We start from the raw sequence: 60,948 nt of genomic DNA on the forward strand, positions 1-60,948 counted from the left end.
AAGAGTACATTTGAAAAAGACTTAAAGAGCATACATTTAAAACACACTTCACATTAGGAAAAATACAACTGTATTTATAAAAAATTCAAAAACAAAGAGCTTCACACCAAACCATGTTGATCAGACTTCTTTTGGAGCATCTTTCACTTAATACACACATGGATAAATTAGAAAATTTATACAAAGATAATCACACTCCTTGCATGCCTTAAGACTGTAAGCATTCAAGTGAAGAGAGGAGCAATGCTTGTAAATGAGAATTTACATGAAACGTTCACATAAACCAGTCAAGCTCATTTGTGTTATTATAAGCCAGAAGACTCCTACCCTCAGAGTGCAGGTGAATACAGCCTGAAAGCCATCACAATGTGTTATAAGTCGATATACTGTGAAATAGTTATTTAGAACATACTGAGGAAATATATGTTCAAGTAAAGAGACCACAAAACACCATATTAGACATGAGTGTTCCAGAAGATAAGGTTGCAGAGTATAAAACTAGGCAATAAGGGCCAGATGGAGAAGGATTCGAAATGGCCTAGACTTATTTTCCTTCATCCTTTAAATACAAGTTCACTTCCCCAACCATTCTGTCTTCTTCACCTTGTTGGTAGCAATCAATTGTTTTCTGAGGTTATTAAGATCCGTGAACTTATTATAAATATTTTGTTTCAATAATCTTAAATAAATATTCAAGAATATTCTGATAATATCTTCTCTTTTGAAAACTTGACAAAATTTTGTTCCCTACATTTTACTTGGTGTTTATAACTTGGGGGAATAGTAAATGTCTTCATGACAAAAGAAAAAGAGAGGGATTATTACTATCTCTAAAAATGTGACTGAATAACAAAAAAATGAACATTTCATAGTATTCTTTTCCAAGGTCAAGTTATAATTAATGGGTATAATGAATAGAGGACTATTTTAAATAAATCATTCATTTTTAGGTACTCTTCTACATCCAACACTATGGAGAAATAGACTCATCATCAATGTTCTTATTCCTTGGAACTGGGCGATGAATCTAGGCAAATTACACACTCACAATGGAAGTATATAAAAAACTGAAACTCTCTGAAGTCGGGGGTTAGAAATTAAAATGGAAGAGCATGAAAAATGGCTCAGTGGTTAAGAGCACTTGCTGCTCTTGCAGAGGACCCAGATTTGGTTGTCAGCTCCCACATGTTGGCTTACAACTGCCTATAACTCCAGTTCCAGGGGATCTGATGCCCTTTGAGGGCATGTACACAATGCATATACATACAAACAGACAAAACACTCATACACATAAAAACACATAAATATTTTTAAAAAGAGACCTAAATAGAATACTTAGTTCTAATTAAGAAGTTGCTTCACCTCTTTTCCTCAAAAGAACATTGTATTGGCATATATGCTGACATAAAAAAATGATTCCAACTCAGTGTATCACCTCCTTGACATAAACACTGGTGTCCCAAGATCTAACACTACCTTGCCTTTATGTCCTCTCTATCTCCAGGATAAATACATGTAATATGCACACATGTAATATGCACATAATTCTCCATGTCATACCTCTTTTCCTCTAATGTTTGTTAACTACCTCATGCCTTATTTAAACTAATGTTGCCACAATTACTTTAATATTTATTAGTCTTAATTTTTTGTTTGTTTGTTTGTTTGTTTGTTTGTTTTTGTTTTTCGAGACAGGGTTTCTCTGTGTATCTTTGCGCCTTTCCTGGAACTCACTTGGTAGCCCAGGCTGGACTCGAACTCACAGAGATCCGCCTGCCTCTGCCTCCCGAGTGCTGGGATTAAAGGCGTGTGCCACCACCGCCTGGCTTATTAGTCTTAATTTTTGAATGCTGAAGCAAGAGATTAGTAATGAGATCACTTATGTTATATAGTAAAAAAAAAAAAAAAAAAAAAAAAACACTCATAATTTAGGAAAAAACTAACAAACTGCAAAAAGAAGAAAAACAAAACACAAAATTTTTATTACACAGGGACAAACAATGATTTCATTCTATCGCATGTAACTTAATAATCTCTGACCACTGTGGCCTTATCATATGTAATTTTTATTTTATTATATGTATGTAAATTTTATTATACATTTTATTACTTAATATCATTGCTAGAGTTCCAAGATTTGGATATGCAGGCAGCTATTTGTTACACTAAAAGTTTTCTCATCTAAAAATGGAAATAACTATGGTAATTTGCACCCAGAATTGCAACATTTGAGTTGAATAATTAATATGAAGAAAGGTCTAAACTCTAAGCATAAAGTATTTTTCATCCTTCTGTAATTATATGTAAGAATAGGAAACATCTGCTGTTTATAAAATATAAAGCATAATAATGTGTATAACTGTCATTATTTAATTCATATAGTTTCTTATTGTCTATAATTCAATTGGGTTATTTAGTATATTTGAACCAAATACATCAAAAAATATATTTATCAAATATAAATAGTAATGAGATAAGCATTTTTGTAGTTTGACTTTTTTATTAATATAAGATAATATTCCATATAGAATTAATGGACCAAAATATACTAAAAATCATATTTTAATTATTTTTCTCATGCATACACTTACTATAAGCCATGCACTCTACTTATTAGTATTTCCCAGGACAAACATGCATGATTTTTTGGTTGATAAAGTAGTTAATTTCATGAAGCAGACATAATCAATTGAATGCATATTCCCTTAATATGAAAGCCTCAATATATGAAGGAAAAGAGATAAATGAAATTAAAAAATGGGCAAATTCTTCAATATAGTGGAATGATAACTTAAGTCATTTTAAAAAAAAAATCAGTAAGCAGAAAGAAAAACAGCAAGCTTATAAAAAGTCTTGAGCAAGAAAACATAAACTTGCCCAAATAGCATTAAGAGAAGACACCAGGAGCTGGAAAGATGGCTCAGCTGTTAAAGGTGCCTGCTGCTCTTGCAGAGGACCAGAAGTCAGCCCCCAACACTGCAGGAAAGTGCTCACAACTTTTCAGAACTCCGGCAACAGGCCCTGACCGGTACCCTCTTCTCACATCCACAGTCACCTGAACCCATGTGCAGCCAAAACTAAGACACTCCTGGCTTTTAAAAAATATTTCTAAGAAACTGAACAATATTTACTTGTTACTATAAAGATAAAACAAAAATTGATCACCTTTAACCTTACAGGGATCTCCAAATCTGTTAAAGCACTTGAAATTTATGCAGTCAGATTGCTCTAACCTTCATAAATAATAAAGAAAATTGTTAAGACAGTTATTATGAAAGTGGTATTTTAGACGAATCTTGAGCCATGGCTGACTCTCTGGCATTTAAATGAATGGCACCACACCTTTCAAATCAGAAGTTGTGTGGAGTATGGTGATGGATATCAGTAATTTAAGCAGTCTTAAAGAGAAGGGGGAAAGATCAGAAGTCCAGGATACTCCTCAGCTAAATACCAAATTCAAGCATGGCCTGGACTACATAAAACCCCATCTCTAAAACAACTAAAATCAAAAGTTTCTTAAATTGCCAAGATGGGGAAGGAGTAATTGCCAAACACATAAAAACAAAGGAATATTTTACAGGCCTTTGTGTGATAGTGTTTAAGCTAAATCCTGTAACTGAGTTAAGAAATAGGGATATATCACTCCACTGAACAAAACCACAAAAGTAGCAGGTAAAGAAGAACTTACACTGTGGAAATGCAAGAGAAACTGTATTTGAAATTTTTTTTAATATTTTTATTTTATAATTAATTTAATTTTACATATCAGCCAAAGATTCCCCTCCTCCCTCCCTCCACTCCCAAGGAAGTAGGAAGTAGCTTTCCCCCACCAATCTACACCCCCATTCCCACCTCCTCCAAGGTAAGGTCTCCCCTGGGGAGTCAGCCCAGCCTGGTAGATTCAGTTGAGGCAGGTCCAGTACCCTCCTCCCTGCACCAAGGCTGAGCAAAGTGCCTCAGCATAGGCCCTAGGTTCCAAAAAGCCAGCTCATGCACCAAGGACAGACAGGTCCTGGTCCCACTGCCTGTGGGCCTCCTAAACAGTTCAAGCTAATCAACTGTCTCACTTATCCAGAGGGCCTGGTCCAGTTCCATGGGGGCTCCTCAGCTATTGGTTCACAGTTCATGTGTTTCCGTTAGTTTAGCTATTTGTCCCTGTGCTTTTTCCAATCATGGTCTCGATATCTTTTGCTCATATAATCCCTGAAAGTTTTATGTGTTGTTTTCCCTGCATGTATGTCTGTGTATCACATGCATGCAGTACCTGTGGCATCCAGAGGAGGGCATCAGATCCCTAGGACTGGAGTTACAGATGCTTGTGAGCCACCTTGTGGGTCCTAGGCAAGAGCAACCAGTGCTCTTAACCACTGAACCATCTCTTCAGTCCCCAAATCCTATTTTTGATGAAGTTTTGTGCATTGGAGCAGATGTTTTTTAAAAAAAGGAAGAAAAACAAACAAACCAAAAAAAAAAAAAAAAAAAAACAGTTGGTACATAGCCAGAGATCAGCACAAACAGTAAACTGAATTGATCATGTTAATTATTTTAAAGTTTAACCTGTACACATTAAGTAAACTTTGAAACATTTGACCAAGACAGTGACCTAGCTAATAATGGTAGCTGGATAGCACATATTGAAAATAAGAAGAGCAGAAATGGGGAGACTGACGTAATAGTGGCGTCATTTACAATAGTGGCACTAGAAATCAGTTCAGCTTCTACATATGTCTTTATATGAAATTCACAAAGTTAGGTGAGCTAGATTATGACAACTGAGGGAGAAGGGAGCAGAGACTCCACCCACCATTGTCATAAGCAGCCAATGGCATGGTTGCCCCTTTTATCAAGACAGAAAAGGAGGGAAGAAGAATCCATTTGTTGAGAAAGGATAAGACATGCAGAGAGAAAGAAATCAGAGAATTTGGTTTCCTAATTACAATAGTTCAGCTTTGTGGATGTGCAAGCCCAGTATGATGCCTAATTTAACAAAATAGATACAGAGGCAAGGCTAGAACAGAAGAACAGATGGGAAACATGACTTCACAGTCCAATTGCCTTAAATATTAACATTTTCACCACTGCAAAACTTTCTGAGTTGTCCTATGCTCGCTCCCATTCTTCCTCCACGGGTTATGACACTTTAATGTAATATATAAATGTGTGTGTGTGTGTGTGTGTGTGTGTGTGTGTGTGTGTGTGTGTGTATCAATAACTGACCTAAATGCTCAGATTCAGGAAGTATAGTAAGTCACAAACCAGCTAATAAAAAGAAATCTACCACTATATGTATCAGGCCAGAACTATTGAACACCAAAAAGAAAAGAAAATGTTAAGCAACAGTCAGAAAGGACACACACTATCCGTACTTACAGATAAGGTAGAAAAGCTAACAGTGTGTTTCTTAGCAAATACAGATGAAAGCTAGGAGATAATGGAATAGATTAGAGATGTAAACACACACACTTTAAAAACTCCATGTACATTGTTTGATGAGAAATTTATTGTTCTGATAAAGAAAACGTGAAATCTGTATGTACTGGTTACAATTATGATTTAAAAATTCTCTGTATTGACCTATAACTTCAATCTGCTGTGATTCCAATTACAATAAATCAAAATGAAAAAAATCATTTTTGCTATCAGCACATATTATAAAAAAATAATGGGTCTCATGACCAATTTCCCTACATGTATGCAACATACTTTTATCATATACACCCCATTATTTTCTCAGGCCCTCCACTTACCCTCCCTTTTCCTTTCCACCCCTAATATTCCCCTTCCCACTTTCCTTTCACTAGATGGCATATGAGTGCTGTTGGTATTTTTCTTTCTGGATTTGGTTCATTTTACTCCATTTTCCTGCAAACAGCAGGATTCCATTCCTCTCTGGGTAAATAATATTCTGTTCTTCACAGACACCACACTCTCTGTTTGTCCACTCACAGACACTTAAACTGAACATTGATTTGTTTATTTATGAATAGTGTGTCATCATAATTTTGATTCATCATTACCAGCAGTTGTTGCTGTTCTTTTAATTTCTTATTCTAAAAGATTGTTGATTAATGTTTTACTTTATTCATAATTTAGTAAATTTTTGCCTTGAGTAATAATTGTCAGGTCGTCCCACACATCTTTATTACACAAACTTGACAGCGACCTTGAAAAGGCTTAAATGTCTTGGCCTCAAGGATATAAACTGAAGCTGTAGTGCCATCTTGTGGCTGAGAAGTTTATTGCGGTTTTTTGTTTGTTTTGGTTTCGGTTTTTGATTTGTTTGTTTTGTTTCGGTTCGGTTCGGTTTTGCCCATCTTTTAGTTAGCATACAAAGTAACGGGCTTCATAATCTCATTTTCACGGACATTAACACGGCCTCTGGATGTAGCATGAGTCACATACATCAACATAGTCTCCTGTGACAGCCCTGATCAACGCGGGGTCCAGCAGCTGCACAGGCCACTCATACTAACATGGCCCTCCGAGGGATACCGTGTTGATGTCCATGATCCATATTGGGGTTATGGGGGTTGTTCCTGATCTGTACAGCCACAGAAAACTATGTGGGAGTCTATGATACATACTGCCGTGGGCTGATACACGGGCAAGGAAGCGTCTGGCACAGTGTTATCGATGACTCTGTGCTTATGAGAGGCATCGAAGGTTTCTGCAAAAACTGCTCTCCCTAAAAGAAAAAATAAATAGTCTACACAGGAAGCCATTGAGGAGAGTCCTTTAAAATTGTGATGTAGATGCTGAAGGGCAGTTCTTCACAGTTGACAGCCTCTGGTAGGGGAATGCGGAAGGACTCAGTTATCTGTAGGGGCTGGCCGCTGGGAGTTTGTCCACGCTGCAATAAGTATATGGGCAACACAAACTGTACTTCGTGGTTTTTGTTTTTTTTTTTATTGCAGGGGTTGGGGCACAAGGGTGGGAGGTTGGACCTGGGAGGAATGGGAAGTGAGTGTGATCGGGATGTATTGTATGAAATTCTCAAATAATTAATAGAAATGTTATGTTGGGAAAACAAACAGATCTCATTTCCATATACGGCTTTGTTTCTGTTAAACTGTCAGGAGCAAGAGGGCCTCTCTCTGCAGGTTTGATTTGCATTTCCTTAATGGCGAGTAAACACTTTTCATGTCTTCTGCCTTCATATCCTCCTTTTGTGAACTCTGTTCGTCATTTGCCCACTTATTGAATGAATGACTGGCCCTTTAGCTGTCAACATTTCTGGTTCTTTATTTACTCTGGATATTAACCCTATCCCAGAAAACAGCTGCCAAAGATTGCCCCCCCCCCATCTTCTGGACTCTGTCCAGCTGTTTCCTTTGCCCTTCAGAAGCTTAGGACTTCGTGTACTACTACTGGCCACTTCTTGCTGTTACTTCCTAAGCTGTGCCAGGATTTCGAACTGTTCCCTCCAATTTACCTCTAGTTCTTTCAGATTTTCCATTAAGAATGTGGACTTTTATAGGATGAGAGAGAAATCTAGTTCAATTTTTCTACATGAGGATAAGACGATGTCTTCTCTCCAACATAGCTTTTTCTAAACCCTTTACACCTTTATTGAAAATCAGATACCTTTGGTTATTGTTTATTTCTGGGTCCTCTAATCTACTTGTGTATTTGTCTGTTCTTATGCCAAAACCATGCTGGTTTTCTTACTATGACTTTGCAATGTATTTTGAAATCAAATCTTTTGCTCTATCTGACACTGTTGTTGTTGCTGCTCAGGACTGCTTAAGCTATTTCGGGTCTTTTGGAAGTGGGTTCTGTATGGATTGTTTTCTCTATTTCTTCAAAGAATGTCATTGGTAGTCTGATGGGGACTTCATTGAATTTGTAATTTGGTTTTAGTAACATAGCCATTATAACTATAGTAATTATGCCAATCTATGTATGAGAAGTCTTTTCTTATAGACAATATAAAGACTAGTGGAAGGTTGAATTTAGCTTATGAGCTATAGTTTTCAAATACCCTAAGAACATGAATCCAGAAACTAAAATGCCTAGGCTTTGATACTGATATTGTGTCGCTTATCAGCTCCATAATGCTGGGCAGTTTGCTTAGCATCTCTCTTGCTTTGGTCCCTTTTTCCATAAAGAATGACAGTCATATCCCTACTTAACAGCTGGATTGGGAGAATTATTTACCCAATGTGTGTAAATAAATAAAGAATGATTCTAGGCACACTGTGATTTCAATAGAAATGTAAGTTGTTATGGTGACAGGATGACATGGTGTTCAAATTAGTAGAATAGTAAAAATAATAGCAATTAAAGAGACAACTTGATGATGAAGATGTAGAGGTAGCAAGAAAACAGACATTGAAAGGGAGTATATGCTAACTTGTTTCAAGACAATTTTGTGAACTATAATAAATCAATTTTAGGGTATTAGGACAAAGAAATAGTTAGATCTGTATATTTTGAAATATCACCTTGGCAGTCACAAAATTCATAGATAACAAGGGTAAATGGCCTGTAAGACAGATCAATCAAAAGACTTTTGTAATGGAGCAGAAATAACTGGAGAGTCACTTCTTAATCTTAGAAGTTGAAGTCTCCCATCAATACAAGTCATGAGAGTTGGTACAAAACAAAGTTGAACACCCAAAGGAAATCCACTGCAGCTTTGGATAGCAGCCATTCCATAAACCTGCAGATATCAGGGACTTGTGATTTGGATGTGGCCTCTTGCCAAGCTAAGCTCATGAGGAGGTATGGTTCTGCTGTCTATACCATTACCCTCTCCAGATATGATCCTGTCTATACACCTAAGGGTCCCCCCAGGCCCCACTGTAGGCCACTGGGGGCCTCTGTCATCTGCACTCCCTGTGCAGCAGAGTAGCTCATTAACAACTTTTTAATGAGGTCACAGAGAGTGGCTGCTCATTAATAAATTGATTAGTCTGCAGCCCCAGAGACCAAGGAAACTGAGAACAGAAGTCAGTGACAACAGCGTTCAGCCAAAGAGTAGCTGCATCAGAGAGAAAAGAAAGAACTTCTCTTGGCAGACTCCCAGACTTTTACTGTTGGACCTCTAGGGTCCTTGCAGGTCACAGAGACTGTAATTCTGAAAATACAGACCTGGAGGGACCAGCACTTTGGTGAGATGAGGGGAAAACAGAGTCCAGGCTTGCAGCAGCTCTTGGTCTAGAGAGACACTTGAGGAAGTCAGGTGCTCTTCAGGCTTCCTGGGATGCTGTGGAAATAAGATGTTGCTCTTGGAACTGTTTAATTTCTTGTCTTCCCTATCTATAGATGCTCTTGTTGTTTCCCCTTCATATTTCAGTACACATTCTGTTTCCCAAGTCCTTTTAGACTGTATTCTAGGGGTCTACTAGTCTTCTTTCCTCCCTTGTGTGCATTCCTCAGATACCCCATCCATTCTCAGGTTGAAATGAATCATTCCTCTAGAGATAAGTCTCAGGAATTGGCTTGTACTTCCTACAAGGATCAGTGGTGGAACCTACGAGTTGGCCTGGCTGCCTACAGTAATGCTGCAGGTTTATACATCCTTTAATGCACTCTCTTTAGCTTCTCTGAATGCTTTCTAAATTTGCATGTATCAGTCATTATCATGCACAAACCCATTATCATGCTCTTCAACTTCAAAATTAAACTAATGTGCTTAGTCTGTCATAAAAACTTACAGTTCCATTTTGGCTTCTTTCCAATTACATTTCTAATTACATCCAGCCATTAGTTGAATAAGCAGTCAATTAGTATAATGCCACAATTGCAGCATAGGTGATTTATCAAATCTCTTCTTTTTTCTAAGGGAGTAGTATTGATTAAAGGCACTAACTTGCAATTGATGCTAAATATGGGCTACATCTGTGTGATGCCCCTCACAGGGATGGACAGAAAGTACAGAAGAGGACAAAGTAATAAATGCCAAAGCCTAGATTGAAATCCATGAATATCTACCCCAAATACTGTGTTCTTTTCAATATAGCTTATTCTAATCTAATAAACAAAGACTAACAGGGAGGAGGAAAGGAATAATAGTACTTGACATAAGATATGAAAAGTCTTCAGGTGTATCAGAAGGAGAAAATGTACCAAAGCCATTAAACATGAAGAGATGAACTATTAACATACACAAAGAACTATTTCTCTGAGGTCATGGAACCTAAAAAATTACATTTATTTTATAAATAACACTACTTGGAACAGAGTGGTTCTCTAACAGAAATTATATTTTATTATCACATTTTTGTGTCTTTTCTCAGCTTTCCTGTCTACAGACTCTTCCTTTTTTCCTATCTACCCTATCCCAAGATAACTCTAGCATCTTTAAGACTCAGCTCTAAGTTTTCCTTTCTATGACTGCAATTGAACTGGGCAAATCTAATCCTCCTTTATGTACATCCTTCTTCAAATAACTTGTATAAATGGATAGTAAGAATTAATTACATTGTGCTGTATTTCATAGATACAGAGGATACAGTGAGGGCAACTTATCACGATGTCTTTATTTTTAACATTAAGTCTAGTGTAATTCTAACACCAGAGGATCTGACAGCTGCTATGAATACTACACCCACACATACACATAAACACATATTTAAAAATAAAAATCTTTGTTTAAAGTAGATTTCTTTATCACCATTTTGTGCTCCTCTTCCAAAGACAACTACTATTAACTTCTTATAGATTCTGTCTGAGTTTTCCAAATAATAAGTTTTGTTTCTGTATCTATCTATATCTATGATTTTCCTTTTATAAAATATATGCAGGTATACCGTAGCTATGTCTATATTGCTCTTTTCCTTTGCCCTTTACATTTTTAATTATTGCTGTTGTTCTGGGAGTGTGGTGTGGGTTAGGAGCACAGGAATGCCATGACAAAAGGCAAAGGGTAGTTTTATGGAGGTGAATCTCTCCATCCATCCACTTTTACACAGTTTCTAGAGATTGAGCTTTGGTCATAAGGCTTCCCCCAAAAAGTGCTTTTGCCCCCTGAACCAAATCACTAGCCCATTTTCTTGACTTTTTAAAAATGAAGGTATAAAAGAAATTATGTTTTAAACTTCCAAAAAAAAGTGCAGTGGCACAACAAATTGTGTTGACACAGATGCCACTGCTGTTCACACCTACGTTAACTAAAGTCACTGATTTAGTCCCACATCCTTAGCTTTCACGTCATTTTTTCCTATTCCAGGCTCCTATCTAGGATGCTCCTTCACATGAAGCCACTATGTCTCTACTACGACTCTACTACTTCTGGCTGTGCCAGTTTCTCAGACTTCTCTTGAGGAATTCTAGGCAGGTCCTTTGGAAAATGCCCATGTTCAGGATTTGTTTTGCATTCTTTTGTACAAGACTGGGTTTATGACATTGGAAAGAAGATTTACAAAATTAAAGTGTCGTCATCACGTCCAACAAGAACACCTTATCCACATTTTAGGGCTTCAGGTCACCCAGTGCAAGCAGTGTTTATCAGGTGTTTGTTATAAAGTCTCTCTCTCTCTCTCTCTCTCTCTCTCTCTCTCTCTCTCTCTCTCTCTCTCTCTCTGTCTCTCTCTCTGTCTCTCTGTCTCTCTGTCTCTCTCTCTCTCTCTCTCTCTCTCTCACACACACACACACACACACACACACACACACACACACTTCCATACTGTACTGTTTATGGGGAAAGTCTCTGTTATGAGCCTCCAGTCGAAAGGCTGAAAAGGTGGCTGGGGTAAACCTCTTGCCACACAAGCTTGAAGACTTCAGCTCCAATATCCAGAACCCATGTAAGTGGGTACAGTGGGACTTCTATAATCTCCTCCTGTGAAATGTGAGGAGAATCCTAGAGGAGCGAACAAAAGGAGACCTTTCCTCAAACAATGTGAAAAGCAAATTCCAACACCTGAGTTTGTCCTCTGATCTCCTCACATGCATCATTGCACCATACATCTGCACACACTACACACATGCATGAAACACACTCAAAAAATAAACTTAAAATGTGAAGCATTATATTCTAACACTTGTGTCAATATAAATTCTTTGGAATTTTTCTGCAGAAGAAATGTGTTGGTTCTCTTCTCTCTTCATTTTATTTCCTTACCCATTCATATATTTACATTGATAAATACTCATGCATTTTTAATTTTTATTACTTTCTATTACTACTTTGATTAGTCCCCAAATTAATACAGCTTTGGCTATTGAAAGCTCTTTGGGGGTGGAGAGGTGGCTCAGTGGTTAAGAGCATTTGCTACTCCTCTAGGGGACCCAAGTTCATTTCCTAGCACCCACATTGAACATCTCACAACTGTTCCAGGGTATCTAATTCCTTTGGCCTCCATCAGAATCTGCACTCATGTACTCATACATACACACACATGAACATACACACTTACAAATAATAAAGATAAATCTTTTAAAATGCTATTTTTAAAGCTCTTGGACATCTGGCATCTGTGCCTCTTTGACATGACCCAATAGTGACCTTTCTTTTCTTTCCTTTTTATTTCTAATATTTATAAAATTATTAGTTCCTTGACAATCCTATGCATGTATATATTTTATCATATTCAGTAATTCTTTATCTCCCCCACTTAGCTTCTGATATGAAATATTTGTTTAACTATGCAAAGATATGTTGCATTTTTTATGCTGCAAAATATTTAACTAGGTAAAGATGTGTGCAGTTGTTTAATTATGTAAAGATGTGCTGCTGCTTTACCTTGCCTGCCTAAGGCACCTGATTAGTCTAATAAAAAGTGAAATGGCCAATAGTGAGGGAGGAGGTATAGACAGGACACAGACAGGGAGAGTAAGTAGGAGAAGGAATTTAGACTCGAGAAAAGAAGTAAAAGAGATACCAGGGAGAAGCCAGGGGCCAGCCAACCAGATATGGAGGAAACAGGAAAGTATGACATACAGAATGAAGGAAAGGAAGAAACCCTGAGGCAAAACATAGATGAATAGAAACAGGTTAAATTAAGTTAAAAGAGCTAGTGGGACAAGCCTAAGCTAAGGCTGAGCATTCATAACTAATAAGTCTCAGTGTCTTTGTTTGAGAGCTGTTGGTGGCCCAAAGAAAATTCCAAATACAGGCTTCCTCTCACTCCTTCTAGATGCCTTCTTCTTCCCAATAAGTCTCTTTCTACTTTTTTTCTTTCTACTTTTTTAATGACCCACTTACTTTAACTAGAGTGGCTTGTACAAACATAAGTACAAGGTTACTTACAGTGCTGAAAAATTCATTCCTTCTTTCTCCAGCAGCCATTAACATCCAATAGCTCCTAAGCTTGAGTATGGCCTGATAAGCCCCCTACCACCTATTCTGGAATGTTGAGAGGCTCAATCATGTGCAAATATTATACAGACAACATCTCATTCTAAGTTCATAAATGCTGTGACCATCTTACAATGAAAAGACAGCATTTCACAGCATTCCTCCACATCCTCTAGCCCTTATATTCTTTCTACTTCAGTTTCCACAATGTTCTCTAAGCCTTAATGGGAGGGAGTCGCATTTAGGGGTGAGAACGAAACAGTCACTTATTCTTTGTACTTCAACCAGGTATGGATCTCTGCACTAATTTCAATCTGCTGAAAAAAAAAAAAAAGAAACTTATCTGGCCACACCAATCTATTGGTATAAATATAGGCATAAGAACTAAAGAGATGTTTTAGCAGTTAAAAGCATATATTGCTCTTGCAGGAGACCCAGGTTCTGTTCCCAGAACCCACACAGTAGGTCACACCTGTCTGTAACTCTAGCTCCAGGGTATCTGATGCCTGCCAGAGTCCAGCTCCAAATGAGGGCAGGGTCTGAAGATGGGTGGATGGAAAAGCAGCAAGGGAGGAATCAGACACCGTATACTCCTTAGTTTTTATTTTATTTTAATTTATTTTACAATACAATTCAGTTCTGCATATCAGCCACGGATTCCCTTGTTCTCCCCCCTCCTGCCCCCCTCCCCTTCCCCCCAGCCAATGCCCCATTCTCACCTCCTCCAGGGCAAAGCCTCCCCCAGGACTGAGATCAACCTGGTAGACTCAGTCCAGGCAGGTCCAGTCCCCTCCTCCCAGGCTGAGCCAAGCAACCCTGCATAAGCCCCAGGTTTCAAACAGCCAACTCATGCAATGAGCCCAGGACCTGGTTCCACTGCCTGGATGCCTCCCAAACAGATCAAGCCAATCAACTGTCTCACCCATTCAGAGGGCCTGATCCAGTTGGGGGCCCCTCAGCCAATGGTTCATAGTTCATGTGTTTTCATTTGTTTGGCTATTTGTCCCTGTGCTTTTTCCAACCTTGGTTTCAACAATTCTCACTCATATAAACCCTCCTCTTTCTCACTAATTAGACTCCCAGAGCTCCCCACAGGGCCTAGCCATGGATCTCTGCATCCAGATCCCTCAGTCATTGGATGGGGTTTCTAACACGACAATTAGGGTGTTTGGCCATCCCATCACCAGAGTAGGTCAGTTCGGGCTGTCTCTCGACCATTGCCAGCAGTCTATTGTGGGGGTATCTTGGTGGATTTCTGTGGGCCTCTCTAGCACTTTGCTTCTTCCTATTCTCATGTGGTTTTCATTTACCATGGTCTCCTATTCCTTGTTCTCCCTCTCTGTTCTTGATCCAGCTGGGATCTCCTGCTCCCCCAAGCTCTCTTTCCCTCGACCTTCGCCCTTCATTACTCCCACTCATGTCCAGGCTGTTCATGTAGATCTCAGCCATTTCCCTGTCATTGGATGATCCCCGTGTCTTTCTTGGGGTCCTGTTTTCCAGGTAGCCTCACTGGTGATGTGAGTAGCAGTCCAGTCATCCTGTTCCACATCTAGTATCCTCCTATGAGTGAGTACATACCATGTTTTACTTTCTGAGTCTGGGTTACCTCACTCAGGATGATTTTTTTCTAGATCCTTCCATTTGCCTACAAACCTCATGATGTCATTGTTTTTCTCTGCTAAGTAGTATTCCATTGTGTATATGTACCACATTTTATTTATCCATTCTTCAGTTGAAGGGCATCTAGGTTGTTTCCAGGTATTGGCTATTACAAACAATGCTGATATGAACATAACTGAGCAAGTGCTCTTGTGTTATGATTGAGCATTCCTTGGGTATATGCCCAAGAGATGGACAGAAAGAAAGCATATGGGAGTCATCCCCAGTGGTCAACAGGTCCCAGCAGGGGATGTAAGGAGTGAGGGGGCATAATGAGCCAGGCCGTGGTAGTCGGGAGAGTCTTTCAGCCTTACTGGCTAGCAGCCAGAGTGCTTCTTTATTTATACAGATTTTAGTAAGCATGGATACATTCATGATGTTCCAAAACATAGATCATATCATTTTTGGCTTTGGACATGTGTTTCACTTCCTTTTGCTCATCTTTTAGTTATAATTAATAAACTATGACAGAACAGAGTTATCATTTCCAATCACTTTCCCCTCAAGTTTTGTTATCATTAATAAACAGAATTATCATTCTTACTCATTAACCCCATAACCCAATTTTAAGAATCTAGAGGCATATGACAGCCTGTAAACAGGTAGCTTTGGTTGATTCAAAGACACTAGACTAAAACAAAATCTTTAAGCCACCCTCCGCATTTTGCCATGTACCAAGCAGTGTATTATTAAATCTTAGTGATCAGAGTGCCCAGGAAAAATCCTCAGGCCAAAGCTGCCGCAGTTATTATTCAGATTCTGGCATAGCATAATGTATCTTTATAGAATTTGTCTATATGTCTAATCCTGGCATTCTGTTGTTCTTTGGTCATACATCACCATGATGGCTCTGTGTAACCTAACTTTTCTAAGAGAGGGAGGTCCTGACACCTCATACTTTTATCTTCTTTCCACTCCATACTTTGCTCATCAATATGTCTCTATGTAAGGCAGGGGTTGTATGTCACATTATTGAGTGTACAGTGGCAAGAGGCTTGTAATCTGAGCTATGGCCAACTCCTCCAGCCCACCAACTCTTGTTGACCTTAAAAAATTTACTTTGTTTTGAATATCTTATTCCTGTGTAAGTACAGAGACAGATGCTTCAAGAATGTTTCATAGCCCCATGAAGAGACCTCTGGCTTCTTCATGTGTTACAACCTCCAAGGCGTAAGGAAGACCTTCAAGTAGATGTAAGGATGTCCCCCTAAAAGCTGGGGGAATAGTATGTTCAGGACTATTCTGGGGAAGCTTAGAAGCAGCATTCCTGGGAGAAGGCATAAATGATTCATAGAACTTTTCCATAAATCCAATATCCCCAAATTGTACAAATATGAAAAGTGTCCCAAATATACAACAGGTGGAGATGAAAACCAAAGTGGCATGACAGCCACCACGGGGCTCAGCTTTGCTGGATCTTTGTCAAGCAGCTGTGCTGGATTTATGACTTCTGCCACTCCATTCAGATATGGCTGTGCCAGATGCCCCCATGTCCTCCAAAGAAGACAGACATGCACATAATACCTATCTACTTGCAGGCAAAACACTCATACACCTAAAAATATTAAGATAAAATAAACATTTAGAAAGCAGTTTTACTTGCCCACTTAACAAAACAGCACTAGTTTGTGTCCCCATTAATCCTAGAGGTATTTCCCCAGCCATGATTTTTTAAACCAGGTTTACAGTACCATGCATAAATTCCCACCTGTAAATTAGGGCTCAAATCCAAGCAGATTATGGTCGGTTACTCCCATAACTATTGTACCACTATTTCATCAGTAGGCATGTCTTACGTGGAAGGTCAGTATTGTAGCCTGAATTTCCTCTTCCAGTAGCCTGCACAGCACTTTACAGCACTGTGAACACATGTTAGCTAGGTAAGTTCCAATTTGATTTCTCTATGTTCTGTAATCAAAGTGTGGGGTGTCTTCAGCAATAAGATGTTACTGTCTCTGGTGGTTTGAAAGAAAATGGGCCCCAAAGGGAGTGGCACTATTAGGAGGTGTGGCCTTGGAAAGTAGGTGTGGTCTTGTTGGAGGAAGTGTGTCACTGTGGGGGCAGGCTTTAGGGTCTCTTTTGCTCAGGTTTCACTCAGTGTGACACTGAGACCACTTACAGTTGCCATCTGATCAAGATGTAGCCAACACCATGTCTGCCGGTATGCCACCATGTCCTGCCATGATGATAATAGACTGAACCTCTGAAACTATAAGCAAGTCACCTCAACTAAATGTTTTCCTTATAAGAGTTGCCATGGTCATGATGTCTCTTCACAGCAACAGAAACTCTAACTAAATACTGTCTAAATATGGTGGGCAACCAAGAACATTATCAATAGTCCATATTGCTTGGAGTTCCTCTAGGGCCTCCCTCACCAACAATTCATAGGAAGATATCCCACTCCTGGCCCAGTATTTCTGTTTAATATCCCATGGCTTCTGGGAGCAATATTATCCACCCATATATAGTACCTCCTTTGAGAATCTTTTTTTTATTTCATTTTTCACAAGACCACAAAGTTATGGCATTTCATTTATCCTTAATTTTAGTTAATTCTATTTTCTACCCTCTCTTCTCCTCCATATCCTTACCTCCATCCCTCCTTAGACTTTTCCACCCCTAGTTTCTACCCCCTACTTTCACATAAAATATGTAATATTTCATTTTAGTATTTTTTTTTTAGTACTTTCTTTAGCATTTGCTTTCTGGACAATCAGAGGATCTAAGCTCAATCCTGAAAATAGCCATTACTTCAAAGAGCATTAATTACTTTCATGGAAGATATTAGATAAATCTGAATATTAGGTTGTAGTGGTTTGAATAAGAATGACTCTCGTATGCTCATATATTTGAATGCTTAGTCACCAGGCAACAGAACTGGCTGAAAGGATTAGAAGGATTAGGAAGTGTGGCCTTGTTAGAGGAGGTGTGGTCTTGTTGTCGAAAGTGTGTTACTAGAGGTTGGCATTGAGGTTTCAGATGCCCACATAGGCTTTCTCTCTCTCTGCCTGATGCCTATGGATCAGGATGTAAGAAATGTCCAAATTAAATGTTTTCTTTTTCATCAGAGTTGGCTTGATCTTGGTGTCTCTTCACAATAATAGAATAGTGACTAAGACCTAGGTCTTCATCTTAATTTTTTAACATATTAATATATATTTATAGTTATTAATTCATAATTTATAAATGCTCCTCTTGGTGGATTTAAGATAGTTTCTATATTGTTTTGAAATTTAATGCATTTTTATATAATGCATTGTTTATTTCATATATTTTATTTTATATAAAAATAATGGTGCATTTTTATGGTTTTAAAATTTAAAACACAATTAAGATTTTTGCTTTCTGTAGTAAAATGACCTTAAAAGTAAAGAATTTAATTCTGCCTTCCCTGGTAAACACCAGATAGCAGGTAACACAAGTGTAATATAGGCTGCAAAGAATCCAGGAGGGATACTGGCTTCTACAAAGGTCTTCTGGGCCATGGTCTATCTATTTCTGGCCAGGCAGGGAATGTTGGAGGCAAGGCCAAAGACAAGGAATGGATCTCAATCATCAAGCTTGCCCACATTGACAAGAACATGAAGCTCAAGTCCCTGCCCTCTGTGCCCATCTGAAAAAAACTATTCACTTTTTCTCGTGGGTCTCCCTCCAGGATGAGATTTTGAAGATTACACCAATGTAGAAGTAGACTCATGATGCCCAAAAGACCAGGTTCAATGCCTTTGTCACTATGGGGGTTACAAGGGTCACACTGGATATTATGTGTTTCAAGGTCATCACCTCCATGTGAAGGACCATCACCTTGACCAAGCTCTCAGTGTCCCTGTGCAGAGGGAAGAGTGAGAGGAGGATGAAAACAAATAGCACACTGACCTATACAAGGTGACAGTCCACTGTGGCTCTGTGCAGATAAACCTTGTCCAAGACCTAATGGCACTGGCAACACAGATGCTGCTAATGGCCGGTACTGATGACTCCTTACTCCAGCCAGGGACTGCATTGCCACACTGGACAACTTCATAAAGATTATCATGCCATCAAGACCTATAGCTATCTAATGCCGGGCAGTGGTGGCGCACGCCTTTAATCCCAGCACTCGGGAGGCAGAGGCAGGCGGATCTCTGTGAGTTCAAGGCCAGCCCGGTCTACAGAGTGAGTTCCAGGAAAGGCGCAAAGCTACACAGAGAAACCCTGTCTCGAAAAACCAAAAAAAGAAAAAAGAAAAAAAAAAAAGACCTATAGTTATCTAACCCCTGACCTTTGGAAACATGATCACCAAGGTTTCCTGTCAGGAATTTGCCCACCATCTTGTAAAACCCACACCAGGATCTCTGAGTATAGGACACACACTCCAACTATAGCTACAATTCAGGATTTTTATACTAGAAAAATAAAGTGAATTAAGTTTGCTTAAAAATATTAATTCCACCGGGCAGTGGTGGCGCTCGCCTTTAATCCCAGCACTCGGGAGGCAGAGGCAGGCGGATCTTTGTGAATTTGAGGCCAGCCTGGTTTCCAAAGCAAGTTCCAGGAAAGGCGCAAAGCTACACAGAGAAACCCTGTCTTGAAAAAAAAACAAAAAACAAAAAAACAAAAACAAAAAAATTAATTCCATTCTATTTCTGTCTTGACCTGTTGACTAGCTCCCTCAAAATTTAATAACCTCAAGTCGCCTGAACAGTTAGGGGTCAAGGATTATGTCTCCACCTTATACATTTTCCTATTGAATGATCAGCATAGAACAAGATAACTAAAAATGATAAATCTAAGGTTAAGATCTATGTATTTGGGAACTTTTTCCCTTACAGTTTTCTATTTCTTGACTACGGGACTTCTAGAAGCCATTTAGTCATATTTACTGTTAGTCTACCTGGAGATCCCACCAAATATAGACTAAGCTTTGGACTTGGGGATATAGCTCATTTCCTGGTGTGCTTGCATAGCATGAATGAAGCCCTGGTTCAACCCCCAGAACTGTACACATTGAGCATCCTGGTCTACAACCATGATCTCAGTATTTGGTAAGTCATGACAAAAGGATCAGAAGTTCAAGGTCATCCTCAGCTACATAGTGACTTCAAGGCCATCCTGGATATTATGAGAGCCCATCTCAAAGAAAATGAATAAAATATAAGTCATCTAAGCACAAGAGCCACAATTGTATTATTTGTATAATTGAATGGGAAGAAGAGAGCCTGATCTGTGGTAGTGTGTGATTATGAATATTTGTTAGATTTATAAACTATTACCTGTTTTTAATGAATATATGCCATTTTATTTCTTCATAGCATCACTTCTATCCAAGAAAAAATTATTTTTAAGCAAGGAAACTGAAGCTCAGAGAGTTTAACAAAACTGCTGAGCATCATAAGCAGAGAGTTCCAGACCTAGGGTTACATTTAAGACATTCAGCTGCAGGCTCTTGGCTCTTACATGGTGATGATACCTCTTTTCATTAGAGTTTAGCTTTCTTTCTCTGAGTTTAAACTTTTGGTATTGGAACTTCATCACATCCTCAAAGGATAATAGATCCAAGAAAGATCAGGTCCCATGGAGAATAAAAGAAAGTCTAGTTACACCTGGGGGAAACTAAGGTTCTAATCTCTGCATCTAACACCGAGGACAAAAGAGACACAGCTGAGGACAGCTAAAGCCAGCAGTCTTTTGTCATCTGTTTCAACTTCTTCTGGTCCTATAAGTTCAGTGTAGGAAAAGAAGCATCCCTTGGCAGTTTCTTCAGCCTGCTCCAGCATGTTTCAGCAGGGCCAGCCAGTGTATCTCATTTAACATTTTTAAGTATTAAGAGAATGAGTATTGGTAAATACATAGGAAGGGAGACAAATGAAATGAGTTTACTATTGGTTTTACTACTTAACTATTGTCACTGGTTCTATGATTCTGCTCAACAAATATGCAGAGATTTTATAGAAATTTCCTATCTTCTTAAACAAAACTTCTCTCACTAATAATTGCAAGACATCACCATTTATCATGACTTCATTATTACCATTGTCTTGTTACTACTTTTTAGTTAGCACTCAAAGTAATGAGTTCCATTAAACAGTACCTCTTTTGAAATGCATTCAAAACTTATTGATATTCTGGATCTGACAGATTTTTTTAGTTTGGTATAAAATGCTGCTCATGGTTTTACATGAATAAATATCATAAATTTGTGGAAAATATAATCAATTATATAATCAGACAACAAACTGACATGATGAAGATATTTCCAAACATCTAATTGCCCCCTCATCACGAAGGATCCATTTACAATGCTACTTGTTGCCACTTGGTAAAACATAACCTTTACTTTAAAGATACAGCCTTCCATTTGGTATTTCTTATTTTACCTCTTAAAGTAAGTTTAGATTTGCACACAGTTGCAGGAAGTGGGACAGAGAATTCCAGTATATTGCTTCTCCAAAAGATAATAGCTTTAAAAACTACAGTACAATAGCGCATCCAGGATGGTAAAATTTCCTTAAAAGATGAATGATGGTAAGCAATTTTCTTTCTTTTTACCCCTAATCTGTGATGTATAAGGGTTTTCTTATTTATTTCACATTGTTTTATTGTTTTTCTAATCAAGCCACCTAACAGAATTTTCTTTATTCCCCCCTAAAATTAAGTAAAATAAAATACAGATCAGTTTATTATAGAAGGGTCACTATGTGGCTTTTTTTTAATTGATAATTTGTATGAGAGATGGCTGTGCCTTTCAGTGGCAGGAAGAAGGTTTCTACTTGAGAGTTTCTACTGCATTGTTGATCCTTTTACTATTTTATAAGGCTTTATTGGAAAATTCAAGACATTACATGCTTCAGGAAAATCTTTGATCAGTTTGACCATAATTATTCTGTGATAAAATTTTTCTTTTGTAGATGCTTTGGAATTATAAAGGTGGTCTTGATATTCACATTACCCATGAGTAACATTAAGCTTTCTTCATTGAGTTTTTCTCTTGCTTCAGAATCTGTTGGTAATCAACACTCATGAGAAAGGTAAGCATACAGCCTGGTCTCCTTGCTTCTGGGCACACAGCTTTCATTCCTCTCCTTCATTCATACTATACCACCTAGTCTCACAATTGTCAGTGATCTTTCTACATGACTTATATGAACATTTAATTTCATTTCCCCAATATTCAGGTGGTTTCTTCATCTACAAAATAAAATACAAATTCATTAGCATGGAAAAATTTAAGAGTGTAAAATACACAGCCAACAACATTATTTTTGCTTTTTACTGTAAAATGGTGGTTTGGTGGGGTTTTTAATTGGCTTGTTGGTTTTGTTTTATTTTTGAGACAAGCCTTACTCTCTAGCCCAGGCTAACCTGGATTCTTGCGAGTTCCAGATTGACCTGTAACTCTCGGCCATCAGCCTCCCAAATGCTAGGATTATAGGCCTGACCAACTACACCCAGAATCTAAATTTGTGGATTTCATTATTCATAATGTTTTTTTTTCAGATTTTTTTCTTTTTGTGATTCCCTCACCATGTCCATTTTAGCAAATTTCATTTTCCAACTTTATCTCATCATTTTTCTTTAGAATTCAATATCCTAGACTGCAATAAAGAAAGAACTTGTTGGTAACCAACAAATTTAGAACCAAATAATACAGCTAAGATCCAGCTAGGTCTAGGGAACCTTCTGAACACGCTGATGTTAATGATATGGGTTCTCTTCATTATCTTTTCCTCTATCTTTGTCACAATTATTTTTAGAAACTCCATTGACTCTCTGAAGCATCAGTGTACAAATACTTAGGTAAAAAAAGAATTCTGTAACACATAATTTAGTAGAAATCGGAAGAAGTTGGCGATTCAACAGATATTGCTTGTGTTAAAAAAAAATCTGCTGCATTACAGGTAATGCATACCTTTATTTCCAACACTAGGGAGGTTAATACAGAGGCAGGAGGATTATGGGTTTAAGGCCAATCTGAGCTACACAGTGAGACTCTATCTCAGAAAAAAAAAAAACTGTTCTTCTTTTGATTTTCCACAATATATCTGAGGTCAGTATTATCACACAGGAAACAGAGATTTCAAGGAAATAGGACACATAAACTGTTCTTAATAGCTAGCATACCCCTCACCTCTCAAAGTCAAGATTCATGAAAAGTAGAAAAATCATTAGTTTGCCTGTCTACTATTACAATTCTATTTCTGGAGTTTTACTAAACTATTTTGTGTGGGGGCGAGATGTTTTGAAATTATGAATAATGGACATATTTCTCAAAAGTTTGTGTGTATTCAGAGCCATAACATCTCCAAAAATGTATCCTTTAATGCCCCTTCTACAGACTCAGGGATATACCTATGCTTGTCCTTCCCAGGTGTGAATGTGCAAACAGGGGAAAATCCACTTCAGAGACTCACTCAGGCATGTCTCAGCTTATGCACTAGGAATTTGTCCTCTTCAAACATATCCTGATTTTGACTCTTTGTTCGAAACTAATCAGTAATCTGGAGGGAAAAAATTCTAGAATCTGATTTGTGCAATCAATAATCTGTCTTCATGAGCACACTGGAGATTTATGTCCAATGTCCATGGATGCAGGAAACTGGTCAAGAGTAACTGAGTTTGTCCTCATCAGCTTCTCTTCCCTGCCTACTGAAATACAGACCTTGCTCTTCCTGGCATTTCTAGCCATCTACCTGATCACTCTGCTGGGAAACAGCCTCATCATTCTGGTAACCTTGGCTGATCCCATGCTGCAAAGCCCAATGTACTTCTTCCTCAGGAATTTATCCTTCATAGAGATTGGCTTCAACCTGGTCATTGTGCCCAAAATGTTGGGGACCTTGATTGCCCAGGACACAAGCATCTCCTTCCTTGGCTGTGCCATTCAGATGTATTTCTTCTTCTTCTTTGGAGTGGCTGAATGCTTCCTCCTGGCCACCATGGCATATGACCGCTATGTAGCCATCTGCAGTCCCTTGCACTACCCAGTCATCATGAACCAAGGGACACGTGCCAAACTGGCTGCTGCCTCCTGGTTTCCAGGATTCCCTGTTGCCACTGTGCAGACCACATGGCTCTTCAGTTTTCCATTCTGTGCCACCAACAAGGTGAACCACTTCTTCTGTGACAGCCCACCTGTGCTGAGGCTGGTCTGTGCAGACACAGCTCGGTTTGAGGTCTATGCCATTGTTGGCACCATTCTGGTCGTCATGATACCCTGCCTGCTGATCCTATGTTCCTACACTCGCATTGCTGCTTCCATCCTCAAGATTCCATCAGCCAAAGGGAAGCACAAAGCCTTCTCCACCTGCTCCTCACATCTCCTCGTTGTCTCTCTTTTCTATGTGTCTTTAAGCCTCACTTACTTTAGGCCTAAATCAAACAATTCCCCTGAAAGTAAGAAATTATTATCGTTGTCCTACACTGTGGTAACTCCTCTGTTGAACCCCATCATCTATAGCCTGAGAAATAATGAGGTGAAGAATGCTCTAAGTCGAACCTTCCACAAGGCTCTGACCCTCAGAAACTTAATCCTATAGACATTAAAAGGTAAGGTTAATATTTGTTGAATGGAGAACATATATTTGTGATTCATATCTATCTCTTATTGATCTCTATTGTGATGAATTCCAGTTGCCAATATGGCTTTTGGAAATCTCAATAGAATAAGAAAAAAACACAAATGCAGTTTAGACATATTATTGTCATCAATATAAAATTTTCTTTACCTGCCAATTATACCTCACAAAAGTGTATCTTTGTTTTTCTTATTTAGTTTCTATCCATAATCATAAACTTAACTCTGAAATCCACTTAGACTTTGAGGTAAATAAAGAACAAAAGGAGCCCAAAGAATTGCAGTGAGATGAACTGTGAGTATTGTGAAGAGATGAGGTGGGGCTCTCCTGAGTTTAAAGGGGATTTCCTGGTGGCTATGATGCACACAAGTCAGAAATATTAAGGCTGTCCATGATGACCTTCTTCCTACTCCATGGATGCCATTCCTGTACTCCAATCACTCCATGCTTCCAAAATGACCATGCTTTTCACCTCAATGAACACATGATTGCCATACAATCATTCCATCTTGGCAAGGCAGATCAAACTTGGAACTGTTTGTATTTGGTCCAGCATTTGACATGGACAAAATACCAGGACCTGTATGCTTCAGGATGAAGTTCTCATCTTCAAATTTCTCTCTGTGGATGAACTTGCTGATAGTGTCATTGTGGCATGTGAAGTCACCACTCTGACACATGAATCTTGGAACAATTCAGTGAAGTTGAAATGCCAGGTCCTTCCTCTACAGTGTTCAGAGTATGAAATTTTTCTGCTGGAACTTTGTCTGCAAACATCTCAAAGGAGATGGAGCCCAGAGGTTCAACATCAACTACAATATCAAAGAGCGCTGGAGTTTGTCAAAGCTGATAGCAAGTGGCTATAGGGGACAGCAGCATCTGCAAAGCCTTTATATTACTTTGTTTACTGATTCTGTTGACATTTCAACAATTCAGTGCCAAGAACTTCAAGATTCTTTTATTCCTGTGTAACACACACTTTGAACACTATAAAATGGCTAGTAATTTTAACATGGGGTCATATGCAGAAAAAGAGGGGGGCATACCTTTGAGGCAATGTTAGTTCTTCTAAACTAACTAGACTGCAGCAAGGAACAGTAGCTCAATAACCCTCATGAACATGCATGAATAACCTCAGTGGCTATTTCTTTCCCACTGAATTCTTCCCAGAAAGAATGTCCTGAGATTCTGTATGCACCTTGTCTCACATATAGGTCCTTATACTTTGTTGAAGTGGTATGGTTAAGTGTCAGTCATGGTGCTACTTTCATCAAAGCGTTAATTAGGGCCTCGCTGATTCCAACAGATCTTCTTTAATCCTATGATTCCTTTTATGACCTCATGGCACTTTATTTTATACATGTGTCATTTCTTTATTTAATCACTTACTGTTATAAATCATGCTATCCAGATCAGCCTTTTGTATATTCCTTGACATTTCTAATAGTATATCTGACAGATGTAAATCTAGAAATTGAATTTCTGAGGCAAAAGATAAATACAAATATAACATTACATAAAGGAAAATCAAACCATTTAAACATCTATCAGTAATTTTTGAGAAGCTTATTTCCTTCAGACTTCATCAATAATATTTGTTATGAAACAATGAACATTGATTATTTCATATGTAAAATAAACTCAATGAATTTTTAGTTTAAATAAAATAAATATTGAGAAATGAGGAAAATAGATGAGTATGTAAGAGAAAATGCACACATTTCATTTGAACTTCTGAATACACAATTTGGATAATTAACATAGGTAGTATCTTGCTTGGTATTCCATTTTTGTCCTGAAAAATTGCCACCATTAGTTTGGACAAATTCATCCACTCTTTCAAGACCCACTATGATGTCTCATGCAATGTTTATTACTCTTATAAACTTATATTCCAAGTTTATTAATAATTTCAATTTTATAAATATTTGTGTTTTTTTAACAAAATTGTTTTCTCTTGAAGTACTTGCAACTCTTTGAAAACTAAAACTTCACAGATGTTTCTCTTTAGGTATATCAAAAGACTTATGTTCCACAGAACTACACTAAAAACACTCGGAGAATATGGATAGAATTAGAGTCAGATGAAAGACATAGAACTTCAAATCTAGAGTATTGCCACAAATAACAGTTGGTACTTGGATACACAATACAGACTGCCTATACAGGCAGATGAATGAGGCTGGAGGTTGTTTAACATGCACAACAACAAGTAGAATGAAAATTCCAATGATATTTCCACTAGAACATTTGGTGCTGAGGAAGATAGATATGGTAGTCTAAAGTAAAGAAATATATACAGATAATCATGGAAGACAATACCTTATGCCAGAAACCAAAATCAAACCAATCAAGGGCTGTCCCTAGCTATGGATGGAGCCTTAGGTATAGGCACTATTTTAAAGGTTTGTAAAAAGAATATCCATGAAGATTCATATTGCAAGAGTTAAATGATAATTAACTCAATGTTGAATATATCATTTCTTTATTTGTGTTTACCTTGACCAAGGAAAAAAACTTTAATATATAAAGTGTGTTGTGTTGGGGGAGGATACTTTCATCTGTGCATGCACGTGTATGCATGTAGAGGCAAGAGGCCATTCAGTGTCTTCCTCTATCACTCTCTCCCTTGTACCTTTGAGACAGGATCTCTCATTGAACCAGAAACACCATTTTGAGTAGCCTGGCTGACTAGCATGCTCCTGGAATCTACCTGACTTTGATCCACAGTGCTAGGGTTACAGGAACATGCAGCCATATCTGGACTTTTACAAGGGTGCTAGGGATTTGAACACAGATCCTCAGATTTGGGCAGCGAGTAAGACACCTCCCATGTCCCTAATTTTCGTAGAATAAAAAAGATAACAAATGAATAGGATAGTCCAGTTTTTAAAAATAATTCTGACTTGAAGTGGTATGAGAATGGATTAATTCAAAATAATTTTTGAAGAATAATTTATGGGAAGTGATGGTAGATGGCATGTGGGTAATTGTGCTACTCAAAAGATGAGGGATGATTCTGGAGGAAGACTGATTCCTGCAGCAAAACTTGGGTGTCCTGAAAAGCTGGGGAATACACACAAACTATGCAAAAGGAGGAGCTTTTGAATGTTCTCCTTCTTACATCTTCTGCCTGTTAAAAACATTGCCCCCAAAACCAACAAGAATTCTGCTTGCTGAGAGATGCAGACATGATCACCACACAGCATGTCGTCTCAGAATTGGTTCTAGAGTCATAAAGTCAAGATGACTTGCTTACTAATGAAATAACTACAAAGGTCCAGTACAGTAGAGAGGAGACAAAGTGAAGCAAAGCTTCAATTTCATGTGAAATCCTGACATCAGCCTCATTCTTCAAGGAACAACAAAGCATAAGCAAACCTTTTTGCTTATGTTGGATCATGTCATAGGAGGGTTTTTTTATATTCACTTTCCATATGTGAGGAAAAGAAGAGAGAAACAGCAAGCTTCCAGGCAACTCAGTCTCATAGAGGTTTCTTAGGATCCAAGGACCAGAAAATCTGAAAGTAAAGCTTGACCAACTTTAGGGGTATGGCATATTTTCATATTATAAATATGTTTATTACCTCTTAATTTTTAACATTAAAGCTTCTTGAAGCCAAGGAAGGATTCAGGGTCTATAAAATTGGCACAGATAAAGAAGGTACGAGCTATCAGATGGGGTGGAATGCTGTAAAATGTTGTCTTCTGGACATGGGATGGCTATTGCACCAATGAACTCATAGCAAATGTGGTTACCAGGACAAGACCTGTACAAGGTCAAGACAGCCAACATTCATTCTGGCATGGGCAGGAAGTCGCACTCTAGGCCCTACCCCTTAATGAGGATATATGGCAGCTGATACCTGCTGGGAGAAGGGACGATCATTTTCTTTGGAAGATGCTCCCACTGGTAGGTTTCTCATGCTCTGGTGGATGGCCTACCCCCATGCACATGTAGACAGCACTGATTGTACTTGGTGGGTTATCAAAAATTAAGTTAGAAAAGTTACATGTTTGGGGGCACATGGGGAGAGTTGGGGGAGAGAAATAGGGGTGGATGTGATCATATTTCATTATATGCATGTATAGAATTCACCAGAATAGAGAAAGGGTAGTCCAAGAGGACTGAAAGGGATGTGTACCTGTTGTGCTGTTTGTAATAATCCCTTCAGGAATCTCCTTCATCTATGAGTTAAGAAAAGAGAAGAGAACACACACATACACACACACACACACACACACACACACACACACACACACACACACACACACCTTTAATCAGAACACAAAACAAAAGCCCTTTAAAAAATAAATAATTATCACTGAGACTTTAAATCCAGAACAGCTATGTGAGGAATCTTCTCCAAGTTCAACACCTACCCATAAAGTGAGTTTTCTGTGGAAACTTCCATGATGAACTTAAACTAAGTATAAATATTCAAACTCATCTTCCAACAATATGTATTTCTCAACAGCAAAAGTGTAACCTAACACATAAGAAGAAATAAGTGTTTTCCTTTATATGATGTGTTTATTTCCACCATGGATTCAGAACCACACAAACCCTTACATAGGGCAGTGATAGTACTCTTTCCTCATCTCCCACTTAGATAGAGTCCTTTCCAGTGTATGTGACCAAGATAACACACAGACTCTTTATTTGTTAAAGCCATCTTTTTTGCCCATCCACAAATACATCTTCAACCGACTCACAATAATCTATTAAATTTTCCCATTATTCTTTCCTGCTCATAGGTTATGTCTAGAGAAAAGAAAAATGCTAGTGCTATTTTTGTTGCTGTATCATTTTCTCCTAGTTACATGTTCATCACAGTTGTAGTTTCATATTTTATAAGACTCCTTTGTCTGTTTTCCCTTCCAAACTTTCTATCCCATTAAGTAGTGGCCATTTACCACTAAATACCTAGTGTCTGTTATGTGATAAGCATCTACTAAACATTTTGATGAATAACATTCAAAGTGGACTTTCTGCATTTCTTCTTTGGTTATGAGGACCCATGTTTTGATTGGTCCTCTTTCAAATGCTAGAGTGAGATTGATGTTGAGGAAAAGGATGAAAGGTGGAATGACAGAGAGAAGCTGGGTAGCCATAACTATTTTCACATTATTTTTCATTGCAGGAACCATGCTGGATACCAAGCAAACAGTAATGACCAAGTCACATATGATTAATGCTTCCAGTGAGAAACTCACAATCAAACACATCCTTCAAAAGCATTTTGAAAAAAGTTCAACATCCGTGTAAGCATTTTGTACAAAGCTCTTATTACTCAGGCCCTTTTCCCCAAAGCACTGATTTCACTTTAATTCTTAAAAAAAATTTATTATAAAATTTTTATGAACTGTACTCTGATCATATTCCTTCTCCTTACCCAAGTCCTCCCAGATTCTCTACATCTATCTACTCTTTACATGTTCCCTATCTCAAAAACAAATCAAAACAGACCAAAAAAAAAAAAACTAAGAAAAAGAAAATCAATTAGACAGAAAAAATACCTTAACAAAACAAAAGGTTCACAAAAAATGGAGTGTTTTGTGTTGGCCAACTACTTTGGGGCATGGAGCCTACCCTGGAGTGTGGTAGATAAACACAGTGAGATTTCATTGGGAAAAAAATGCATTTTCCCTTTCCCAGTAGGTATGAATTGTTTATAACTTCTTAGGGGTGGAAAATATCCACAGCAGATTTTCTCCTTTTTCAATGTCAATTATTGCTCCAGCAGGGTTAGAATTTGAGATTCCTAGTCATACTTTCACTTCTTCATCTTGCTGGAAGGTTAGTAACATCTCTAGCTGCTCATACCTTTCACTACTATTCTACACCTGGGTTAGAGAGTGAGTAATGGATTCCAGTCCCCAAGCCTGAAGACTTCTCCTCAATCCAGGTTAAAACCACCCAGAAAACTATCAAAATTGAGGAAATGTAAACAATACTGGTACTCTCTTCTAATTTCTCTAGCCTATAAACTTTGAAGTATAGATAGACCACTGAGTTTTGTCCCTTTCTCTTGTGGCTTCATAACTGTATGAAAACTTGGAGCTGAAATAAAAAACCTACATTCAATTATAGGATCATGGGTTCTTCATGAAGTTTTGTAATTGAGTTGCCAAAACTCATATCTGTTGGGAAGTAAATCATTGGCATCACCTGAAAAAGAGGAAGCACTGAGGAAATTCATTTGTCTATAATAAACAGCAGGGAATGAAATAGTCTTGAGACCCAGGCTGGAATCCTCTAGAGTAGGAGACATAGGCCCAGCACAGAGTATCTCTGGAGTGAAGAGCACTGCACAGCTCAGAGCCTGTTTACAAGTACTGACCCAGCCACTGCACAAGATTTACCTGGGGTGATTGGCACAGCCCTGAAACAAAGCATCTTGGAGACCTTTGACAATGGCACAACCCAGAGTCCACCAGCAAATGGGATGGAGATAAGGCTAGCCCAGAGTGTCTCTGGAATGACTCCCTCAGAATAACCTGGTGCTTATCTGGAATGACTGGCACAGTCAAAGCCATCATTTAGGACTCTCCTGGAGTCACTCATTCTCAAATAGCCGGAGACTGCTCCATAGTGACTGCTACAGAGGGAAGTTTTTCCAGAATTTACATGGACAGATATCACTCATAGGAGGTGAGTAAAGGGCAAGGGATTGTGGCATAGACTTGAAACCTTTTGTAAAGAGGATGGATCACCACCAGAAAGATCTCTTTTTTGACAAATTTCTAAGAGACAAGAAGACAGATCAGAGTCTCATGCAAAACACCTGGAATTTTATAGAACTTGAAAAAGAATAGATCCTGAGAAATTATGTGAGACAATATTGACATGTGTGATGTGCTTTAAAATGTTCAAGCTGTTTGTTTGCATACAGATTCTCACTTGGCCCTTCACCATCACCCTGTCAAGCAGATGGGGCATTTAGTAGAATGATAGTCTTGCATATCAGAAAAACATAACTCAGAAGTTATGTCAGTGTCTAATTTTATAGCTGTTCAAAAGTTATCCTACCTCAGAACTCTGAACTGCACCTACAACAGAGTCCTTAACAATAAAAAAAAAAACTTTGTAGACTGAAATAACTGGTTATGTGGAAATTTTGCTAAGCACTCATAATGTATCTCGTTCTCTTGTTTTTAACAAAACACAGAATCCCCAAGGTTTTAGTCCTGAAAATAGACACTGAACTAAGAGAAGTCACTGTCTAAGCCACCAGCCTCAACTAAGTTCCTCATTTCTTTCACTTCCTAATATAGTTCTCTCTCTGTCTTTCTCTCTCTCTCTCTCTCTCTCTCTCTCTCTCTCTCTCTCTCTCTCTCTCTCTCTCTCTCTCTCTTTCTCTCTCTCTCTCTCTCTCTCTCTCTCTCTCTCTCTCTCTCTCTCTCTCACACACACACACACACACACACACAGAGTAGCAAAGACAATTAACAAAAGCTGTGTACTTGACATTCTCCTGCACTGGTAACATCCTCACAAATAGAACCTCAGCTACAGGAAGGCCATATTCAAAATCTACCCAGTGATTTCTCTGCTGTCCTTTCTCTGCATAGCGGGGAAAACAGAGAATCTAAAATAGAAGTGAAAAGTGACAGGCATAAAGGGGAAGATTAGCAAGAGATTGAGAAAAAATGAAGGATAGTACATAATTACAACTGTGAGGAAGGAGGCAGATGAGAAGTCCTAAATCAGGTTTTGTCTGTGTGTCTTTTGCAACCCTGAGGCCTTAGGAAGATGGCCCAGGAGGCATTTCAGAGATCAGGAGAAAAGCAAAGCTGTGTAAAGATAGCTCTAAGACCTTGCCTTTCATTACATTTAAATCCTTGTTCAACTTAAGCATTTTCAGTCCCTGGCAGTACCTAGAGAGTAGTCTGCCCTTGCTGGAAAGTCAGAGAGCCACAACTAGTCCTATGTAAATTCTCTCTACCTTTGTAAGTGTTCTTTTGTGATACCATTTTCTTCCTGCTCATTTGTCATTTGTTTTCCAGTATCTAACTGGAGTCATTCTGCTACATGTCCTTAAAAATTTTCCAAACCAAACTGTGCTTACAGTGATTCCAACTGTCACTGGCCATGGTTACACTTGATTGGATTAGTTTTAAATTATTCAACATTGTTTTACCAGAGGATTCAATGAATCTTTAATGAAGCTGTAAAAACTAAAGTCAGGACTTCCTAAATGTTCTACTATGTAAACAAATATCAAAGATTTCTTTATGTTGTTTTTTGTTGCTGTTTCTCTTCTATTGAAAATAGATGTTTTTCTCACCAATATATTCTGATTACAGTTTCTGCTCCACCTACCCCCACCCAGTTTCACACATACACACCATCCCTCCCATCTGGATCCACGCCCTTTCTGTCTCTCACCAGAAAACAAACAGTCAAGCCTGGCAGTGGTGACACATGCCTTTAATCCCAGCACTCCAGAGGCAGAGGCAAAAGAAACTTCAAGAGTTTGAGACCAGCCTGGTCTCCAAATTGAGTTCCAGGACAGCCAGAGCTGTTACACAGAGAAACCCTGTCTCTAAACCCCTATTCCCCCAGAAAAAAAAAAGAAAGAAAAAAGCAGTAAGAAGACAAGCAGTATTTCTAAAGGATGATAATAATAAAATATAGTAAGATAAAACAAATCTAAGATATCAAAATAGGAAAAAAACAATAAACAGAAGAAAATGGAGACAAGAAAAGGCACAAGAAATGAATATAGATACAGAGACCCACATAGAGAAATTGAGGTTGAGTATTTTTAAACAAATATCAATCAGCAAAAACACTAAGTATTCTCTTCTTTGTATTTCCCTTTCCATTCATCCTTTCACTTACTCTTGAACCTGCACAGGACTTGAGTGTCTTCTTTTCAACAAGGCATTTCTAACACTCTCTATACTCAAATAACTTGCTCACCCAGAACTTTATTCTTCAGCATTGTGCTTACTCACCATCACATAAAACACATTCTATTAGTAAAATTTGCTGATAATAAGTCTAATTATGGAGAAGGCAGTTTCTATGAGAGCAGAGATTTTCTTTTTTTCTAAATATTCTTTTATTAAAAAAAGTTTTTATTCATTTTACATACCAATCAAAGATTCCCCTCTTCTCTCCTCCCACCTCACCAGCCTCCCCCTCTTAACCCACCCCCCATTTCCTCCTACAAGAAGGTAAGGCCTCCCATGGGGAGGTACATTTAGTAGAGGCAGGTCCAAGCCCCTCCCCCTGCCTCAAGGCTGTGCAAGTTGCTACATCATAGGTAGTGGGCCCCAAAAAGCCTGCTCATGCACTAGAGATGGATTCTGATCCCACTGCCAGGGGGTCCCTTAAGCAGATCAAGCTACTCAACTATCTCACTATGTGGAGTGCCTAGTCCAGTCCCATGCAGGCTCCACAGGTGTTGGTCTAAATTTCATGAGTTCCCACTAGTTTGGTTTGGTTGTCTGTAGGTTTCTCCATCATGATCTTGATGCCCTTGCTCATAGAATCCCTCTTCTCTCTCTTCGACTAGACTCCTAGAGCTCGGCCTGGTATTTGGCTATGGATCTCTGAATCTGAGAGCAGAGATTTTCACTCCAGTCATCAGTTATGACCTTTGATGACTACCACATAGAACGTAATTTATATTAATCAAATAATTGTTCTTCTTTTGTCCTAGAAATTTAACAGCAGGGCCATGAGTTGGATAGATTTACTTTTTATTCTGGAAAGCAGAGTTAGCATCATATTGTCACAATCTTCATGGCTATCTTTTACTGAGGATATACAGTGCATCGGACAACAGGTTACAAGGTTACACATTTTCATCTTATTCCTTCATCTAAGATTATCATCATTAAAAATAATTTGAGGTTCTCAATTTTGAGACTTGGTTGTTAATGAAATCTTCTATTTCGTTCTCATGGAAAGTCTTATCAGTGGCATCTAGATGCTTGAGGTGGACTTCGTTAACATGCAATGTGTGACCATCAAGTGCCTTGAGAGCCCAGCACAACTTAACCAAGAAGAGATGATATAAAGGCTTACACTCAACACATCAGGATTCTCTCATGACTCTGATCTTAATTCTGTTCTCTTTGCTCAGGCACAACTTCCTTGAGAATTCTTCCTCCCTGAGATGTATAAACATCCACTTCTGTGTTGTAAGTCCTGATGAATGTAGAAGTGGGACTTCTTGCAATAACATTAAATCTTTCACAGTATTACGGATCTTGATATTAGGTCCTCTGTAGGACTATTACTCAGGAATCATTTGCATTTAATTGTACTGTCTGTTTCTTTAACATTTTTTTTTCTTTTCTGGCCATTTGTTATACAAAACATACACAGTCAGACCTCGTCCTCTTCCATTGTGCAACCAGACTTCAAAAACATTTCCCCTGTCTTTCTTAGCACAACTGACTATTCAAAGTGCTAGGGTAGGAGGGTAAGTGGAGTTGTGCTTTGGGGCATTCTCTTCAGAATGGAGAAAAGCTTGGACATGTATAAATACATAGAGTGAATCTCAGCTTAATGGGAAAAAATCAGGATTCTTCTTAAACAACTGTGAACTCAAATAGTCAAAATTATTTTACACATTTTTGGAGAAGACTGATGCTTTACATTCTACAGTCACAACAAATGTAGAGTCTGGAACCAAATGAGGTTTCTTATTTAGAGTACAATAAGCATATAACATAATATGTGGAAGTTTTCCTCACCTTCCTGAATCTTGGCTTCTCAATGTGCAGAAGAATGACCTGGGGAAACTGGACAACTGTTAGGGAATTTATTCTTGTGAGCTTCTCAACATTGTCCTATGAGCTACAGGCTCTATTATTTCTCTTGTTTTTGATCATTTACCTAGTCACACTCATGGGCAATGTTCTAATCATTCTGGTTACTACAGCTGACTCTGCCCTGCAAAGCCCTATGTACTTCTTTCTCAGAAACTTATCTTTCCTGGAAATAGGCTTCAACTTGGTCATTGTTCCCAAAATGTTGAGTACTTTGATACTCCAAGACAAAACCATCTCCTTCCTTGGCTGTGCCACTCAGATGTATTTCTTCTTCTTCTTTGGGGCTGCTGAGTGCTGCCTCCTGGCCACAATGGCATATGACCGCTATGTGGCGATCTGTGATCCCTTGCGCTACCCAGTAATTATGAGCCGCAAGTCCTGCGCCCAGCTGGCAGCTGCCTCTTGGTTCGCAGGGTTCCCAGTGGCCACTGTGCAAACTACGTGGATTTTCAGTTTCCCTTTTTGTGGCCCCAACAGGGTGAACCACTTCTTCTGCGACAGCCCCCCTGTCATAGCCCTGGTTTGTGCTGATACTTCACTATTTGAACTGGAGGCTCTAACAGCTACTGTCCTATTCATCCTCTTTCCTTTCTTATTGATCCTGGGTTCCTATGTCCGCATCCTCTCCACCATCTTCAGGATGCCTTCAACTGAGGGGAAACACAAGGCCTTCTCCACTTGCTCCTCCCATCTCCTGGTTGTCTCCCTCTTCTACAGCACTGCCATCCTCATGTACTTCAGGCCACGCTCCAACACCTCCCCTGAGCACAAGAAAATGGTGTCGCTCTCCTATACAGTCATCACGCCCATGTTGAACCCCATCATCTACAGCTTAAGGAACAATGAGGTGAAGACTGCACTGAGGCGAGTCATTGGCAGAACTCTGAATCCTCGGAAACTGTGACTGACTCGGACAGGCACCGGCAAGGACACAGTGGAAGGACAAAACAAGGAACATTGAATTCCCCAAGTTTCTACTCTTTTAGGGGATACTGTGTACCTACTGAAGTTTTGGAATCTCCACTAGGATCCATTTGAGAATGAAAGAACACAGAAGCTAAAGGAAACTGCTGGCTGACTCTGAGACTGGCCTACTAAGTTCCCTGCGGTATTCCTGATTACTTCAATTAAGATCCTTTGAAAGCTGACAATTTCCTACAACCCACCACACACACATACAAACATACATACATACATACATACATACATACATATGTATATATACATATATATATATATACTTTAATCTTGAAATTCTTTATCCAGTTCATTTTAGAATCTGTTTTACTTCCCTCTATTTGCCCCAACACAATATCTACATATTTTAAGAGGACCTTCATCAGTTAGTTAAAATAATTATACTAGTAAATCAAATAAATAGTTTTCACTCATTATTTTCAATTGATTTTTCACTTGCATCCACAATTTGACTCTGAATTCCACATCAGAACAAATATAGCCCCTGAACACAAAGTCTCTAACAAAACAAACTTGAATCCTAGTGAGGAAGAGGAGCAGTGAAAAGCTATCTTAAACCTCCAGGGTTTATGATAGTTGGCAGTTAAAGAGCTCTGCCTCTGTTGCCAAAGTTACAAGGAGTCTCATTTACAGGAAGAATATTCCACATTTAATGCTCCTATATATCATATGCTCTGCACAGATAACCACAAACAATCCACTGGCAGAATGAACAATCCTTGGTAGGAAGGCTGCACAGACTCTCCAACTAAGGATAAGTACAGGATTATTGAGACCTGCTATACATAACATACATAACTCAGAGGTTTTGTTCACCTTTCAACTTTTTTTCTGTGCCTTTATTGTGATTGGATGAAATCAGATGTCCTTTCAAGACTGTACATTTGGCCAACAGAGCAGCCTTTCTTCGTGATTCTTCCCTGTGAACACATACAACTCTGGAATTTCAGTAGCACCCTTAGTATACTAGCACCATAGATGTGTGCAAACACATTCCTGAAAACTCAATGATCATTAGGGTAAACAGCGTTTACTGCAGATGCATTTCTCTCTCCACTGATTCTGTGAACTGCCCTACCTCTTTCTGTCATGAGGAATTGGAACCACTTCTTTTATGTACAAACTATACTTCAGCATTTGATAACAAAGCCCCCCTAATAAGGCATAATAGGAGTAAAACACATTATTTACTACAGAATATATATTAACTTTCAACAATAACATGTATATGTAAAAACATGCTTTGTATAAAATTTAACAACAGACATATCAAAAACAATGATACAGATAAAATATGCACATATGAGTGCTAATTTTATCTGTACATTGATTACAATAAAACACCTCTGTGTAGTGTTAATGGTCCAATAAGGACCAAACTGTACTAGTGTTCAGGCAATCCCTCATTTGACATGGTGCTTGGTGATCAATTCTGGGCTTGATGTCAAGCCCAGTTTATTAGCAGTAAATTACTCCATAGCAGAGAATCAAAATTGTATTCTAAAAGGAAGTCATAAGGGATAAAAGGTTGAGCTGGTTACAAATTAAGGCTACGTCAAAGGCATCAAAATGCCAGAGATGTGACCCAAGAAGGGACACTGCAACCAAGTCTGGCCACAAAGTAATTTTTCTGCGCAATGTTTCTCCCGCAAATATTTCTGTGAACGCTTTACATACATGACCTTCCTCTCTATCTCTGCACTTAGAATTTCATCTATGTCTTGTCAACAGAATAATTTTGTGAAAAAATATAGGATTGGGAGACATCCAAAAAATAGACTACATTACAAAATACTATAGAAAATAACTCCTGCCTATTTCAAGGGGTTGAATGGAATGCCCTGGCAGAAAAGTCCTTGCATGCATTCCCTTAATGAATTATGTCCCAGAGTTCTACCCACTGGGCCTTGAACTTCAAAGTTTTCAACCATTTGAAAACCACATGGCTGTAGAGATGGAACGGCAGGCAAGAGTTCTTGCTGTTCTTTGGGAAGACCTGGATTCCATTCTCAGCACCTGGTGTAGCTTACAACCCCTGTAATTCCAGTTCGATTGGATCTGATGCCATCTTCTGAGCTTCATAGGCTTCTGTACATATGTCATACATGTACATTTACACAGGCACACGGGTGAGCTTGTGAAAATATGCACAGGGGTGCCCACACAAAATCTTAGAAAAACTTGAACATAGAAACATGTACCTTACCTGATACTTAGAAAGTATAAAATAAAAAGTACCTGATATGGCAAAATGCATTCAATATAACCACTATTAAAAAATCAATATGGACAGGGAAGTAGGTTGGCTAACTCTAGATATTCACCTTTTCCTCCTCTCTTCTAAATCCATTCCCACAGTCTTATTTCCAGTTGTATAGCAGACCCCCTCTGCAGCCTCCCTTCCCCCTGTCCCCATCTCTAGTGTGTCATACAGATATCACCTCCAAATTTTCTTCCCCTAACTCATCCCAGTATCCCAGCCCCCAGTTCCAGCAGGCATTCCCTTGGACCCTGATGGCCACTCCACTCAGGGAAACAGGTAGGCTAACTGCAGATCTTCATTCACCTCCTACTCTTCTCCTCCAAATAGAACCCCCAAGTCTCATTCCCAGATCTGTAGCATAACACTTTCTGCCAAAGTCCCTCCTCCCATCTTCAGTGAATCATGCAGATCTTCTCCTCTAAACTTCCTTCCCCCTACTCATTACTTTATCCCAGCCTCCAATTCCAGCAGGAATTCCCTGGGAACCTGCCACCCAAGCCTGCCAGAGAAGCAAATAGGCCATCAAAACAGGTAGGCAAGTTTTAGATCTTGACTCTCCCTCATCTTCTGCATATCCAAACCCACAGTCTCATGCCCAGCTCCTTAGATTACCTATTGTAGCCTCTCCTGACTCTCCGCTCCCATTACCAGGGGACTAAAGCAGATCCTGGTAGAACACTGTAGTAGAATATTATTTTAAGGTGTGTTACTTTTGTTTGTGTTGCATTTGTTTAACTCTGTGAAGCTATGTTACTGTGCTTGTCTAACACACCTGATGGTCTAATAAAGAACTGAACAGCCAATGGCAAGAGAGGAGAAAGGACAGGCAGGGCTGGCAGGCAGAGTATATATAGAAGGAGAAAACTGAGGTGGAAGGTCTAGGAACCAGAGAAGGAGGAGGACTTCAGGGGTCAGCCACCCAGCCATCCATCTACACATCAAGCCATGGAGTAAGAGCAAGATTTACAGAAGTAAGAGAATAGGAAAAGCCCAGAGGCAAAAGACAGATGGGATAATTTAAATTAAGAAAAGCTGCCTAGAAACTAAGCCAAGCTAAGGCCAGGCATTCATAAGTAATAATAAGTCTCTCTGTGTGAATTTATTTGGGAGCTGGGCGGTAGCCCCCCAAAAAAGAGTAAAAACAACCAACCACAGAACACCCTGCTTTCCTCCCTTCTGTGGGCCCCATCCTTATTTCTATGAGTCAGCTCCCAATGCCTAGAAACACATTTTACCTGGAACCCACAGTGACCACATCTAGCAGGAACTCAGAAAATTCTCTAGTAAACACCACACCCTTCTAAGACTAAAGATGGCAACAGAAACCAAGGAATAAAACACCCACCTAACAAGGATAAGACCAGAATCAGCACCTAGATTCACAATCTTCCCCAAACCAGATGCCTACATGACAGCATAAAAACACAATCAATGACAGCCAGGTCAATATGTCTCCACTAGAACCCAACAACCCTACCATAGTAGGTCCTGAGAATTGCAACACTGCTGACAGACAAGACTTTAAAATACCTTTTATGAATATGATAGAACTCTCAAAAATTAAATAATAAATATCTTAAAGAAATCTATGAAAACACAATAGTAGAAGGAAATGAATAAAACTATTCAATACCTAAAAGTAGAAGTAGGATCAATGAAGAAGAAAACCCAAAAAATGAGAGAAACTGGGAAATAAAAAATTTAGTAACTCAAACAGGAACCTCAGAGGCAAGCCTGGCCAATAGAATACAAGAGATGGAAGAGAGAATCTCAGGCATTGAAGACACAACAGTAGAAGAAATGGGTACCTCGGCCAAAGAAAAATTATAAATCTAAAAAAAAATACTGGCAGAAAAATATCCATGAAATCTGGGACACTATGAAAAGGCCAAATCTAAGGATAATTGGAATAGGGGAAGGAGACAAAACTTCAATCAAAACACAGAAAATATTTTCAAAAAAAAAGTCATAAAGAAAATTTCCCTAAAGAAGGAAACCACAGAACAGGTTAATCATGCCCCCAAAAGCACAAGGAATAAATAATCCCAAACCAGCAAATCAAAAGAGGGGAAACATGCACACATGTACAGAGAGAGAAGAGAGAGAGAGAGAGAGAGAGAGAGAGAGAGAGAGAGAGAGAGAGAGACCAAAACAGCAAAATAACAGGAATCAACAAACACTGCTCAATGATATCTCTCAACATTAATTCTCTCAATGCCCCAATGAAAAAACACAGACTAAGAGACTGTATTCCAAAACAGGATCCATTCTTTTCCTGCACCTAAGAAACACACCTTAACATCAAATGATAGACACTGCCACAGAATAAAAGGATGAAAAAAGATATTCAATGCAAATGGGCCAAAAAGCAAACTGATGTAGCCATTTTAATATTAATATCTCACAAACTAGACTTCAAATCAAAACTAATCACAAGAGATAGGAAAGGACACTACATACTCATCAAAAGAAAAATCCACCAAGATGATTTTGCAATTCTTAACATCTATGCACCAAACATAGGCACCCAAGTTTGTAAAAGGAACACTACTATAGCTTAAATCACATATTGACCCTCGCACACTAATAGTGAGAAACTGCACTACTACACTCTTGCCAATAGACAGGTCATCCAGAATCCAGACAAAAACTAAATGGAAAAATGTTGGAGCTGACTGACATTACAAACCAAATAGACCTAACAAATAGTGCAGAACATTCACCCCCAAACAAAAGAATATACTTTCTTTTCAGGACCTCATGGAACTTTCTCCAAAATTGACCACAAAATTGAACACATAGCAAACACATACTCGAACACAAAACAAGGTGTAACAGATACATCCTATCTGGCCACTATGGACTAAAGCTGGATATCAGAAACAACAGAAAGCTTCCAAACTCATAGACACCAAACTAGATGAAAAATGGATCACTATTAAATAGGCCATTACTTAATGAAAAATGGGTCAAGACAAAAATTAAGAAAAAAAATTAAAAACTTTCTTGACAAATGAAAATGAATATATGACGTACCAAAATTTCAGGGACCCAGTGGAGGTTGTTCTAAAGTTCATAGCACTAAGTGCCTATTTTAAAAAAAATTGGAGAGAGCCATAGAAGACTAAAGTAAAATTACAATGCTGTTTTATTGATTGTTTCTATTTCCAAGAACAAATAGGGCTGCTGAAATACACTAGAGTCAGGGAAGACTGTGTTTGAAACCAAGAAACTTCACAGGCATTAACACTTCTTTGAACATTGCTAATCAAAGGAAAATCAAAAGAAAAAACTCAACAAAGAGGAATCTATGGACTTATGCTCAGAAAAGAAATTTTAGATCACCACTGCCAACAAATTTCCACAAATAGAGACTAAGTAAGAAAGAAATTCATGAGAGAGTTGTTGTGGAATGTTATTTTAACTGTGTAATGGGTGAAATATTATTTTAACTGTGTAAAGGTGTGTTGCATTTGTTTCTGCTGCTTTTGTTAATGATGCAAAGACATGTTACATTAAATACAATTAACCTGGGGTCAGGAGGCTGAGTCAGCAACTAGCTGAAAGGAAGTGGTAGGGGAGAACTAAGTGTAGGGAGGGTTCTTAAGTGGTGGCTGAGCAGAAGGATGCCCCTTTTTTATGGAGACATGAGCAAGGGAAGAAGGGTAGTTACTTGCTATTTAGCTCTCTGAGTAAGCAGAATTTTACCTCAACCTTTGAATCCTGAGTTCTATAGAAGGATAGAGATTTAGATAAAGTTTCCTTTAGTGGCTTTGATAGAGGTGGTGGTGGTGCCTAAGGGAACAGAATTCCTGCCTGGATGCAGCCAACGTGGCCCCTGCTGATAGCTGTGGAGTTGGAATTGCCAGCTGGGACAGCCATTGCTTAAGGTGCAACTACTGTATTGGATGCAAAACAGAGAGTAGTGGAAGAAACATCACAATTACCAGTTTAGGTCTAGTTTTGTTTTAGGATCAGAAATATAGGTTTATTTCCTAATCAATTGGATTGGGTTTTTTTTTTTCATTCTTTCTCCTCATTCCTTTGAGCAAATAATTCTGGCCAATGCTATCCCTTTTGGTATCAAGCAGATATGTGTTCTGTACTTCATGTCACACTGATAAAGTCATTGATGGAATTTGGTGCTCTCTGTGCTACAAACATGAATTAATCACTGGACAATGAACAAATGCATGGTGAGGCAAAAAGGAAAGCCTGCCTTCCCTTGGCCCTTCATATGCATCTTCTTTCCTCTAAGCCTGCTGTTTGACTCAGAGTCTGGGCTTATGGGCTGTATAGATAGGTTCCCTTGTTGTTTAAATTTTACCCGCAATTTAATATCAGAGGAGCAGAAAGTAGCTGGAAAATTCCTTTAAATAATTTCTCTCATGGATTGCTCATGTACATAATCTAGTCCACAGCTCTTACATAATCTAGTCTTTGCATACAGCTACCATCCCTGGTTCCTAGTTCCATCCTCTTAGTCCTTCAGGCATAGAGTGCATTACAAATTTGACGTTTGTCATTATTTCTTATTGGTTTCAAATCTCTATATTCACATTCATGGGGGCTTATCCTGATAAATATGATCTTTGTGTCTCTAAAAAGAGTATGAACTATCAAAAGAGCCTCATTCTACTTCATTGTTCTGGTCTCTTCATTACCTACCCCTGACACAGCTACACATGAATGCACACACAAATAGAACATAGATCATGGTGAGGTATTAAGCAATATTTTTAAATTTTTATTTTACAATGTAAAGAAATTAAGAAATGACAAAAGAAAAGCTAGATTAGGATCTGAGATAGACAACAACATATGCCATAGTTTAAAAGATATATTTTTGTCTTAAAAGATTATCTAATTCTTAGAAAAGATCTCTGGGTCATGATATTAGGGTAATGCCAAGAGTTCCAGATTGTCACAAACTAATCATAGGGCATCACGGCCAAAAGAGCACATTGTATATTCGAGAGAGAGAGAGAGAGAGAGAGAGAGAGAGAGAGAGAGAGAGAGAGAGAGAGAGAGAGAGAGAGAGAGAATATACAGATGCTCAGAAGCTCCTCACTGTTAAAGTATATAACAGAAGGAAGCATATCTTCCTTCCTAATGATCCATATATTATTTCCTTCTCCTTCTGCAAAGAAAGTATGGGATAAAGGTTAAACTGTACATCCATGAAAAAGGCGAAGGCCCAATGGTAAGCATCTTAACATAGCTTACGTTCATAAGGAAGACTATCTAGCATGTGTTATATGTAGAAAGTCAAGAGGAACTGAGTCACTGGGTGAGTCTAAGCCTGCCTGAGAAGTTTTTCATGGCTACTTTCCTCAGAGCTCCCTTCACATCTTTGTTCCTCAGGCTGTATATGAGGGGATTAAGCATAGGTGTCACCATTGCATAGAAAACAGACACCAGTTTCTCCTGCTCTTTGGAAGACTTCGGTGTCATGTAGGTGATAATTGCTGACCCATAAAAAAGGATGACAACCATGAGGTGGGAGCCACAGGTAGAAAATGCCTTGAGTCTCCCTGCAGCTGACTTCATCTTGACCACAGTCACTATGATGTGGCCATAGGACACTAGAATTAGGGAGACAGGTATGAGGAGAATCACAACCCCCATGAGGAAAATGGCCATCTCTGAAGTGTGAGTGTCCGTAGATGCCAGGATCAACAGCGCAGGGGCCTCACAAAAGAAATGAGCAATACTGTTGCTGCCTTTATAGGGAAGCCTTAGTGTGAAAGTGCTGTCCACCACAGACACTAAAATGCCACTCGTCCATGATGCTGTAGCCAGCTGGATACAAACTCTCCATGTCATGATGCTGGGGTAATGCAGAGGGTTGCAGATAGCCACATACCGATCATAGGACATCACAGCCAAAAGGGCACATTGTGTACAACCAAAAATGAGAAAGAGCAGAAGCTGAGCCGCACAGCGTCTGAATGAAATGGCCTTTTTCCCTGAAAGGAGATGGATGAGGGCCTGAGGAACAATGTTGGTGGAAAAGCAGAGGTCAGCCAGTGACAAGTTACACAGAAAAAAATACATGGGTGTGTGAAGCCGAGAGTCAACCCGAACAAGGAACATAAGAAGTAGGTTTCCAAGCACAGTGACCAGATAGACACCCAGGAATAAGACAAATAAAAGCTTTTGGGTATGTGGGTCATCAGACAGTCCCAGAAGGAGAAATTCTGTCACCTGTGACTGATTTGTCTGTCTCATAGTTCATCTTCTTTTTCAGCAAGAAGTCTCTAGGAACACAAGTGTATATCATATAAAATTACTTGCTTCAGAGTTTAGAGGACTTAGAAATATCGCAGTCACTGGGAACACATTTCAAAAGTTCCCTTTATTGGTTCTTCAGAAGATTTTCATGCTGTACCACTTTGAACATTTTCTATGCTTTTACAACAGTGCTTTGTGAGATGAAACATTTGTTGTTGGTATCATCTGGCAAGTGGGAAGTAGGTGAGAAGGATCATCGTTTTTTATTCTGGACATCAGATTTCTAATAACACAATGATGAATCAGGTTACATTCATCTGCAAAACTATAATGTGAGGTTTTAGTGTATTATCAACGAACACCTTGAGGCTTGTGCTGTTATCACATTCCACCCATCTTATGATTGTGTTGAATTTTTAAAAGATATTTTGGACATGCTGTCTTTTCCCTGAAAGAACAGTCACAAAAGTATAAGGATTCATGAAGAGCCAAAATACTTTCTCAAACTCACTACTTTCTTAAATAGAGAAAATAACTTGTCTTGAAGGAAGACAACAGCTCAAAGGGTAAATCCAATTTACAGCCTTTGGCAATCCTGTCCACAGCATCAGCTGTAGCTCTACCGGTATTGTAGGAACTTCCAAGACAGTGGGCACATCATCGCCACAAGAGAACTTCCATTTAAGCCATCAGCTCAGCTGGTTTCCTGGTCTGCTCAAACAGTACTAACTCCTGCCTGAGCCATTCATCTTTTCACTTCCTCCCATTATCTATATTCTACCCCTCCAAAGACTAGAAAATGTCCTTTGAAAATGATGTCACTTTTACCAGCTCTTCTAGAAGACATCGAATAGTACATTGTTCAGTCTGTGATCATGAATTGAGTAAATAAAGATAATTTATACCTGAGCAGAGTTTTTAGAAGGTGTGTCAATATCCTTAAAAAGATTGAATAAATTTTGAATAATAATCAATTTCCTAGTGCTTTTTCAAGAATAAAGGAATTTAAAGTGTAAAGTATAAGGTCCTATGAAAGGATTGAGCTATCTAATCCTTTAATCTGGAAATGTGTTTCAAAATAGTGTTTTTAAATGCACAAAAATAAATGTATAAATAATGACTAGGGAAAGCAGTTATATTAAAATACATTTATCAAGATAGTTATAGAAAAAAGATACACAAACAACATATGAGCTTTATTATCATGATAATAAATATGGTGTATCTTTATCAGCACATAAATTATTATTTATAATGGTAGGCCCAAACAATTTTATTTCAAAATAATTATATATTTAAATATTTAGAGATATCTTCAACAAGTACATGTAATATAAAAATACTTCTGACTTCTACTGCTAGAAAAATCAAATATTTTAATGCTAGTTTAAGTTGGTTCCTGAATTTAGAAGAAGATGTCAAATTCTGTTAGAGTAGTAAAATAAAGAAATAGATTTCACATCCAGATTAAAGAACACATTTTAGTCCAAACTGAGGACTGCTGTATGCATTTCCCTTTAAAATATGAAAAAGACAAAAGCACATCCCACATGATCTACTAACAGGTGATAAGCATCTGGATGGAGTTGTGAGTCTAAGAGACACAATATTTCAACTCATAAGAGGCTTTTGAATAAAGTTGGGATAGCCATAAAGAAGGTTCTATTGCACTTGTGTTTAACTAATTGATGCTTTGGTTGCTTATTCACATGTATGTAGACATTTTTAACCAAACAAGATGGTACAAACCATGCACCACTCTATTAGATATTTTTATTATCACAGAGAAAAAATGCCTAACGAAGTCAACTTATAGAAGGAAGGATCTGCTTTGATTCACAGTGTGAGGGTTCAATCCATCATGGTGGGGAAGTTGTGAAAGCAGAAGTGTGAGGTTGTGGGTCACATTACATCCATAGTCAAGAAGCAGGGAAAGAAATAAATGTTGGCACTTAGATTGTTCTCCCTATTTATTCTGTCCTGGATCTCCACTTGCAAAATGGCACTGCCCACATTCAGGGTGGGCCTTCTCTCCTAAGTTAAACCTTTCTGGAAATACCATCATGGATACACATAGAGGTGTGCTTCTATGGTTATTTCTAAAAGTAGTCAAGTTGACAATGAAAAGTAACCATTGTTAAGTACCTATATGACAAAAGCCCAACTTATAACCATACCACATTTACCCATAGCTATTTACTCTTAGAAATTTCCTCACAATATCTTTCCCCATTCTCCATTCTAAAACCCCCAGTCACTATACACACACACACACACACACACACACACACACACACACACAAACACACATACACAAACGCACACACACAAATATACCCACTCACAAATACCTACTCTCAGAAACACAAATATAATTGCAGCATTATCTAATTACCTGCACAGTGGGCCCTAAATTGTATTTTAAAACTTTCGTCTTCTGTGTGACTATAGCTGATCAAGGACAGTGACCACATCAGAATCACCTTTATTCACATCAAATATAATCAACTATGGTACATAATAAAAATCTACAATGTTCTTGTATTGATTTGACCTGAGTCAAAATATTTGGAGACTGGTGACTGTGAGTTCAAGACTAATGTAACTATGACTTGGCATATGGTAGGGCTCTCAATATCTCTGGGAGGGCATTACAAGGTGATACTCCCAACCTCCCTTATTGTCTTTTAAAAAATTTTCCCATGCAAATATGAAGGTGAAAATGTTCCCCCAGGTGACTACAAACTTGTCCCCAAGGTCAGGAAGTTTTTTTTCTAAAACCATCATTTCTACTGTCAAGATTTCTAATATTTCATTTAGCTTTTTCTATAGCGTTTTGGGGGAAAATGTCCATTTCTTTAAAGATAAATACCCCTCCAGTGAACACACACATACACGAGACCAAACCTGACTCCATGGAAGTTCTGCTTATGTCTCCATAAGATGAGTATCAGGATTCTTCTTCACTGGGAATTTAACATTGTAATTTTGATTGGATAAGGTAGAGGGAGGGGGAACCTTGGCTGTATCTATATCAGAAGATAAGTAAACCCTGATAATCAAATCTACATAAAAACAGTACATTAACAATCTGATCTATTTCCCCCCCCCACCTTAGTTCACCTCAGGCCTTCTCTTATTACTTTGATCTTGTCAAAATTTTCTCTTAGGAGGAAAAAATTAATATTAAATTGGCATATCAGAACTAGTGAGTGCATTTCAGTATTGTGGGAGAAAGTGCTGGAGTGATATTGGCTAAAGAACTATCTAAGCAGAGAGCAGGCATCTTGCCATAAAGGCAGAGAGTTCAGCCAATGCTTGGAAAATAAGACCAAGATGGAGCAAGAAGGAAGATTCTCACTGTCTCTCACACCCTCCTGCTCTAAGTAAAGTTTTATCATTGTCTCCAGAAGATACTGTATTGCAGTAGCTCCTTTTAAATGAGGTGAATTAAGTAGGAAGTGGAGGTGTTAGAAGCTGCCTTTTGGAGTACTCAGGAGAATTCCTAATCATTAGTATGAATTGATCCTGAGCTGTGTTTCTCCACAAAAGTCTCCCAAATGGCTGTAAGAGGACAGAAAAAAATAACACATAGTTATGACTCTCATCTTGCTTATAGATCCTATCACTAGGTTCTCTATGGCTTCTTTGGAGTGACCTTGAATGGTTCCAATTAAGTATTTGTTTTTTGAGGAAAAGGAATATTAGACTGAAGGGTAGCTCCACCATATACTCCCTGTATGATTTTGAGAAAATTTATCTGCAGAATATGAAGATAGTATGTCCTTTATTATATGAACATAATTACCATGTCTGCATGTGATGAGAGAAAAATAAATACCTCTAACTGTTATAATCAGGGATAAGAGCACAATAAATACTTCTAACTCTTGTAATCAGGGCTAAGAGATTGTGTCTGAATTTGGGCAGATATCACATGTTTGACATTATTCTGGAAATTTGGTGTGCATTTGCAGAATCCTAAGTTGTCCGATTGAGGGACTGAAAATCCAACACAAATCAATTACAAAGAAAAGTTAAGTATAACATTTGATGCTAGGGTTGGTATGAGTGCAAAGAATTATAAACTATGGCCTGAGATACAGTCCTTCTATTTCTAGCCCCTTCAGGATTTTTATCATGAAACAACATTAGAATTTGTCAAAAGCCTTTTCTGAAGCTATGGAAATGATCATGTGATTTTTGTTCTGGAATTCATTTATCTGATGTTTTTATTGATTTGCATATGTTTAATCATTGCTTCATGCCTGGTATGGAGCAAAGCTGACCATAAAGAATAATCATAGCCGGGCGGTGGTGGCGCACGCCTTTAATCCCAGCACTCGGGAGGCAGAGGCAGGCGGATCTCTGTGAGTTCGAGGCCAGCCTGGTCTACAAAGCGAGTTCCAGGAAAGGTGCAAAGCTACACAGAGAAACCCTGTCTCGAAAAACCAAAAAAAAAAAAAAAAGAATAATCATTTGTTGTGTTCTTGAATTTAGTTTGCAAGTATTTTATTGGGAAGTTTTGCATCTGTGATCATCAAGGACATTGGGCTATACATTTTTGGTAGGCTGGAACTGTGTCATTTTCCAGTTGTGGTACAAAGATAATACTGGTTTTGTGAAAAGAGTTCAGTAGTAGTCTCCCCTTCAATACTTTATGTTAGTTTGAAAATTGTTGGTGTTCGTTCTTTAAGGTTAGAATTGAGCAGTAAATCCACAGGGGCCTGGACAATATTTAGCAAGATTTGTTTTTTATTGCTGCTTCCATTTAAGTGCTTAATATAGAACTATTGAAATTATTGTATCTCGATTTGATTTCATAGTTCGCATGCATCTATAAATTCATCCATATCTTTTGGGATCTTGCAACTTAATCGAATTTGTATTTGTTGTGATGTCTCAAATTTCACCTCTCTTAATTTGGGTATTCTCTGACTGTCTTGTGAGAGTATGGTTTAGCTAAAGTTTGTGAATCTTCTTTATCTTTTCTAAAGATAAATTCTTTGTTTATTGGTTATTTTTATTGTTTTAATAATTTTTTTTTAAATTTCAGAACTGACCATGATGATTTCTGTCTACTGACTTTGGTTGGTTCATATTGCTCTTTCAAGTACCAAGAGTGTATAATTAAATCATTTATTTGAGATATCCCTGATTATTTTAGTGTACTTTCTTATATTTATGAATTTCCCTCTTAGGATTGCTGCCACATTATCTCATAGATGGTGATGTGTTAGGTTCATTTTCATACAGTCCTGGGAATTATTTGAAGTTCTCCTTCATTTCTTCAATGACCCATTTTTCATTTAATTCTATGAACATCATGTGTTCTGTAGTTTCTCTTGCTGTTAATTTCTAGTTTTAGCTCATTGTAATTAGAAAATAACAATAAATTATTTAAAATTTCCTATGTTAATTAATATTTGCTTTGTGTCATTTTACATGATCTATTTAGGAGAAAGTTCCATGGAATGCAGGGTAGAATGTTTATCCCACAGTATTGGAATAGTATGTTTTGTAGCTATCTGTTGCCTCATTTGATCTATGATGCCATGTAACTGAAGTTTTTCTGGTCTTACCTGGATCACAGTCAGGACAAATTTCTCTTACCTGCCATTCCCACAGCTGCTCAGACCCAACCAAGTAAACACACAGAGACTTATATTGTTTACAAACTGTATGGCCATGGCAGGCTTCTTGTTATCTACTTTTTCTATCTTAAATTAACCCATTTTTATTAATCTATACTTTGCCACATGGCTTGTGGCTTACCAGTACCTTACATCTTGCTTGTCATGGCGGCAGCTGGCAATGTCTCTCTGCCTCAGCCTTCGACTTTCCAGAATTCTCTAATCTCTTTGTCCCGCCTATACTACCTACCTGGTTACTGGCCAATCAGTGTTTTATTTATTAACCAATCAGAGCAACACATTTGACATACAGAACATCCCACAACAATGTCATTTAACTCTGCTCTCTGTTTTTTGTTTGCTTGCTTGTTTTGTTTTTGTTTCTGTTTTACTCAGGATGGCATATCCATTAGTGGTCATGGATCCCACTACTATTGTGTTGGAGATTAATCTGTCTTTACAGCTAGTAGTGTTTGTTACATGAAATTATGTGTCACCCATATGTGCATATATATTTAATATTCTCATGACTCATTGAAGGTTTGTTCCCCCAACTGCTATGAAATGACCTTCATTGCATCTTCTAATTTAAATTGGAGGTTTATTTTGTTAGGTGTGATAACAACAACCACTGCTTGTCTCTAGTTCCATTTGCTTGAATGACCTTTAACCATCTTTCCCCTAAGGTTGTATCTGACATTATGAGTTCCCGTTTTTAATCTAACACTCTACTTTGTGTCTTATTTATTTGTTTGTTTGTTTATTTATTTTTATGACAGTGTCCCATTGCGCAGCCCTGTCTGACCTGGAACTTAATGTGTGGATCAAGAAGGCCACAAACTCAGAGAGATCACCTTCCCTTTCCCTCTGGAGTGCTGGGATTAAAGGCATGCACTACCATGCCAGTCTATACTGTGTCATTTGTTCAAGCAATTGAAATCATTGGTGTTTAGAGTGATTATTAAAGTATTTTATCAATTCCTGTTATTCTCTTATTTTATAGTATTTGGTATTTTCCTGCTCCTCGTTTGCTTTAACTATTGTAGATTCGTGGATGTGTTTGTCTTTCTCTGATACCTTAGTCTGAAGGATTTCTTCAAGTATATTCTATAGAGCTAGATTAGTGGTGATGAATTCCTTCATCCTGTTTTTATCATGGAAAGTTTTCCACTCTACTTCAATTATTGCAGATAGTTTTCCTGTGTAAAGTGCTCTGAATTAGCAGTTATCTTTCAGAGTTTAAAATGCATCACTCTAAACACACCTAGCTTTTACATTTTCTATTCAAACATCTTATACTGACAGAATTTCCCTTATAAGTGACTTGGTGTTTCTCTTTTGCAGTTTTCAATATAGTTTATTCTGTATCTTTGGTCTCTTTACTATAATATGATTAGGGATGTTCTTTCCTGGTCTATTCTGCTTGGTGATGTAAATGCCTCCAGTATCCAATGGTCATCTCTTTTGCTGTTTGGGAAGTTCTCTGCTATGATTTTATTGAATGCTATGATTTTATTGAAAATGTTTTCTAAGTCTTTGGCATGAAATTATTCTTCTTCTATACCCTGTTTCATAGATTTGTTACTTTCATACCATCCCATCAATCTCAAACATATTGTTCATAGACACTTACTAATTTAGTTTTTTCATGTCTGAATTTTCTAATTCCTCTACCTTGTCTTCAAACTCTCATGATGTCTTTCCCATGATCTCTTCTGTTGATGAAGATTTCCCTGGAGCTCTCTATTTGGCTTTTGTAGAATACATATAATATACACTTTCCTATACTATCCTGCTGTGTGAACTCTGTTCCCTTAGATATTTGCTTATATTCCCATGGAAGGAATGTCTCTACCTGCTATAGGAACACTACAGGCAAGATGTGTTCAAATATATTATGCAAACAGCCTTCATTTGGCTGAGACTATCTGCCCCTTGAGCACATTGGTGAAAGTGGTGAGAACTACTCTGTATGTTTACCATTTCTTCTGTGCCCTGCTTTGAACACTGAGACATCTCGACATAAAAGCTTCAAAGAAGATCAGTAATGGACTCTTGAGTAATATTCCCTAGAGTCCCCTGGTTTTAATGAATCTCAAGTTCATCAGAACTACCTCTGGCTGGTCATAAGATTCTCTCTCTCTCTCTCTCTCTCTCTCTCTCTCTCTCTCTCTCTCTCTCTCTCTCTCTCTCTCGATCTACCTATCTATCTTTCTTATCTATCTATGTCTCACCAGTATTTCTACCTCATTGTCAAGTTCCACTTTCATATCTTGTGGTGACTTTATTACATTCTCCTGATTGTTTTTGTTTACTTAGCATTCATTCAGGAGGTTTTGTGTCCTCTTTCATTTCTTTGAAGATTCATGTGCTCATTTAAATGTGAAATGTCCTCCATAGCATACATATTTGGAAACTTGGTTTCTAGCTGATGGTGCTGTTGGAGGAACTTATGGAAGCTTTCAGAAGTGGAGTCTTGCTGAAGGATATAGGGAGAGTTTTGAGAGTTTATACCCTTGTTTCATTCACTTCCAGTCTACCAGAATTCTGCATGTGGCTGAAGCTGTTATCTCTCAGCTCTCTGCTCGGTGTGCCTGTTTCCATGTCTTCCCCACCTTATAGACTCTCACTCTGAAACCATAAGCCAAAATAAACTCCTATTCCAGAAGTCACTTTTGTTCACGGTGTTTTATCACAGCAATGAAAAGAAACTAACACATTTTATATATCATTTCTTCAACTCTTTCTTCTGAAATTTTATCTAATTCACTTTCATTGAAATCCATTGCTTTGTTATTAATACTTTTTAAAAGAGTCATGTTACCTTGATTTTTACCTTTCTTGTATTTTTATGTTGATACATGCTCGTTAGGAGTTAAGGCATTGGTTAGATTTTTCTAATCACCCTTGTTCTTTCAGTGGGAGTATTTACAATGTTCAAGAGGAACTAGGCTTCAATTGTGTTGAGGCTTCAGTTTCCTCTGTTAAACTAGTACTGGCACCATGTGCAGTCCTCAATAATTCCCAAAAAATAAGGTAAATCTTTGTGAATCCAGTCTTACTGGCTCAGCATTCCTTCCCAGACTATAAGATGCTCAGATAACACAAATGTTCATCAGCTTCACAGTGTGACATACAAATACAATGGAGTAATCCTCTAACATAAAAAGAAGCAATATAAAAGAACAATAAAACACATCCTGGCATGAAGAAAACAAGACTGATATGTAAATTTAGCACAGTATAAATGTTAATTTAGTTTGATGGTTTTAGTAACTCAGTAGATTTACTCTCAAATTTCTGTAGGAAAGTAAGAATTCACAATTAGTCTATTGAAAGTAGTTGGGTTGAAACTCTCTAATACACAGAAAGAGCCATGCCACAAAAATTAAAGCCAGAGAGAGAGATTAATGAACAAATAGAGTAGAATTCAAAACTCATAGATAGACCCATGTGGAAATTTAATGTACAACAAAGTTGTTTTAAAATCTTTACAGACAAACAAATAGTTTAGAAATTAATGTTGGTAAAATAAGCACATTAAGTTTAGAAAAATAAAACTGGATTTCTCCGTGTTTTTCTTTCTCATGTCATTAGCATGACACATGAAAGCAAATACTGAATGAATTAAATATCTTAAAATATAAAATATGCCGAGCGGTGGTGGCGCACGCCTTTAAGCCCAGCACTTGGGAGGCAGAGCCAGGCGGTTCTCTGTGAGTTCGAGGCCAGCCTGGACTACCAAGTGAGTTCCAGGAAAGGCGCAAAGATACACAGAGAAACCCTGTCTCGAAAAAAATAAATAAATAAAAAAAAATAAAATAAAATATGATGACAATATTGAATGAAAGAAAAGAAGTAGAAGAATTTCTTTCTGGCCTTCACTGAGAAACTTCCAAATTACAATAAAATAAAATTGATGACTGTTTTTGATTGGGTCAAAATCTGGTATTTTTCTTCAGTGAGGGAAATTATGGACAGAGTTGAAAGACAAGTGATCCTTGGGCCTTGGAAAAGGGGGTTATAAGATAGATATCTTGTTCCACCAGATGGAACCCACACCTGGAGCAGTTTTGGGGACAAAGAACCTGTGGTTGGACAAGTCATAGGCCCTTGTGGAGAACTCTTACTCTGCTAAAGGGACACTTTACTAAATTGGCTCCTAATGACATATTTTTGTACCAATAGACTAGTACATCTCTCAGAACTCATCAGAGGAGCTTCTTTTTGTAGTAGATATTGATTAACATAGAAACCCTCAACTGGACAAAGTACAGAATATAAGTGGTTGAAGAATGCTTACTCAAAAGAAGACATCTGTATCACTTTTTCACCTCCCAAAGCTTCAGAGATCATTGAAGGAGAGAGGCAGAAAGATTGTAAATGCCAAAGTGTGTGTGTGTGTGTGTGTGTGTGTGTGTGTGTGTGTGTGTGTGTGTGTGTGAATTCAAGGAAATAGTGTTTTCTGGTCCAATGAGGAAATGGCACATATGAACTCACAGTGGTTGTAACATCATGCACAAGACAAGTGTAAGTACAAACCAGAAAAAAAAAAATATCCAAGCACGGAAGAAGGGAAATTCGGATGGAGTCATATCCCTAGCTGTGGAGCTATTAATAGTTGATAGCCATTGTGAAAACAGCCAAATGTGTATGAGTATGACCCCTGGTAAATCTAACTGGTGCCTGTGGGTGGCCACACACCCAAGAGTAGATGAGAAGTACAAATGGAACTCAAGAGGTTTATTTTTTAAGGGACACAAAGATGGGTGGATAGAGACAAAGGGGTGGATCTGGGAGGAGTTGGAGGATGGGGGATAAATATGGTCAAAATACATTATATGAAATTCTCAAAAAACTAAAACATGAGAAAGGAGAATGGCTTTTTAAAAAATAACATAAAGTCTCATTCTAAAAATTGAGTGAGATGGCTCAGCAGCTGAAGACATCTACTACCAAGCCAAACAACCCGAGTTCAATTTCTGAGGCCAATATAGTAGGGGAGAACTGATTTCCACAAGTTGTCCTCTGGACTCCACATTCTGTGATGCTCACACATGTATACACACATACAAATAAGTGTATAAGTAAATTTTACAATTGTCTGATGATAAATTATCACTATGAACAAAAACTTTTGTCTTTACCTCCAGTAGAAGTATATTATTTTAGTAAGCAAAACAATGGAAATACTCATTGCTATATTAATATTAGGACAGTGTTAAGAAATTAAATTCTTGCTATTTTAAGTTGTCTTTTGTATACTTGAGGTACCCAAATCTCCACAGACTGAACAGAAAGTGCAAGCCCAGAAATCAGGTTAGCTTCCTCAACTGTAAACCAACACTTAGATAAGGCAGTGTCTGCTCATTTCAACTTCTATTCAATTACCTATAAACAAAAACAAAAGTTAGATGACTTTGTGAATCCCTAAGTATATATCTGCTGATGCTATTTTGAGCAAAATTTGAAGGACAGAATACATGTGCAATTTGACAACTTTAGCCTATCAATTTAATTATACCACAAAGTGTCCCAGGGTGTTGCTGTGAAGGACTGAGGACTCTCAATACACCAGGGAATACCTTGTTTACACAACTCTCAGGGCCTCAACTTTAAATAATTCCCTAAAGAAAAATATTCAAGCAAGACCTAGGAGACTTGGAGCTTATACTCAGGAAAGTAAAACAGAAAGGCATATTAGAATAAAGCTAAAATTCCTAAGGTCAGTGCAGGCTTTCAGAAAAAATTTCCCAGAAGCCAGTGCTGTCCTTCAGACAACAGAAGTCTCCTTCATTCTAGGTTCCTTCATGGAAGACACCTCCAACACTATTTCTGTTCCATGGCTGCCCTGAGGTGAGACAGGGGAGGCTGCTAAAGGTCTAGTCTGTAGCATTCTGAGGGTTGGCTGGAGATTGGACTGAAAAAAATAGCCTGTGTTATTAGTCTTCCTACTCATTCATGTTTTTCCTTGCTAGGTGCCCAGTCAAAAAATTCTATTCCCATTCTTCTCCAGAATCCCAGTCTGAAAACTAGAGTCCAAATTTCCCCTTTGGGACAGAAGCTGATCCCATAGAAACCACAGGGGCACAGAGGGCACAGAGGCCATACCTACCAGTATTGCTCTCCCTGTGGTGTGGAAGGCAGCTCTGTCTGGCTTCCCCCTTCCTCAGCTGTCAGCCTCCAGCTTTTCATTGCTTCCCTAGGTTTATACACATTCCACCATCTCCCTCTATGGATGGCACACTAAATAGATTGGAAGCAGAAAGAACACTACTAATATTGTTTGAAGAGCTCATCAAAAATGTTTTTCTCAGCCAGGTGATGCTCACCTTTAATCCCAGCACTTGGGAGGCAGAGGCAGGTGGATCTCCGTGAGTTTGAGGCCAGCCTGGTCTACAGAGCGAGTTCCAGGACAGCCAAGGCTACACAGAGAAAACCTGTCTCAAAAAAAAAAATGTTTTTTTTTCTTAAGCACTACTCTGTGTGTAGACAGGAAAGAACTAACACTACTGGCTCCAATCCCCTGATGACACCATGGAGGAGAGAGTCCAACCAAGATGGTCCCCCTAGTGCAGAAGAGGTAGTAACCCTACTACTGATACCATCAAACTTGAACTCAATGTTTAAATATTCTTCTCCTTCTCATACACAACAGGCATGGTGAGTTGCTGCATGACTCATGCTTTGCACTTACTCTGTCATAGTGAAAAAGTTGGTGGATATCCAGGTGCTATATAAAAGAATATGTGCTTCCTATGTGAGTATATTTTGAATGCTGATATGTTGTATCAGATAGCTGTAAAGCAGAGTTAACAGATGCAGTTTGTAGAATGTGTGTATGGAGAAGTCTCATTGTGCAACTGTGTTTGTGAGAGTCATTAAGACATACATGTATGACATTGTTAAAGAACAAATCAATCAGTAAAAATAAAGACATCTAGAGTCAGGTATGAAGATATGTACCTGTAATCCCATCACCAGGAAAAGAAAGAGTCATGAGTTTGAGGCCAATCTCTAGTGAGTTATATGAGTAAATTAAAGGCTGTCTGGAAATAGTTTATTATTACAGTGTTAATAGGATACAAGAGATAAAATAAATTAATTACATATCCCTTCAGAGGCAGCTTCCAGATTTACTGACCTCTTCCTGGGTTTTTGACCTCCTGTCTTTTCTCTGTATATCTGGATTCTTGTGGTCTTAGGTTCTTCTCTATTTCTTATAACTTCTATTCTCCTTATTCTATTTTCCTTACTCTTATTGATTCTTCTTCATGTTCTCTCCACAACAGACAGAGACGCCACTGTTAACTCATTCAGAAAAGTTGATGGTCATATAGAATCTTTAGAGTGAAGGGGAAAGTGTCCCTGTCCATCTATGAAATACAAATGGCACTATGTTTCATGACAGCCCCTTCTCACTCATTTAATACTCTACTGCCCACTTTGCTGTTTTGATATTAAACTACATTTTCCCATATGTGTGCATGCACAAATTCTACATTCTTTATTCTGTAGCCCATATATTCTTAATGCAACAATTTTACATTATCCATGATTTCACTATCTCTAACTTCAGTCACCCACTGTTGATCACAATCCATGAATATTATTTATCTTCATTCATCCAAAGAAAAAGGTCATATTCACCTAATATTCATTATACTATATTATCATAACTGTTCTATTTTATTAGTTATTATTGTTAATGCCCTGTTGTACTTAACTTATAAATTAATATTTATCATCTGTATGTATGCATGGGAAATAAAAGTTATAGGTTTTGATACCTCAGACTCAAGCATTCACTAAGGGTCTTATATTATATTCCCAGTAGATAAAGGGGAACTCTATATCTACTACAGACTCTATCAGAATTCTAAGTGTCTGTTCTGTGCTTGGTGTTGAAATCATCATAGTGATAAAGGTATCATTTCTGTATATGTTCCACAAATACAAAATTTATGTCCATATATTTTATCTCTCAATCTCCTTCTTACTTTTTATTATGCTATTTATTTTTATTTTATTGAATGTGAATGTGAGAGCAACCTACTTTTTAACTTGGCATATGTCAGACATATTTTCATGGGAAATATAGCTGTACTTAACAGTTAGTTAATTAATTAATTAATTAATTTAACATCATCATATCTTCATTATCACTGTGACTATTTCTTTAACGTAGTTTCTTGGAATAATGCAAATTTTCTATTAAGTTTTTATTTAGTCTTTACATCTGTATCACAGTTTGGGTATAATAATAATTTTTTTCCTTTCATATTTTGTTAAGAGATTTTCTATTCATTTTACATACCAATCACAGATTCCCCTTTCCTCCCTCCTGACCCGACCCTACCCCTAACCCCACCCACCCCTGCAATCCCCCACAACTCACCCCACATTCCACCTCCTCGAAGGCAAGGTCTCCCATGGGGAGTCAGCAGAGCCTTGTACATTCAATTGAGGCAGGTGCAAGCCCATCCTCCCTACACCAAGGCTGTGCAAACTGTGTCATCATAGGCAATGGGCTCCAAGAAGCTAGCTCATGCACCTGGATCTGGTGCGGGTTCCACTGCCTGGGGGCCCCCTAAGCAGTTCAAGCTAAACAACTGTCTCGCTTATCCAGAGGGTCTAGTCCAGTACCATGGGGGCTCCTCAGCTATTGGGCCACAGTTCATGTGTTTCCACTAGTTTGGCTAGTTGTCTCTGTACTATTTCCAATCATGGTTTCGATATCTCTTACTCATAGAATCTTTCCTCTCTCTCATCGATTAGGGTCCTAAGAGCTCTGCCTAGGACCTGGCTGTACATCTCTGCATCTGCTTCCATCAGTCACTGGATGAGGATTCTATGATGACAGTTAGGGTATTCAGCCATTCGATCACCAGAATAGGCCAGTTCAGGCACACTCTCAACTATTGCCAGTAGTCTATGGTGGAGTCATCCTTGTGGATTCTTGGGAACCTCCCTAACACTCTGCTTCTGCCTATTCCCATGGTGTCTTCATTTATCATAATATTTATTTTATAGGTTGACAAAAAAAGGAGTCTCCAGGGCTATAAAACTAAAAAACTAAGAAACAAAAACCCAGCGAACATATGTATAACTCAGATTTCTATACCCTTACTAATTTTTATTATACTGCATAAATTGTATTTTATAGAAAAACCATAATTTATTTAACCTACTTTTAAATTATAGGTTAGCTTATTGTAGAAATAATCCTATGTGTGAATATTTGAAACAAGTCACCATGCATGCCTATAGTTATTTATAAGACACCAAATGCCAAAAGTTGAGATTTTCAGAGAAAAAAAAGTTATTATAATTTTTTTATTTTTTGAGATTATATCTGTTCCCACTTCTCTTCCCTCCTTGCCACCCTTCCCTATATGCCTCCCTTGTATCTTCCAAATTCATGGCATCTTTTCTTCAGTTGTTGCTACATATACATATGTATATATGTACATATACATATGATTGTGTATATATGTACATGCAACTTGATCAATCCTTATACTATTACTTATGATGTACATGTTTTCAGGTCTGCCCTTTGGTATTGAATACCAGGGTATGTGTGCTTCCCTGGGGAACACTATTTCTCCTTTTCTCAGCATTCTCCAGTTACCTGTCATTCTTTGTTTAGAGCTGAAGTCTCCTGAGATATCCCCCTTCCATGCCTGTTGAACTGCCTTGTTCAGGTCATATTTAGAAAGCCATGTTGTTGAAACTTCATGGGTGTAGCTTCTGACATTTCTAGGTGACACAATCTCACAGCAAACTCCCTCTTCCTCTGGCTCTTACAGTCTTCCCACCACCTGTTCTACAGTAATCTCTGAACTTGGTGCAGAAGTTGTTATTGTAGATGCATCCATTGAGACTGGCCTCCGCAACCCTGCCTTTTGATCAGTTGTAGTTTTCTGTAATGTTCTCCACCTGTTGCAAAGAGAGGTTTCCTTGGTGAGGAGTAAGAACTAGTTATCTGTGGATATAAGACAAATATTTAGAATGTAGTTAGGGATTATGCTGGTTTAGTAAAGTGGTGGAGGTAACTGTAGCATCTCCTCCAAGATCCATGACTTCATTAGCCTTAAGTAATTGGCTAGGTTTCCAGTACCAAGCATAATTTCCCTCTTGTTGAGCAGGTCTTAAGTCCAATCAAAGAACTGATGATTACTGCTAACCTATGTGTGCCACTGCTGTAGTCTTCAAGTTATTGTGACATGCCAGTCATTATTGTGGTTCACTGACACCATAGCTAGGTAAGACTGTTGGCTGTTTTCTGTCCTCCAGAAGCTAACACAGAGCCTCTGGTACCATGAAAGCTAGTCCTTGAGGGGAAGGCTTTAATAAAGACTAGATCCAGCTCTGGGCTTCTGGGTCCTGTGTCCAAAGTACATCGTGATTTCTGTGATAGGGACTTACCTTCTATCTCTGGGAGGCAGGACAACCAAGGGCTATAGTAATAGCCTATAATGTTTTGGAAATCTCTTGGACAACCCTGGTCAACAACAAAGAGAGCGTCTCATGCCAGGTGTTGAGGTTTATTTTAGGTGGTCTTTGGCTCTTTGGGATATTGTC

At 38.3% G+C, this 60,948-nt stretch overlaps 3 protein-coding genes across 3 annotated transcripts; 2 read left to right on the forward strand and 1 right to left on the reverse strand.

The window, feature by feature from the left end:
• The first annotated feature begins 23,085 nt into the window (after positions 1 to 23,085).
• On the forward strand, positions 23,086 to 24,476 carry LOC102919950 (olfactory receptor 10A5). Its single transcript, XM_006991763.3, has one exon. The coding sequence runs from the start codon at positions 23,461 to 23,463 to the stop codon at positions 24,418 to 24,420; it is 960 nt and encodes a 319-aa protein (XP_006991825.3). The 5' UTR covers positions 23,086 to 23,460; the 3' UTR covers positions 24,421 to 24,476.
• A 10,733-nt stretch (positions 24,477 to 35,209) lies between these two features.
• On the forward strand, positions 35,210 to 36,157 carry Or10a4 (olfactory receptor family 10 subfamily A member 4). The gene has a single exon (XM_006991764.3). The coding sequence runs from the start codon at positions 35,210 to 35,212 to the stop codon at positions 36,155 to 36,157; it is 948 nt and encodes a 315-aa protein (XP_006991826.1).
• Positions 36,158 to 43,777: 7,620 nt separating this feature from the next.
• Positions 43,778 to 44,776, reverse strand: Or2d2 (olfactory receptor family 2 subfamily D member 2). The gene has a single exon (XM_006991765.3). It carries the CDS (start codon positions 44,723 to 44,725, stop codon positions 43,778 to 43,780), a length of 948 nt encoding a protein of 315 aa, XP_006991827.1. The 5' UTR covers positions 44,726 to 44,776.
• Between the last annotated feature and the right edge of the window lie 16,172 nt (positions 44,777 to 60,948).

Source organism: Peromyscus maniculatus, chromosome 1 (genome assembly GCF_049852395.1).
Source record: "Peromyscus maniculatus bairdii isolate BWxNUB_F1_BW_parent chromosome 1, HU_Pman_BW_mat_3.1, whole genome shotgun sequence".
Taxonomy (NCBI): domain Eukaryota; kingdom Metazoa; phylum Chordata; class Mammalia; order Rodentia; family Cricetidae; genus Peromyscus; species Peromyscus maniculatus.

Bases quoted from the DNA above. Each gene is read 5' to 3' on its own strand.
- Or10a4 (XM_006991764.3), top strand. From the start codon at position 35,210: ATGACCTGGGGAAACTGGACAACTGTTAGGGAATTTATTCTTGTGAGC.
- LOC102919950 (XM_006991763.3), top strand. From the start codon at position 23,461: ATGTCCATGGATGCAGGAAACTGGTCAAGAGTAACTGAGTTTGTCCTC.
- Or2d2 (XM_006991765.3), bottom strand. From the start codon at position 44,725: ATGAGACAGACAAATCAGTCACAGGTGACAGAATTTCTCCTTCTGGGA.